Raw genomic sequence first — 72,089 nt, forward strand, 5'->3', positions numbered from 1 at the left:
ATGCTAAAGGAGAGTAGGGGCTATGTTGAATATATTTACATTAAAGTGGCTTGCAATTCCTGAAGCAAATTTAAATATGTTTCCACTGTTTATGCCTTAAGCTAGAAGAGTCTTCAAGAGTCCTTTATTTCTGTGTCTGGGTAAAAATATGATTACACAGACAAGGAATCTTTGAGTTAGAAGTGCCCTTAGATATATTTTGATCCAGCTACAGACTCAAAATACAGTGCCCAGGTCTCTATTCAATTTAATCAATTTCTGTAGAACTCCACTTGTATTAGTTGCTTGAATGAACATATTGCCAAGACCAGAAGTGGCAAATTCATAATGTCTGTGTTGAAGCTCCACTGACCATTCCCTCCCCCACTAACCAAAGGATGCAAGACCATGGCAGACATTACTAGTCAACTCCTGGCCCTCTTTCTTGCCAAGCCTAGAAGTGGCCTCAGGTTCCTTCTTCGTACAGCATTGCCAGCAGTCACTGCTAATGGACGAAGTTGCCACCTGACATAATAAGTAGTTAGCTTGTTTGACCTTACTTTTCTGATTATTTATTCCATGATATTCTTTCTGTCAATTTCTGGCTTGTAAAACCAGTTTAAAAATCAATGCAATCATAAAAGGAAAAATTGGAAAACAGATAATGATATGAGTATACATTCCATTTTTTTTTTTACACACGAGACTATCTAGAGATGGTAATATAACATGATAAACAAAGGCTCAGGGAGAATCAAAATTACTGATTAAAGCAGACCAAGAAAACTAATAGGGCACAGATCTCCTTGGTGTGTTAGAAAAATTCCCTAAGGAACAGACAGGTCCATTCACTGCAGCTTCACAGAAAGCAGTGGAAGGGCCTTAACTGTGGCAGAAACGGCTTCCCTGATTTAGTTACACACTGGGGGACTCTGGTCCAAACACAAGTGGCTGCACTTTGGGCATAAAAATAAATTTTATGTTGTGACTGTGTGAAATTACTCATAGTAGACTCTATAGTTTCAGATGAATTTGGGAAAATGTGTTAAAAAGAAAATACATATTAGCATAAATGACTCATCTCTGTTTTCAGTTGAAATACGCAAATCAGAATTCATCAGTTCAGGGCTCTCTATGCTTTCTGTCCCTTCTCCCCCCACCATCAGGCACCCCCTCCCATGTTCCCTTTTCTCCTATTCTGAATGCATCAGTGTCCTGGAAATTCTGGCAGCCCTCCTAGGCCAGCTGCTGCCTCTGACCTGGACATTCCCAGCCTTCTACAAGGTCACGGGACACGCTGTATTCTGGGATTCTTCTAATGGAGGATGGGAAGGGCTTGAAATTTCATGTCCCCACTGCCCCTGTGACCCTAAGATTCCCTGGCTGGTGGGCCCAGTTTACAAACACAGGTGCTTTGACTGCCAGTTCTGTGATAGAAGCTGTATGGATCTGAATTAATATAATCCCTAATTATAAATCAGTACTCCATTCAGCTCCTTAACCAACAAAATAGTTCATGAAATAAATGTTAACACTCCTATTTTCTAAAGGAGAAAAATGTTGACAGGAATCTTTGAGAGGAGTGCTTGAGTTTAGATATAATATATTTAAGGCATTTATTCTCATATTCCAGGAACAGAAATTGTTACCTCAAATGAAGGATGTGCGCATATGTCTCACAACTTCTTAAAGCTCCCTTTTCAGCCTTCTAATAGCCTTGACCACTTAGTTCCAAGAGTATTATTTTAGAATGTATTGGCATGCCTCTGTCAACTACATCTATTGGGCTTCTAAGGATAGAACTCATTCCTTGCCCACAAATTCACTGGGTACCCCCAGCAGTGTGGTCATGGGCACACAATGATTTTCCATTCATTCTTTTCTGGCTACACCAATAATTGGGGCCTGATTACAATTCTATTTGGTATAGGGCATTTCAACAGAGAGAGGTGGCATGTTGCAAGGTGAGAAACCAGCAGAGAACTCAGGCCCTCTGCCCTATCTCCTTCCCTTTCCTCTTTCTGTGGTGAAAAGTAGGTAAGGGTTGGAAAGCATGCTTAGGTCAATAAGAACAAATCAAGTAAAGACAAAAACAAATATACATAAATAGGGGGGAAATGGAGATGTAGAGTTGTCAGAAAGGAGGAACTCTCAACTTCTGGCATAGGTTCAAACCTGGAAACCCAGTGAGGTTTGCCCATCACTAGTGATCACATAATAATATGTTCCCAGGGGAGGGGCTGAGAGAGGCTATTAAAATACCACAGCTCTGGTGCTCTATGGAAGAGGAGCTTTCTGAAACGTGGGCCCTGTCAGGTTTCCCTTGAGAGTCAAAGGAAAAAATTACTGCAGTTTGGCTCCTGCAAGGTAAAGTGTTGGGAAAACTAGCTGGGGAAGTTTCACTCTCCAGCCCAGGGCTGGACATGCCTGCATTCTCCTTGTATATTTTAAACGTGGTGATGGGCCAGCTTGTTAAGTGTGCTGGCTGGATTGCTGGGTGACTGGCAGACAGCCCTAAGTGAGCGGAAACTAAACCATTTGTGGGGTATGAGGTGGCCAAGTAGCCAGAACCAGGCTTTTGTGATGTCTTCCATCAAAACAGTTATTTCAAAAGATGTTGGCGACTCTACATTTCCTTCTAGAGAGATATGACTCTCCAGTGGAGTACATGTGGGTCTTTGGCCTTTTTGACTAATGATTGTGGCCAAAGAAAAGCCCTAATTTGACCATATCCTATGGGTTATACATGGTAGGGCTCAGTAAAAGTTTTCTTTTAAATCAATTTTATGGAAGTATAATTTAATCTATTAAATTACCTATCTTTAGTGTACAGTTCAAAGAGTCTCGATAAACGTATACATCCATGTAACCACTACTGAAATCAAGACAGGGCATTTCCATCACCCTAAAACATTCTTTCATGCCCCTTTCCAGCCAATGCTGTCTTCCAGCCCCAGGAAACCACTGATCTGTTTTCTGTCACTATAAATTAGTTTTGTCACTTCTAGAATGCCATATGAGTAGAATCATACACTATGTATTCTTTTGTATTTGACTTCTTTTGCTTTCGATAATATTTTTGAGTTTCAGTGATATTATGGGTATTAGGATACGATTTATTTTTGTTGCTAGGTAATATTTCAGTATATGAGTATGCCATGGTGTATTTACCCATTTACCTGCTGTTGGACACTTGCATTTTTTTTAATGGCAGTAAGACACAGTGAAGGAGACAGAGAAGACAGGGAAGGTAAGGTTAACCAGTTATAGAAATATGAGCAACAGACTTTAAATTGGCACTTCATAAAGAAGGATATCCAAATATCCAGCATCTGCAAATTAAAGCCAAAACGGGTTACCATCAGACCCTTGCTAGAATGGCTGAAATGAAAAATACTCATAATACCTAGTGTTGGCAAGGATGGAGAGAAAGCCAAACTCTAATGCTGTGCTTAGAGTAGTATAATTGAAACCATCATTTTTAAACTGGGAGTATGAACTGAAAGATAATACACCCAAATCTGTGACCTAGCAATTCTATTTACAGGTTTATGCACAATGGAAACATGTATGTATGCATACCAAGGGACATGTACTAAAATGTTCACAGCAGCACTATTCATTAATAACCCCAAACAGAAAATTATCTAAGTATCCATCAATAGTAGAGTGGATAAATGCAATGTGGTAAATTTACATCATAGACTACTGTACAGCAACGGGAGTGAACATTATACATATAATATGGATATTTCATAAATATATTAGGCCAAAGAATCTAGATCAAAAGAGTATATTCCATATGATCCATTTATATGTACATTTCTAAAACTCATGTATAGTGTTAGAAGTTAGGATTGCAGTTGCCCTTGGTAAGCATAGTAACAGGAAGAAAATACATAGATCAGGAGCTTTCATAAGGCTGGTAATGTTCTGTTTATTGATCTGGTTACTCAGGTGTGTTAGCTTGTAAAAACTAACCAAAATCTGCACTTAATAATTTGTGCATTTTTTCTCTATGTTATTCAATAATAAAGAGTATCAGGGATCCCTGGATGGCTCAGCGGTTAAGCATCTGCCTTTGGCCCAGGGTGTAGCCCTGGAGTCCCAGGATCAAGTCCCACATCAGGCTCCCTGCATGGAGCCTGCTTCTCTCTCTCTGCCTCTCTCTCCCACACCCCCTCTGTCTCTCATGAATAAATAAATAAAATCTTTAAAAAAAAAGAGTATCAAAAAGTAGGAAAGCTTTTATATTCTCAATCCTCCACCCTCACTTACAAACACACACACATACACACAAATATGCACACACATATCACAGGAACTGAGAAATTGTTGGCCAGGCATGCTGCCAACTGCAGTTCATAAAATGGGGTCATGGGGCAAGAACAGGTGACTAGCAGTCTAAGTCACTGTCAAGGAGGCCAAAATAATTGTGACACTAGAGTGAGGTGTGCTAGATAAGACATCAAGACCTACTTACAAGTGAAGATACCTATGATAACTAAATAATCATGTATCATAAAACTTGGTGTGAAGCTTTGGAAATGTCCACAAAGTTTCCTTTTAGCAGCATGAAAAAGGAGACATGGCCAACTGAACCCATCAGCTCATGATCTTCATTAATCCCTCATGCCATTTGGTCTTTGGCCTTGGCTTTTCAAAAAGTTAATTAAGGGGGTTGGGGGAGGGTTCGGGAGAACTAACAAAGTTTGCAGTCATGTTTGTAAGCCAAATGGAACAATATGAAGGATGATGTAAAGTACTCATTCCTTAAAATACCTCTCCAAATATTGCCTAGAATAGCATTATTGTCAATTAATTCATTTTGGTTAAGACTTTTCATCTATAAAAAGATGGTTCACTTTTGAAAATAATCACTAGGCAAAACTTGCCCACAATCTCCTTCCTTATTCTAAAGGCACCCCATTTCACCTGGTCTCCAGGCCAGATGGCAGTTGTTACCACAACCATGTTTCTAGATGCATTCAACTCTCATACCTCTGCTGGCCTAGGTGCACATAAAACAGACACATGACTTTTTCCTGTATTTTTCCCCTCAATATATGCAAGACATATCAACATATTTCATAAGGAGCTATAAAATTAAAGAAATTACAAAAATATTTAACAATGAGTATAAAAAATATTAGTCTCCAATTCTTAAACACCTGTAGGACTTCTTGATTTCTCTCTTTGTTTTGCTTCTACTCCTGTAAACAGCTATAGATCAGTGAAAAGATTCCTTGAGTTAGCATCAAAAGACTTGGATTTGAAAGCTTGGTCTTAAGTTAGGGTGGTATAAGCTTTGAGAAGATCCTTAGTCCCTGCCAGCCTTAGTGCCCTCATGTGTCACTGATGAATGATGGAAATGAGATTAGCTGTGTGCAGTTGTTTTCTGAGCTAAAAAATGTACTGCATCAGGGCTCATGAAATGTGGCCTCTGGACCAGCAATATCACCATTACCTGCCATTTGTTAGAAATACAATTTCTCGGCCTCATCCCAGACCTACTGAATTGGAAACTCAGGTGGTAGGGCCCAAGAATCTGTTTTAACAAGTCCTCCAGGTGATTCTGATATTCTATCAAATTTTAGAGCCACTATATTTGTCAGACACAGGCCTGCTTTTCTTTAAAGAAAAAAAAAGTTTTATTTATTTATTTGAGAGAGAAAGCAAGCACAGGAGCAGGGAGAGGGGCAGTAGAAGAGGGAGAAGCAGACGCTCCTGCTCAGTGGGGAGCCCAATGCAGGACTTGATCCCAGAACTCTGGGATCATGACCTCAGGTGAAGGCAGACACTTAACTGCCTGAGCCACCCAGGTGCCCTGCATGCCTGCTTTTAATTAGAAAATTACTCTCCTCTCTCAAGGTCTTGTCTCAGACCCTAACTAGACTACTTTGCCTTTTGAGAAAGCTTGGAAAGAAAGCTTCTTTCTCTCCTGGATCCTCCCCAATTCCTCTGTTGGGGGTTGGGAACAACTTAGCTGATGGCGAGACAGGGCAATCAGTATTCCATGTGGACTGGGCTCTTGGCTCTGTTTCTTTGAGTTCCCTACTCACAGCTACCCACTGAATTTGTTTTGCTTCTTTATAGCAAGCACAGCTGGTGCAGGTCAGGTGAGGATGGCCCTTTAGAGACAGGTCTAAAAATTTGGGGGTTCCTCCCTGGGATATGAGCCAGACAGGCAGCAACCACCATGCATCAGCCCAGATGGTATGTGCTCCATGAACCCAGGCCTTCCTGTAGGAAAGTTCTAGATGAGGAGGTGTGATAGTGACTGGACAGCTCCTCTCTGATGTTAGGCCCAAGACATGTCTTTCTCAGACTCAAAATACCAGAAATCCTCTATTTGGAGGTCAAAACTTCTGAAAATGGATTGAATTCTCATCAATGGACTCTGTTCTCAGTTGATTTGAGGCAAGAGAAAAAGAGAGGTATGACTAATTGGCTCCCTACACCTCAAACTTCATCTACTACAGCAGACCAGCTCTAGGGACTGACTTGGATATTCACTCTGATGGTGGGCACCATCTTTCTGAGAACCTATGCAAGGCTCTGCTCCACATTTGAGGTCCAGTCTTCAATTTTCTCTTTGTTCCATTTTCTAGTCTATTGAACAAATAGTACTTTTTTTGGTTTCTTCACATTGTGGAAAGATGAACACATAACAAGTTCACTGAATGTTCCTTATGTCTCTACAAGCTCTCTCCCAGCCGCAGTTCTCAACTATGCTCACATTTTTGAGTCTTGTTTCTGTTCCTGTCCCTACTCTAGCAGAAGTTTTCTGCCATCAAAATACAGTATCTATGGCTATATAATAAATAACCCCAAAGCTTAATGGCTTAAAACAACAGTAATGTTTTGTTTTGTTTTGTTGTTTTGTTTTGTTTTGTTTTGCTTACATATTTGTAATTAGATAAGGCTTGATGGGGTCAGGCCATCTCTTCTCCATGTGGTTTCATCTGAGTGGCTTGACTAAGGCTGGAAGATGTACTTTCAAGATGATACACTCATATAGTTAGCATGTTGGCACTGGCTGTCAACAGGGAGATCAGCTGGAGATATGGGCCATGGACCTTTGTTCCTTTCTGCATGAACCTTTCCATGAGCTACTTGGATTTCAACACAGCATGTAACCTAGGTTCTGAGAGTGAGCATCCTAAGAGAACTGGCATTTTTCAGTGCACAGCATTTTTCAGACCTGTTTGGAGATCATATAGCATCATTTCCACCATACTCTATGGGTCATGGCACTCACAAAAGCTGCCCAGATACAAGGGTACATAGACTCTACCTCTTGATGGAGGGTGGCATGGTTCTAGAAATGCTTTTGGGATGAGAGACATTGTTGGTGTCAGCTTTAGAGAATACAATTTGCCACTGAATTCTCTCAACACATCTTTAATATAATTTCATTAAAATGCAAATATTTGTGGAAAGGTAATATGATAAATTACTATTAGTCATTAATGTCCTATTGAAGATGTGGTTATTAGGAACTTAGCTAAGAGAAAAAAAAGATCTATACTTATTAGAAGATAATGACAAGAGCTTCCAGTTGTATTTACTGTATGTCAAGCACTGTGCTATGCAATTTAAATGTATTATCTATACCATGCTTATAACAAAGCTTTGAGGTAGTTATCAGAATCCCAAGCTCAGAGAAGGTTGGAGAACTTGTCTGAAGCCACACAGTTTGGAAGTGGTAGAGCTGGGATTCTAGATCAAACAGCCTGGTCTCAACTCCTCAGTCTGATTTTGAGCCCTCCTTACTTAACAAATAGAATGTTAAAAAAAATCTTTCATTTTGACATAAGTTTACAGAAAAGCTTCAAAAATAGTACAAAAGTTCCTGTATATCCTTCACCCACCTACCCCTGATGTCAACTCCTTATGACATTGGTACAATGTCATAAAAACAATGATCAAAACAGGGGAATGTATATTGGTACAATATTAATTACAGATATTTTAAAACTTCACTCATTTCCCCAGTAAGGTCCCCTTTATGTTCCAGGATCTTATCTAGGATCCTATGTAGCTATATAGCTATTGTCTCCTTATTCTTCCCCAATCTATGACAGTTCTTTGGTTTCCCTTGTCTTTCATGATATTTTCACTTTTGAAGAGTTATTTTATAGAGTGTCTTTCCATTTGAGTTTTTCTGGTTTTCTTTTCTCATGATTAGATAGAAGTTAAGAATTTTTGTCAAAAATATCCCCAAAATAATGTTGGGTCCTCCTCACTGCATCCAATGAGAGGTACATTATAATGATACCTTTTTACTAGTGTTAACTTTGAACACTTTCAGCATTTTGAAAGAAAAAGGTTGGGGAAAAAACATGTGGATTTGACATGGCAGTAGGCAATTCAGTGCAGAAATGCTTTTATGAATAGAATTACTGAATAATTATAATGAGCTTTCAAGTGCCAAGCATGAAATTCATCACTTTATTAAAACTTACTAATTGGATATTCAGATGAATAGTCTGGGATGTGGATGACTTCACAGGGCACTGGTCTCCATGGCCTTGTAGGGAATCTGGTGACAGTGCCAATTTGTGGGTATCAACACCCTTTCTTTTGGGGCTCAGGGAAATCAGAGTGGAAAGAGGGTACATCTAAAAGGAATGTTGATCTTATAAGAGCAGATCATTGTTTCAGGCCACTAGTTGAACGCTAGCTATTGAAATTTCAGTCATTAGTGTGTGGAGCTTCCCTTCCATCGTTTCACTGAGAGAGACCAGGAGGCTAGGATTTGTGGCTTGGAGACTTGGCTTTGCATGCTAGCCTCCTCACTTACTACTATGAAAGGGATCTCTCCAACTTCATCTCCATTTGCAAAATGGTGATGCGTGCCTGTGAGTAGGAGGTTATGATCACAGTGCTGCAAAGACAGTATTGAATTTCTCTATTCTGCTAATACTCGATACATGGAAGCTGGTTTTTACAGAGCAGTAACATGGTATTTAAAAAAAAAACAGAATTTTATAGATGGACACTCTTATCTTTCAGTTTCAGCTATGCAAATTTCTAGCTGGGTGACTCTGAGTAAGTTATAAAACTCACATCAATTTCTGAAAAAAGTTGAGAAGCAACTCTAGTTTGTAGGGTATGGTAATAATAATAATACATAGAATATTCCTGGCATATAATTGATGTCCAAACCCAGTAACCTTTATTTTTATTATTGTTGATGACATCTATAGCTAGTTAGTTTTAATCTTGGCTTTTTTTCTAGGCAAAATCCTTCCTTTAGGGTGCCCTTGTGACCATGAATCTAACTATGTGGGTTCTTGGCTCTTGAACTGGGTTTCTGGGTAAAACCGAAAAATCCAAGGGAAATCCTTGGATCTCCACGGTATCAGTATATAGAGACAATGTAATTTCCTTTTAAATGGCAGAACCCTTGGCAACAGGGCAAGGAAGGGAACTTTCTTATGACTCAGCTGTGATTTGCCTCCAAACTCTTAAAATGTTTGCAAACTTCTGTATTCTCTATGGATACACAGGTCTTGGTATGTTTCTAAAGGAAGTATCAATGCAGAATGTAGGCTGTTTGAAAATGGCTACTTGCCGAAATGATTAAGGTTTTATGACAACAGTTGAACTGGAATGGATTTTCCTTCTAGTCATATAATTGTTGGTGGCATTTCAAAGTGGAAGGAAAGTCTTGGCTTAAAATAAAACAAAGCTGCTGATGAGAACATCTTTAGCAGACTGAAGTCTGGGTTGAGGATTATTTCATGAGAGTGAAAGGATACAAGCTGTACACACTGATGTGTCTTTACACAAATGTATATGAAAATGAACATGATGTTCATAATTTTTTAAGTGTAGTGTAAGTATAAATCACTAGGAAAGAGGAGACTTGCATCCCAGACCCCTGTTTGCCGTTTACTTGTTATATGATTCTAGAAAGGTAACAGTAACTGTCATGGAGTTGCTTGTCTTGCCTAGAAATCTGTGAGAATAATATCTATGTGCTCAAATGTTATGGATATATCATGTAACCTCCAGGTAACCAGCCAACAGATGCACATAATTGGTTCTTAAAAAGTACTTGATGAGGTTAGTAGAATTCAAACTTGGTTCATGCCTAGTCTGGTTGGCCTTGGGCACATATCTGGGCCTTCCCTATGAGATAAAGGCATTGAGCATTGATGGCTACAAGGGTCACTCTGCTTCCAGACATCACAGTATCTTTATCTTTGAGTTTGTGTCCACGTATACACTTGTGTGAGCATTCCACGATAGCTGCCAAGTACACGTTCTGCAGTACTAATCACCTGTCCCAAAGACATAACTGTCAGTTAGATTAAAATCCTAATGTCCTTCACTTTGTAACTTCCAAAAGCCTAGCAATTCCCAGGAAAATGCAGATAATGGAATATAAAGTTTCTACTGCTGCTGCATTTAACACAACAGGCACACATATTTTATTTAATCAAATAAGAACCGGTATTGCCCCCCCCCCCCCCTTAAGCAGTTACAACTACTAAATATCTTAAGGGAATCTCCTTAGAACTTCAGGAAGTATTTATCCTCAAACTGGAGCTCAGATCTTTAAAACAAATCAGCTTTGTAGTGTAAACAAGACAAGCAAGGACGATTACTGAAAGTAAGTTTCACAAAGATAAATGTTCTTTCATTCATGACAAGTTACAAGAAGGAAGATATTATTTTACCAAATAACACATTTTTCTTGCATCTTCATAGGTGGTGGAATTCTATCGGTCTCTCAAACTGATGAAGATTTGCAGCTTCAGGAAAAAAAGAATCCTACTCTAATTAAAATTACAACAGGGTTATCAGAAGATATTTCAAAAGCTACTTTGCTGCCTTTCAACGGGTATTTCAGTACATCAGTTTCCTTGTACTGTTCTAACAAGATACCACAAACTGGGTGACTTAAAACAACATAAATTTATTCTCTCATGGTTCCGGAGCTAGAAGTCTGAAATCAAGATGTTGGCAGGAACATGCTACCTCTGAAACCCATAGGGAGGAATCCTTCCTTTCTCTCCAGCTTCTGGTAGCTGCCAATAATCCTTGGCATTCTGCGGCTTGTGGCTACAGCACTCTAATCTCTACCTCTGTCATCACATGGCTTTCTCTTGGTATCTTCTCCCTTCTTTTAAGGATGTAAGTCACGTTGGATTAAGGGCCAATGTCACTCCAGTATGACCTCATCTGAACTACGTCTGCAAAGACCCTTTTGCCAAATAAGATCACATTCTAAGATATTGGGGATTAGGATTTCAATATAATATTCTAGAGCACTCAGTTCAAACCACAGCATTCAGATACCTGAAAACACCTATTCAATAGGGAATATAAAGCTGAGCACATTGGCAAGGAGTTGGAGAAGCAAAAAAGAATGAATAATAGATATATGCTAGACAACATATTTCATGTGATGATTATAAAACAATATAGTCTATTCTTTTAAAGGACAGTGAGGCCTATTGGCCTAACTTTTTATCCAATTTATGCACTTTTCCATAGCATATTTGCTTTGTAGACATCTGAATTCTGCTTGAAAACTCCTGTGGTATTGAGAGTTGTTTGTTTCATGGAGGCTACCACTCCACTGTTGGACTTCTAGGTTATAGAAGTCTCTCTTTTTAACTGAGAAAAATTCTGCCTCCTATGATCATCCAGCTACTTGTCAGGAATCTTGCTCTCTAGACTAGCTCAAGGACTGGAGGTGCCCCTACTCCCCCTACCCATGACAATCTCTCTAATATTTGATGAGAGTAGGAGTGCTATGTTATGTGCTCTTAGTTTCGTATCTTCTGGTCCACACAAGTCAGCTGCTGTGGGACTTAGCATCTAAAACCATTCTAGGTAAGCTCCTATGAGTGCCACTTGAAACCTAGATTAGCCAAGTACAACCTGACAGAAATCTGTACAGAAATGGGCTGTGCATTCGTAGTGAATCCCTTCTTTCAAGCCTCCTCACATTCACATGTTCTTATTTATGTTATACTGGACAAAATGTCGGCCTCCTCTGACTGTCTTCTCCTTTGACTTGCGCTATAATCAATTATTCTGGTTCTCCTCTTTCTGTCTAACTGCCTTTAAGCTACTTCTTTTCTTCCTTCTTTGGCTTCTCTTTCTCCTTTAATTAGAAATTGAGTGCATGATCTTATCTATATACATAATCCCAACTATCCCCACTGTGCTAGAATGCATAATTTGTTTATAATATTCTCTCCCATGCCCTTGCCATGCTTCCTCACACTGTTGACTTTAGGCTTGGCCATAACTTGCTTTGGCCACTGGAATGTGAGTAGATATTATATATGTCAGATCTGAGCACAGTTTTTAATCTTTAAATGTGTTTGTGCAGTTGGCTCTGCGCCCACTCTTATTCTGAATTTTCATCATGAGAATGGTAGGCACCAGATCCACATGTGGCCTGGAACAGAACAGCAGTATCACAGAACTGTAGCTGACTTATAGGTGACATATTATATGAGAAATAATAGGCTTTTGTTGTTATAAACCACTGATATTTGGGGGATGTTTGTTATGCAGCATAATCTAGTGAAATATAACAAACACAGTCACTCTCAAATCCACCGTAGCTTCTTTCCAGTACCACACAGCTTATATTTCTTACTGTGTTTTGCTGGCATCTCAAACCTAGTTTGTTTAAAAATTAACTCATCAGGGTTTTGCTTTTTTTTTTTTTTTTTCTTTTCCCTCAAAGAAGTTCCTCCTTCTGACTTCCCTATTTCTATAAATATGACCTTGATCCTTGTGGCAACTTGGACTTCAAACCTTGGAATCAGCTTCCAATCTTTCGCTTTCTCAGTACTTCCACATTTAGCTAACTGCCAAGCCTGTTGAATTCTTTCCTTTATTTTAATAACTGTTTATGAAAGCCTACTATAGATCTAGCATGGTTCTTGTTTCTATGGGATTTAAAGATAATTAAGGCACAGCCCCTGCCCTCAACAAGTCTTCAGTCTGGTCTGGAAATAGAATCATAAAGATGACTTCAGCACTTTACAATTCATGCCATGATAAAATTATCTTGTAGGTGGAGAAGAGAGGCATTTAGCCCAACCTGGGCATTCACAGAAGCCTGGGGGAAATGATGCCTAAGCTGGCATTTCAGGAATGAGTAAGCAGTATCAAGGAAAGGGGGATGGGCACAAGGCAAGCAGACAGACGATTCGAAGAACCAGGAAGACATGACTGAGTAGGGTGGATTGGGAGAGCTACATGTGGTTCAATATCTGGGTTTAAATTATAAGGTTAGGTGTGGTAAGAGGTGAGATGAGAGCATTAGGCAAGGTCTAGGCTATGGAAAAGTTTGTACACCATGTCACACAACCTAGAGTTGATCCTACAGAGCTTGTGTAGAGAAGCATATGGTTAGATCTTACCTCCCTAGCATAGAGGGTGGATTATTTTTTACGTCAATTAAAACAGATGACATTGTATAGAGCCTATTACATGCCAGATGCCACTCTAAGTGCTCATTTAGTTCTTCTAAGCCTTAGTAGATATGAATTACTGCTATCTACCAGTTTATATATGAAGCAAGGAAGAAATGAAGAAACTTGTTCCTGGCCATACAGCTAACAAATATGAAAGCCCAGACAATTTGGCATCAAAGTTCAAATATTGAACCCCTATATTATTTCATATGGCTGGATGTGGAGAGACCAAATTGAAGGTGACTAAAAGATGTTAGATGAGCAGGTAGGGATAATGTGGTTGTCACAAGGGTTAGATTTAGGAAATGTATATGTGTTTAGATAAGGAGGACTTAAGGTTGACTGGATGAAGGAAGACTCAGCAGAGGAAGGCTTCAGACTTAATCTGAAAGTTTCTGGTTTGGTTGGCACTGTAGGGGGTATCATAAGTGAGAGGTGAACTCTAAGGGAAGAGTATGTTTGTAAAGAAGACAATAAGCTGCATTTGGGGTATGATGAGTAGAGGAAGCCAGATGACAATAGGTTGAGAACTGACTTAGAGGCAAGGTGGAGATGGCAATCTCCCCTTATCATCATGTTACTTCAGGTACTCTTATCTTGTACCTGAAACGCATGGCAGTAGCTTAACAGACTCACCTAATCACTGCCCCTCCCTACCCCAACAAATGCTACACTCCATGTTGGAATAATGTGCATTCTGATTATATCTTTCTCGACTTCATACCTTTCCGAGGCTTTCCACTACTCACCCAATACCTTTCACCTCCACAATATGGCTTCAAAGTCCTCTCAAATGAAGCCTCTACATTTCTAGTCTTTTTTTCCCTCCACTGCTCCATGCAAGGCCCAGATTCTAATTTCACATTCCCATATGTTCCTTGTCTATGCTTTTGTGTCTTTGTACACATCATCTTCTGCTTCTGATGTCTAATTAATAATTGCCTTAAGACTCAGAAAAAAAACCACCCTTCTTCCATAAACTTTTTCTAATTACTTCAGCCAAAGTGGCCTTTCCTGTCTTTCAACCTCTATTATTGTATAAAGTTGACACCTCACCTTGCACAGGTTCATGCACAATGGTTTTTTTTTACCTGAGGGATTCATTTCCTATTACAAGACTGAAACTTTGTGCCCATTTCATATTCTCTGTATATACAAATATGTACTAAATGAATACATTAATGAAGATCAAGGTAAAAAAAAATCATGTCTTTGGGTGCACTAAACTTAAAAACAGCTTCCTTTGGGATTTACAGACAGATGGCCATCTTTTCTCTATTCAATCTTATTGAAACATACATCAGTTGACCTTGCTTTATCTTTATCTCAAAATGATATAGGAGGGATGGGGAGAAGGGAATCATGTCCCTTGAGCATATTCTCCAAAAGTTCCATAAAAATTTTAAAGTATTATGTTAGAACCATGTCTGGTCAGCCTATGAAGAAAAGATGTGAGAAAAAAGCAATATTATAGCAAATGTAAGCAGATATAAGAAGGAGTAAGTGAAGAGACATTAACTTCCACCTAAGTTCTCCAGTTCAGATGCTTATAACCACATCAGCCCAAACTTCCTTCCTTTCTACAAAATCAGAGAACACATTTTAGTAGTACCAGTCACTGGAAGCCAAGCTGCACATATCTTGAAATGTTGCGTGCAGTTATTGTGCATGGTAGTTCAGTTTTCAAATGTGTATGCATAGTCTCCCAGAACTAGATCACTAGAGATTTATCTCTGGGCTGTGGGTTCCCTGTAAGATCCAGAGAAGGAAGACTTGGAGGAGGTGTTTTATGGACACATGCTCTATGAATCATATGGGATTTTAGTCATCCCTAAAATCCCAGGCATGTTTCTCAGGATGAGGATCTTCTGAGAGAAGAAAATAAAATTCCTAGAGAGATAATCACATTTAAATTATATATTTTATTTTTTCTCATTGATTGATTCATGAGAGACACAGAGAGAAAGAGAGGCAGAGACACAGACAGAGAGAGAAGCAGACTCCATGCAGGGACCCTGATGTGGGACTCGATCACAGGGCTCCAGGATCATGCCCTGGGCCGAAGGCAGGCGCTCAACCGCTGAGCCACCCAGGCATCCCTAAATTATACATTTTAAAGAAACTGTTAATCAAGGGAAGGATGAATGAAATGTGTTTTTTAAAAAGTAATGCATTATCTATTTTTATTCTGGGCTGTTCCTGGGGAAGGTGTGTATGTGTGATTCAGTTCCAGTTCTCTACATAGCCATGAATACCTTGTCTATAGCAATGGTAAAGAAATACCCTTTTCCACATCTGTATTTAAATGAGGCACTAGCTAAAATCTGATATCATTATCCTAAGCCTCAGCTCACACTTAATGAAAAAGCCAGTATGAATTATTCACTGAATGTCATACTTCAGGTTTTAAATTCAATATATTGTGATACATATGCTACATAATTTAAGAGATGGACAAATTACAATATGGCACCTGCCCATGCTTCTCCATTCGGTCATTTCTGCTGCCTGGGTTCAAGTCTCCCTCGCATCAATAATTTAGCAGAGTCCCTCCAATTCTCTTCCTAAAAACAAGCCAGTATCCAAAAACCTACAAGGGGAAGTGATCCATTTAACTTGGGACAAATCTCATATGCTGAATGATTTAACAGTCCAATTCCAAGCTTCAATAAGTCAGTGAAATGTTGTGAACAGAGGGATCAAATGTGAGAACAGTAAGTTTCCCCAACTAGCTTTACTCCTCTGTCTTCTGCTGTCTTTGGGTCACTGCTCTTGGTGTGTTAGATTTTTTTGATTGCACTTAACCCCCAGTCTGTTCCCCTTCTGTGGGCCAGAATCCATTCTTCCTGTCTTGCCTGCTACTTTGCTTTTTCTCTTTCCTCTGTTTTCTTTCCCATTAGTAATTATTTATTAGTCTCTGAGGTGCAGCCCAGGATTTTTCACGGTATTTTTCCCACTTCCTCCAGCCCATTTGGTCACTGCTGAATGTTCAGAGGGGAGAGTAGGCTTTGACATGTCCGTTATGTGGATCTGGAGCAGTACACTGGAAAAGCTATACAATTACCGGTTCCCTGGCATCGTTTCTTCTTGGCTCTTTGGCCAGGAGGGACTGACTGGCTGAGGAGGAAGTGTGGTTCGATGCTTAGCACACACAGTGGTGGAGAAGTCTGAGCCCTGGCTCTGTCTCCTGGCTCCCCCACCAATACCGGTCTAAAAGCAAAGTACCCCATAGGAAACTCTTTTTGCTGTTCTGTCTCCCTTCCTCTCTCTGAAGTCAAGGGAAGAGACCTACTGGTCACTGAGACTCTTTCGCCTCACATCAATGAATGTAAGACAGGAACTGATTCACTGAGCCTACAAGGAATTAAAACTGATATTTTAATGTGCTTCGACATTCTGAGTTGAGAGTACCATTTTATTATTCCTCGGAGAAGTTTAATTTCTCATGTGAGCAGACACAGAAAGCTAGGGTCATCAGAAACAATTTATTTTCACTCTTACCTTTCCCATCAGTAATCATCCTGCTTATGTTTAGAGGATTTTAATTGATACACAAATCACCTAGGGATCTTGTTAACATGCTGATCTTGATTCCACGGGTCTGGGCTAGAGCCTGAGATCCTGTGTTTCTAACAAGCTCCCAGGTAGTGCCAATACTGCTGGTCTTAGACCACACTTTGAGTAGCCAGGTGTTCAAAAACTCTCTAGTCCTCCAGTGCTTCCTTCCCTACCACATCTGGACTGTGTTCTCTGGCTAGTGCTTCTCTTCTCTCCATTCTCCATCAAAACTTAATGATCCTGTGTTCCATTGTCTTAGATCCCCTTTACTGTGTCAGTTGTGATGGGTAGGTAGCCTTTTCATGGTTCCAAAATTTCTTTTTTGCCCTTGCATCACAAAGCTCACCCCTCTTTGAAGTTCAAGCCCCATGCTTGTATCACTTCCTCCCTGCCTTTGTCATTGTCATCTGTGATCTGATTTATCCCATCTTTTGGTGGCTGGCCCTTGAAGAACCATAACCATCATCTCCAGTCTACCTCTTATGATCAGTCTACAATATCCATATAGCTAGCCCATCCAATACTTGTACTTCCAATTTCCTTATTTATTTTTATTTTTTAAAGATTTTATTTATTTATTTATTTGAAAGACAGTGACAGAGATACCGAGAGGGACAGCACAAGCAGGGAAGAGAGGGAGAAGCAGGCTCCCGCTGAGCAGGAAACCCTACAAGGGGCTCAATCTCAGGACCCTGGGATCATGACGTAAGCCGAAGGCAGATGCTCAACTAGCTGAACCACCGGGGCACCCCTCCTTATGTATTTTTTTAAAGTTAACTTTACCTCCACTCCATTGCTGCTATCCATTCTAAAAGCCACTCTCTAGACTTGGCCACTTTCCAGAATTACTATGTATCAGAGAATTTAAACCTTGATATCCCACTCTCTGACCTCCCATCCTTCCAGGTGTCTTTTGCTCTTCCTGTAGTGACCTTGGATCTTTCAGTGCTTTCATCCTTGCTATCATGACTATTGCCTGACCTCTTGTCCTTGTCTATGTTATCTGGGTCTTCTATTTGATCATCCTCTGTATGATCATACTCTTCTAATAAGCACACTCTATTTCCTTGAGTTCTTTTATTTTTTTAAATCTTTATTTATTTTTAAAGATTTATTTATTAATGACAGAGAGAGAGAGAGAGAGGCAGAGATACAGGCAAAGGGAGAAGGAGTCTCCATGCAGGGAGCCTGGCATAGGACTCCATCCTGGGTCTCTAGGATCACACCCCGGGTCGAAGGCAGACGCCAAACCACTGAGCCACTGGGGCTGCCGAGTTCTTTTATTTTTTTTAATGCTCCATTTAGAGCAATTCCATCATTTGCTCTTATTTTTCCTAAACATGAGAAACTGACCATGACTAGAGAAAATAACCCTGTATGCCAACTGGTGCCACACAAACACATTGTCTTAGCCTCCACTGGGCCCTTGCACAACTCGATGATTCATACATTCACATTGGTTAGTTTCTTGAGCCACTCTTTCAGTCTTTCTCCCCTTCCTCAAATCTCCAATCAGCCCAAGCCCATGTTTCTAATCTCAATGAGCAGCCTTGCTTCTGTTACATTAGAGAAGCTCTTCTAGGTAAACTGCTATCTTCCACTATCTATAAACTTATCTTCACCCACACCCATCTTTACTTCCTTCTTCGTTCACATTCTCAGATGATGAGGTGTCTCTCCTTCTGCTTAGGACAGACCAGAATCACCTCTGTATTGACCACTCCTGATGTCTCATCCTATTTTTTCAGACTTGCATTGCTTATTCCCACCAGTATCTTCATCTTCAAACTCTGCCTCCATTCTGCTTCCTTTCCCATCTCTGCAACTTGTTATATGAAATTCTCTTATGTAATTCTACAGCTTCATCTCCCACAATTCCCTGCCCCACACATTCTAATGATTTCTCTCTTTGACACACTATGTTGTTTCATGCCTTGATAATTTTGCTGAAACTGTCCCATTAACTGGAATATTATTTCGCTATTTTGCAATCTAGGAAACTTCTACTCATAAGACTCAAATTGGGTACTGCCTCCAAGCAGGCTATCATGACTTTCCAATCTGAGTAGTCACCTGGTTTCCAGGTTGCCATTCATACCTTAAAGTTATCATAGCAACCTTATTTTACTTCCTATATTTTATCATAATTATTTATGCGGCTGTCACCCTTGCAGACTAGGTGATCTTGAGGGCAAGAACTCTTATTTTATTCATTTTTGTATCCTAAATGACTAAAGCAGTTCCTGGAATAATGTGGCTGATCAATATGGTTATATGAGTGATTAATGAATAGGAATTTCTCATAAAGTAAGTATATTAATTAGTATACAATGTTACCTTAGTTCTAAATGGCTTCATTTCATAGATCTTTTTTGGACATATATGCATTTTATGGCAGGAACTTTTAAAACTCACACTAAGAATAATAAAAATAATAATAAGAAGAAGACAATTTTTGACACAACACCAACTGTGTGTTTTGTTTTAGGAACTATGTTAAATGATTCATATTCATCATGTCATTAAATCCTTATGACTGCACTCTGAAGGTAGTACTATTAGCATAATTCTAGAGGTGAGGAGCAGAGAATCAGAGAGGTTAAGTAACATACCCAATGTCACATAACCAGGAGGTTGCAGAGCTAGTTTATGAAACTTGGCCGGGCTGGCACAAAGACTCATGCCCTAAACACATATTACCTCCCTTCTAGCCCCTGGCTGCCCTTTCTTTGTCCCCGGTCTCTCTTCTTCCCTTGTCGCATGCATGCATTGCTTTTCCTTGGCCTGATTTGCCTCTGCTATTTGAGCACCCTCCACCCTCCACCCAACTCCTAGCACCAAGACTGTGATATCTGGGACGTTCTGTTCTACAGCCATCCATCTGATCCACATATGTAATAATTGCTTCAAAGAAGCCCAAGGGTTGAGAAAATTCATTTCTTTTTTTTAATTTTGTTTATTTATTCATGAGAGACGCACAGAGAGAGGCAGAGAGAGAGGTAGGCTCCATGCAAGGAGCCCGATGTGGGACTCGATCCCCGGACTCCAGGATCACACCCTGGGTCAAAGGCAGGAGCTTAACTTCTAAGCCACCCAGGTATCCCCATTTCTTAATAATCATTGAGCAATAAATGCTATTTAACACTATTTACCTCAGATTATTAGGAGTGAGGCATTCTGTGCGTTGTTTTCACTATAATGCAGTTTGGGATAGTTGGAACTTTGAACTTAAACTGGTCATTGCTCTTCTTCTTTTGTCATTAGCAACATTCTAGTGCAGAATAAATTCTGCATATCCACTTTTTTAAAAAAGATTTTATTTATTTATTCATGAGAGACAGAGAGAGAGAGAGAGAGAGAGAGAGAGAGAGAGAGACGCAGAGCCAGAAGCAGGCTCCATGCAGGGAGCCTGACATGGGACTAGATTCTGGGTCTCCAGGATCACACCCCGGGCTGAAAGCAGGCACTAAACTGCTGAGCCACCCAGGCTGCCCCTGCATATCCACTTTTAACAGAGAATGAATGAAAACCCAAGGCTAGGGCTGATTAGAATCCCACGGGGTCAGAAGCCCCACATATATAACCCTGTTGGAAAGTCCTCCATGCATGTATAAGGCAAGGGGAATGAAAGTCTTCTTTACTGGTGACAAGCGGACGGCTTACTTTATCCATATATCGACAGATATTGTCTTACATATAGCCTGCCTCTAGATTCTGAAACTAGGAGGATTTAACCTCAATTGGGTTGAAAGAACTTAATCAAGGAATTACCTCATCATTCTTCTCCCTGTTAAATTGAGTGGCATTTGCTTAATGCACAGAATTACAATACAATTCTTACTAGAGTTCATATGACTTGATGCCAAATATTTAACATTTCCTTTTTTAGGACCACCACACTCTCCAAACTCTGTCCTTTCTTGGTCTGCAAAGTTGAGGCATTATTGTGCCTGTTGCAATGTTAACAACATAATGCTTCAGATGATAATACTTAAATCTGAACTTTACTTCCCACTCAACCCACATATGAAGCCCATACTCCTCATAAGTATATTATACATTAAAATTGGAAAAAAATCTGTGTACTTAATAAATAAGTAAAAGCATGCATGTCCAAATGTGATTTAATAGTGACAAAACATTAGCAGATGAAGTATAGATTATTTTGGAAATGTCTGAATATCTACTGGAGATCTAGGTTAAATTACTCTTGAATGTATCTTCTGTATGTACTATCATAAATATTTACATTTCATTATTGATAGAATTTTTTCTTCAATCTCTGAGATTGAATCATTTCATGGAATTGTATGTGAACTCTGACAGGGCTATTTTTAAAAATATTTTATGTATTTATTTGAGAAAGAGTGAGCACAAGAGAGAGCAAAGAGCACAAGTGGGGGCACAAGTGGGCAGGGAGAGGGGCAGGGGGAGAGGGTAAAGCAGACTCTCCACTGAGCAGGGAGTCTGACATCAGGGCTTGGATCCCAGGACCCCGAGATCATGACCTAAGCCAAAGGCGGGCACTTAACCGACTGAGCCACCTAGGCACCCCGCCAAAGGGCTATTTTATCATTTAGAAACATCCTCTGGTTTGTTAAATGCCAAGTACTTCTAGGATGCAGTTGAGATAATCTCAATTTATAATTCACTTTTAAACCTTTTGACTTTAACCTTCTCATTTCCTGAGATAAAGGTGTATAAAGCAACAACTCCTTTATTAGCTCATTTCAGATAGTTATCACCTGCTCAAGAATACATATAAAAATGCTCCTCAGACTATGCCAAGCAAAGAATTCATAAACTTCTGCAGGCAAAGGATAGGTCCAGCTAGCTGCTCTGGAAGTTACCTCTAGATCTGGGGCTCTAGGATTCAATGGAGGTGATGGTTGCAAGGAATGGGGACACAAGGGAAAAGCAACTGCTTAGATCACAGGATCCCTGGATGTTTGTCTCTGGGATAACACTCTGATAACACTCGATGTTTGAATTAAATCTAGAATACCTCTTTACCCCTATTGCTAAATCCTATCCTCAATGTAAACAGGGTCTATCTGCCAGTGTGCTTTTTTTATCTGAAGTAAAAATATTCCAATTGTGACGTCCCCATTGATTGTTGAGGAAAAGATTAAACATTAGTTTATCACAAATAAAGTCTTATTGCCCTGGAATGAAATGATGGAGCAAATGGAAGCATAAGGAACAAAATGCTTATTTCCTTCATAAATTCTTAGCCTTTCAGGTGAAGTGCAATAAGGATGATCAATGGAAAAGGAGGCTTCAGTTCAAGTTCTCTGGGGAGAGGTTAGAAAAGTAGCAAATTAACCTGTCTGATACCTTATCAGTCAGTTTTGAGTAATCAACTAAGTTAACATTCTTACCTTCTACAAATCATTAAATCATATACCACGGACCCGGAAATCTAGTTCCTCCAGCATAAGGTATGGCTGGAATGTGAGGAAATGTCAGATTAGGAGGATTTTTCCCAACAAAAGAGAGTTAGCGATTCCTTCAGAACTTTAACCCTTTTTAATCTAAGTAAAGTCTGTCCCAGTTAGATCAGGCAAGCAAATTGTTCTGCAGCTATGGCATTGTTTGCTGGGCTAAATTGGGACCTAACAGAATTGCACTAGGACTCTAAAGGAACAATGGTGCATGCAATTCCAACACCTTTATAACTCATGAGGACAAATACACATGACAGGACTTGAAAGTGCATTAAGCTTGAGTTTATTCTTCATGGTTTCAGGTGAAGAGCAGCAGGAGGGATTAGCTTGTAGATAATCTATTCCCCCCCACCACCCTCCTTTCTTCATCTCTCTTACAAAACTCCTGTATTTGAGGGATTGAACTGACGATACAAATTTTAACCCTTGCCTCAACTTCTCCATACTTCTGAGGAATTCAATACAAAACACAAAGATACCAAAACCTTTGAGATAATAGCACAAACACCAGCAACAGCAAATGAAGAACTACCATGCTGTGCCTAGGCAAATATGTCAAGAAGATTTCTCTATTTGGCTCAGCTTGTAGCTCATATAAAATAGACTCAAGACTCTCTTGCTGAATGTTTAATTATTTCCATATCCATTGAGTCCCTGGGAATAAATCTGCTTGTAAAAAAAAATCTATAGATATCAGAATTAAATATAAAACCATGCAGTTTTGTGCCCTCTTATGCTGAGAAGCAGAGCTGTAGAGTCTATACTCAGGCTTGGGTTCCTTCCCAGAAACCAGCAGAGATTGCTCTACTAGGAGATTTCTATCTCCCCAGCATGCTTTGACTAGGGGAGATCCGATTAAAATTAATACCAAGGGCAGATTTGAAAGAAAGACAAATAATAAAGTACAACCCAAGATGGAGATATTTTTGCAAATAGAAACTATGTTTTATTTAACTTGTCTCTTTTAAGGTGAGAACCAAATGTTGACACAAAACATCGCTTAGTGTCTGGTTGGCAGGGATGGTCTCCTCTTCTGCTTTCCACTAGGCAGTGGGCACACGAGCTGGTGGTAAGAGCAGGATCAGCTGGTTGAGGTAACCCCAGAACATACTGAGTATACAGAGCCACCCACACCAGTTCCAACCAAGACAGATAGCTTATTAGAAGTCTCAGGAGCAGCAGAGTGGAAGCGGAATGAATAAATTGGCCTCCTGGAGCACTATGCAGTCTGCATTGAGGGCTTCTGCCTTTATGCTCTTAACCTCACCACTCTTTTCCCCAGAGAGTTATGCTGTGGAAACTCTGGAGTTTCATTCTAAACTAGAAATATCACAACACTGGCAATTTTCTGCCTAAATCTCCTACTTCCAAACTTCACTTATCATATCTGTGAGGAGCCAATCTTGAATCTTGCCTGAGTTTCCCAGAACCATTTAGACACTATTGCAATTATCTATAGTTGTGTGTTACATATCACCTTGGTACATAGTGACTTAAAAGAACCATCTTTTTACTGCTCATCAGTCTTTGGGTCAGGAATTTGGGCGGGGCTGAGTGGTACCGCTTGTCTCTGTTTCACCTGGGGTTGGTGGGATTTATTCATGTGGCTTCATTCAACTGTCAGATGGTTTAGGCTGAGCTGGAGGATTCAAGGTGGCCTCTGTGCTGGCTGTCTGCTGAAACACACTGGTTCTCCTCTTCATGGCCTTTCCTCAAGAGACCACCAAATGGTCTCTCATCCTCCAGGGCCTTTCTCTCCAGCAAGATGGCCTAGGCTTGTTCATGTGGTATTGCAGAGTTATAAGGATTAAAGCAGAAGTTATAAGGTCTTGGGACGTCTGGGTGGCTCAACGGTTGAGTGTCTGCCTTCGGCTCAGGGTGTGATCCCAGAGTCCAGGGTCAAGTCCCACTCAGGCTCCCTGCAAGGAGCCTGCTTTCTCTTCTGCCTCTGTCTCTGCTTCTCTCTGTGTGTGTCTCTCATGAATAAATAAATAAAATCTTTTAAAAAAAATAGTAAGTTATAGGTCTTAAGTCCTGAGTTTGGAAATTCTAGAACATCCCCTTCCTGAATATTCAAGTGGTCAAAGCAAATGCCTAGGTCAGCCCATATTCAGGAGGTAAAGAAATAGATTCTCCCTCTTGATGAGAGGAGCAGCGTACATGTACAGACTTTGGAGGTTATGGGATGTCATCTCTGTAAGCAATCTATCATAAACCATGTGGTTTAGACTGTTGGTAGGTAACCTCTGCTCTCTGTAGCCAAGCTGATATGTCAAGTAGCTCCTAAATTCTGGACAAATTCAATTTCACTCTTCACCAGACCAGGTACCTAATATGGCCTAGCTAGCCCTGGCCCACTCAAGACAGGAGCTGGGGCATGCCCCGTGTGTATATGGCACATTTACTGTTCATGTGGTAGAAGGGGAGCTAAAAGCTTCCGCCATTCAAAGACGTTAAAAAAAAACAAAATGTGTTATAGAATGATCCTCTTTCTCTCTCCCTACCTTCCAGCCCTGATCTTCTGTCTAGGTAACCCTGTAGACATTTGAATTACATGGGCCATGGGGTATTCTCTAAGCTTCATCTTTCAATTCAGAGTTTAATATCCCTTTTTCCTCCTCTGTGCCTGTCCTGTTCCAAGATCTACAGTTAGCCCGTACCTGTCCTTTCCCTGAAGTCTGTCTCTTGGTTAAAATACCTATGTGTTGCATTGCATGGGGCAGAGAAAGGGAAATAGAAACTGATTAGAATGTATGGGTTCAGCCCCACCTTGACACTGACCCTTTGTCCCACCCCTCCCTCTTCAACCGTAGGTCAAATTCCAAGAGATGATCTTTACTCTCTATTGAGAAAGGCTGTGATTGACACACCCCTAGGATGCTTTTTTGTACATTCGAGTGGATAAAAGGTTACATACTTTGTATGCAACTTCAGACTTTGGTTGAGCAGCTATGATTGGATAAGGATTGCAAGACAATAAAAAATCAGGATGTGGCATCAATGAAAATACAATTAAATATTGTCTAAGTATAATGTGCCTAATCTGCATGCAGAGACAAATCTATCCTGCTTGTAAACTTTACCCACGTTTTTGCTCAAATACATGATTCCTCTGTACTAGTTCACATGGCATAGCAATTCCTAAGGATCACAGACCACGTTAAAAATAATATAAAATGTGGATAAATTATCCTCCTAGAAAAAAAAATGCACAAGTGGAAAATATTTGCATTTATTTCAATACATTTGCCAATCCTCTAGTTTTATTATCCATGAGATTCTGGTAAATAAAATGTAATGGGATGTGGCCTTTTGGAAAAATCTCAAGGGAAATGAATATCAACTTAGAATAATTTTATTGGGAATTATGTGTTCAGGACACAGGTATCCTCCTTCAGCATTCCATTTTAATTAATGTCTCACGTGGATCTTATTACGTAGGTGACCTCCTGCCCTTTGGTCATCTCCACCTTTCTTTCGAAAGATCTGATGGAAGTATCCTGTAATAACCATGCAAGCTTTCAGGCCAGTGCCCCTTCCTTGAGGAGAAAAAAAAAAAAGCCCTCTTAATCTGTGCCTCACATGCATCATAGTTCTGAGTTTTGTAAGAGGAGGATCCTATCCTGAAGGGTTTGGTGACTATCCAATTTTCACATGAGCATAATAAACTGAAATTACCAGTTACTATACATCCTGTCTATTGTCCAAAGAGATACACAATCTTCTAGAGGAACAGAAACAAATCTGCAAAAGGTCATGTGTGGTTTGGGCATTTCTGAAGCCAGGTACTAAGTCTGTTTTGATGAGGGTAATATGTACTGATGCTTTGCTCTTAATAATTTATCATTTCTGAGGAAGTCTAAGTAGAGTCATTAAATGTCACCTGACAGTCGAATCTGAAAGCAATTGAGATTTCCCAAGCATAGCTTAGCACCTCTTCTTATGTATATAGTTCAAGTGCAATGTCCAGTTTAATACAAATCCAGTTGTTAAGGTGGTGTTCACTCCACACATTTTACAAATTTGTCCCATTTCTAAATTGTCACTGGCTTGATCCTGTCTATAAAGAAGAATATAAAATAATGTAATGACACCCTGGGCAGGTAGAGTGTCTTTTATCAGTGATCTCAAAACACTCATAAGCATTAATTACTTCTCCAAACAGGCTGGGAGGGAGATGTGGTTATAACCATTGTGCTGATGAGGAAGCAGATGCTGGGTCAGGGATCGGTGACTTATGATAAACCACCCAATCTTGAGCAGGTCTAGATTAGGAAGATGGAAAAATGGCCAACTCTAAGATAGAGCATAAGCTATTTGCCCAACTTTGCCCATCACTTGCCAGTCAAGCCTGCCCTGGCTCCATCCCTCATCACTACTCTGTTTCTTCCTGGTCTGGTCATCTCTAGTCCTCATCACTAGGTATTATGAGCACTCCACTGCAGCAGGAATTGTCCAAGCTGAGCTATAGAAGCTGGGATGCCTGCAAACCAAATAAAAAGGAATCAAGGAGAAACTGAGTATAACCCATTTCTCAGGCCTTCCAGAGGATTCAATATAAGGACAGTCTGAACTGTAAGCACCAGATAGGAATCAAACCCATGGGATCCCTGGAAGACTCTGTTTTGAATGAGTTGTTCTTCCTGTGGGCATTAATGATAAGATGTTATCTGACTCCACGATGTTCCAATACATTGGATAAAGTGAAGCTAATTTAAGGCTTTATTGTTGCACATTCCACACCACTACTGAATAAGGCACCGCGTCAAGAAAGTAACATCCATTCAGAGATTGTGCTTCCTACACTTTGCCATTTGTTTTCTCCTTTATCCTCATTAATTCTCCAGTTCCCCAAACTTTCTCAGTAAAACGTAGTCAAGCTTCAGTCCAGAATTAACATCAGAGCCAGAACAAAGCCACGACCAATGCTCACATGGACCGTCTTACCTAGGAAAATTCCAGACACTCCCTAACCTGTCAAAGCCCCTAAGTGGACAACATCCCCATTTCTGGTATTAATATAACAAACCCCAGATGAAACAAAAAATTCATGTCATCCTGGACATTTCTATTTCCTATAGCACTTCCTTGCCTTCTCCAAAATAGGCAACAGGTAAGAGATCAGGACCTAAACAGTGATAGCCACCATGGAAAGAAGTGTGCATTACAAAATAAAATCATGATAAGTTAGTTCCATGTCACGTCACTAGAAAGCTTACACACAACTGAGAGAAAAAAAACAATCTTTTTTTTTCCATTGCCCACTCAAAACAAGCCATGACTTCATCAGGCCTGGATATCTGGTAAGTTCCACTAGAATATCATGCTCTGGAATTTAGGAATTAGAGGAAGGGGCCAGAGGAAATTTTAAAATAGCCCTAGAGGGTGGTCAGGCCTGGTTCACAGATCTACTGCACTGTGTAACCCACAGCCCTCTGGGAGCTGTAGCAGTGATGTGTTTTACTTTTCTATTTTGAGCCTGTGACTCACATTACAAATATTGACTTCTATTTCTCTATTAGCATCAGATTTTTTCTTGAATCCTCCAAATTGACTTTGACTATAACTTTGGTTAATATTAAACCTCCTGGGTCAACACATTTTTATAGCTGTGAGCTGCTCCAACCACTGGAGTGGGATTGGCATAGAAGTATTATAACCAGGAGCAAGACACAGAGAAGGCCTCCTTCCAGAACCCCCCACCCCCCATCCCCCAACTACTCCAAACACTCCTGCCAGATTTATCTTCCCAAAGCACCAGTGGAATCATGATTCCCTGGTGTAAAGGGCTTCCACAATACCCCACTGCCAAGAGAGGAAGGTTTGAATTCCATACCTGAGCACCCTGTGAAACCCCAAAGATTTTGCCAAACACATCCTACCCCACCCAAACATACGTAATCTCTTCCTTGCTTTAAACCTCTAAGCACTTTGGGTCTTTCTTATGATACATAAGTAAACTTACACATGAGCAAATTCTCACTCAGCTTCTCTTGCCTCCTTCATCATCAGGCTTGAACACACTCATCTTAGTACCCACTATACACCCAACTCCTGAGCCAGGCACATGGGAGATGATGAATAAACATTTGCTGAGCTGAACTGTATCTCAAGGTTTATCTATTTACTTTAGGCACATGATTAATCATCACATGAAGTATTTAAAATAGCCATACTGCAAGGTGGCTGGACCAAGATGTCTCAAGGAAAATGAAGTGGTTTTTGCTAAATACAAGAACATGTATCAGTATTATTCTTCATCTTATCCAGGATAGAAATTATAGCCAAAGGTGCAATAAACAAGAAAATATAGGTCAGAGAGGATAATAAAAATAGAAACTCACAGGGAACACAGCATCCTAACAGTTTCTATGATAAGGTCTTTGCACATTTCCTGGTAGATGATCATAAGGAGAAAATATTGGGGAAGCAGGAGGAAGAAGCAGAAAGTAGAAAGAACAAGAGAAAAATTAAAAAGAAGGGAAAGGAACCTAAAAACCAGGTACAAATGAAATCCCTTGACTATAGTGAATTTGACCTCTTTCCTTTATTAACCTAGAAATAACCAGATAAAGTCCAATCCCTTTGTTTGCAGAGGGGGAAATGGAGGGCCAAGGAGGCCAAATTATTTCACTTCCTTGGAATACAAGTACTTTAACTGAAAGCAGGCATCTTGGCCATGATGTTTGAACAACTTAATCAGGTTCATTAAAAAATTAATTGGGTGCCTCTGTTGCTGATGGAGTCTATCCAGCCCACAAGTGTTTACTATGTCCCTTCTTATAGGCACTGAAGATGCAGGAAGGAATATCTGGTTTTGTCAAAATATGTCCAGAGGTTTAGATATGCCCTTTCTATTTTACAAAGTTGAAGGAAAGACTGCAGGATTCCACAAATGAGTCTCTATGGAGCGTCCTCAGTAATGTTGGGCAAGCCTCCTACTTTTCCAAAGCTTTGAGAAATATCTTTAACTCATATGTTATTGCCTATGCCCCATTCCTTCATTTCCAATTTGCCCAAATGTGGCCACGGTTGAGGAAAAGGCAAGGAGGGGTTTTCAATCACTCCTTGGCAATAAGATCAAGAAGTGCGTGCAGGTGCAGGCAGGCTTCCATGCATATGGCTTCACCTCTCATCCACTCTCTGGTGTTCCCACAATAAAAATAACTGACCCCCAGGCGATCTGGGACTTCCATCAACTGCTTTTTATCAACTTAGGTTTTTTGAAACACTAATACCCATTTGGTTTTAGAAAAATAAAGGGAGCAGAAGGCTATTTGACAATCAGCCTTTCTAGAAAGTCTATGAGTGACTTGTGAGTTTTCTCATGGTTTGTAGTAATGCACAAGCAAGGGACGTATGTTTCCATTTTATCATATCCCTGTGGATGCTGAAAGTCCATATTTTCCTGTTGCTGAAACTTAATGGAAAAAAGACAAACTAAAAAAAAATCCCTCAAAAGGAAAGCACCAACACTTCTTTTATGACTCATTTTCAATGTCAATAGAAAGATTTGTTTCCTCAGAAGGTGCACTTTAAAAAAGAAAAAAACAACTGAAAATTCTAAAACAAAATTGACCCTTTAACAAGATGGACTTGAACTGAGTGGCTCCATGTATATGAGGATTATTTCCAGTAAATATAGTACAGTAGTGTAAATGTGTTTTCTTCCCCTTATGATTTTCTCAATAAGATTTTCTTTTCTCTAGTTTCCTTTATTGTAGAATATGATATATTATATACACAATATACAAAATGCATGTTATTGATGGTTTATGTCATTGGTAAGGCTTCTGGTCAATAGCAGGCTATTAGTAGGTAAGCTTCTGGGAAATTAAAAGTTATACTCGGATTATTGGCTGTGTGGGATCAGTGCCCCAACCTCTGTATAGTTCAAAGGTCAACCATAAAAACCTTGCCACGTATCGTAAGGCCAAGAGAAAATGCCACTCACCAAAGTAAATCCATTTACTTGTACATTCTTACTCTTTCCTTCCTTATCTCAAAGCAAAATCCTGTACCATCTTCACCTAATACATGCATGTATGATAGATTTATGATAAAACTGAGAACTAAATATTCGCAGAAGTGTATCACAAATCTAGTCTGAAGCATGAATAAGCCTATCTACCAGGAATAAGCAAATCTTCCCATAAAGGGTTTGCCTTTCTCCAGACTTTCAATAATATACAGATCAACTCAGTCCCCGACTATGTTAATACATAGTCCGTGGGCCAATAACCAGTATGGTTTTGGTCAATTTTAAATAATACTGACACCAATAACAACACTAAATGTCAGGCACTGTATGAGTACCTTACAGCCGTTGTTTCATGAATTCCTCACATGGTTCATGCCCAGTGTTTTCATCATTTTACAGATAATGTTTCCTGTGTGTTGATTCAAAGTGGAGTGGGTGATAGGCCAAATTTAGAAACCAAAAATAAAAGTTTGAATCCTTAGAAAGGAAACTCCTACACTCAGCACCTTGGATTTGAATTTGGATTTGAATTTACTTTGCTTCCCATAGCGCAAGCAAAAAAAAAAACAAAAACAAAAACAAAACAAAACAAAAAACAGAAGATGGGAATCCAGAGAGTTGAGATGACCAGCTCTGAAGCCTCCTAAAAATCAGGCCAAATGATAGTACAGAAAGAAGGATGAGGAATTCCTCTGGGCCTCACTCCTCACTATTACATCCCAGTGTGAGGCATATGTCTGGCATTTAGGGTGTTCATAATTTATTGACTGGATAGAGGAAAGATTGCCTCTCTTCTGCATGTTCAAGTGATTTCTGAAAGATTCAAAACCTCTGCTCTTAACGGCAGATGCCTCTCTGGACAAAAGAGAGGGTGGTGCAAGGGAGAGGGAGAAAAAGAGAGAGAAGTGTGTGTGGGGGGGGTTGCATATAGGCTAAATTAGAGCACTATTATGAATATTTTGCTTAACTTTGGAGTATTAATGATTTGGGAGCATGCTAAAGCAGAGTTGGGTAATGGATGTGCCTTCTACTGGGTTCAGGCCATCTACTAATGCCTGTGGTTTCAAGGCCATCAAAAAGCCTTGACAACTTTTCATTTACAAGCACTAAATAAGTGCCATTAGCTTATGATCTATGTAGGATTAATGCTCAGCTTCCCTTTCCTGATTTCTGTCTGCTCACGAGATCCACAGTTCAAAAATATACTCTCCCTTCTGCCAACAAGGCCATGGAGCCCCACCATGGCTACTGCCCTCTGAGTGCCCTTCCCGTTTTTGACCCTGCTTGCTATCAAAAGTTTCTTTCCTGTTGAGCCTTCTAACCCACCAGTTAGCACAAGAGAAAAGTCCAGCAAACAGCTGCGTCCCTTGTGCTTCCTGTGGGCCCCTACCCCTGACCTCAAGCTCCCATCTTGCACATTAGCCAGTCTCTCTGCCTCATTCAGCCCTCCTTGTACCCAGAACCCTATTCTCCAAGAGAAGATATACCCTTGGGCTTCCCACAGTCTTATGTAGTTGTCCATTAGACCACAATCATCCCTTAAATCAAGTCTTTTTCCACTTTTCATCACTCACACATCTCATCTAAAGAGAGTGTGACTATCCAGTGTGCAGTTTCTAGATCCTGCTTCCAGATATGGGATCCCAGATGGTAACTGATCAGATAGGAGCATATGTGCAAGGATATGATACTTGTCTTTAAGGCAACTTTAACTTCACGGAGGAGGGGAGGAAGCACTAGTTTCCAAAGGTTCTTCAAGACCTAACATAATAGTGGGAATTTGGACATAGAGAGAAGTCAAGGGCCAAAGGTCTTTTGAATGTCTCCCAATCACATCAACAGGTGAAGGGTTAGTGCTGTAAGCTCTGATTATATTTCTCACAGCCTCAGCCTTCCCTGCTGCCTCTCTGCACTTAGAAGCCTGGCCTCCCGGTGGCTCTCAGTGACGACTTGATAAACCATTGACCTCAATTATTAAGTGTGGAACAGAAACAATATTAAACCTGACTCTCCGTTCCCAGTTGAGCTATCATGTGTCTCCTAGTAACTTGGCAGGAACCTTTTTCTCACCCCATGTCCTTCCTATTACCCTGCAGTATGTCCTGAGCCTCCCAAGCAACCCCAGAAACTCAACTCCAGCTTCTCAAGGGTGAAATTGCTGGACACCTGTGCTGGTGGTTTTTGCAGGTCAGCACTTAATCATAAAGCTCCTTCCTTCCCCAGCGGTCTGATGATCACACAGGGTCAAGGGGGTTATTCCTTCTATCACTAATCACTGTTGATTCCTGAGAAGCGGAGTCATGTTCCCCTAAAAGGGAGCTGAGTCATTCTCAAGCAAGGAGTTACTTTTCTATTTTGCTTTGTATGTATGTATGTATGTATGTATGTATGTGTGTGTGTGTGTGTATGTATGTATTTTGCTTTGTTTTGGAAAACTGAGTCTTAGAGTAGTCTAGATAGGGATTTAGAAGGCACATCGACCCTTTGGCCAGCAGAGCCTGTAACTTCTAGTATATCTGGTCTTGGCATCATTAGCCAAAAGAGTCCCAAGGAGAAACTTCATTGACTATGAAAATAGTCACAATAGCAGGGCATATATATTTAGCAAGCACCACGCAGTGTGTATGTCTTCGATATCACTTAATCTTCACAGCAATCCAATGAAGTAGATACTGTTTCATTCCATTCTAAGAGACAAAGAAATATAAGGAAAGAGGCAGTGGTGTGCTGGGAAACATTAACCACTGACTCTCCAGGCAGAAAGGGCCCCAGTGTGTCACTTTCACCACTAAATGTTGGCTAAACCTGCATTATGTCACAAAAGATTTTAAACTACCAATGTGATGTCAGTGAATGCAGGGTTGGAAAGAAGTCTGCACAACTGGGTTTCTCAAGTTGGCTCCTGCACACTTCTCTAGACAGAGAAGTTAAGTTACCCCCTCAAAGTCACAGGGCAAGTACATGGTAGAGCAGAATTTGGAAGAGGGCAGACTGGCTCTCAAATCATTACCCTTAACCACCACAAAGCATAGCCAGAATCAACCAGAAGGGCCCCCTCTGATTAGCAGGTTGCTTGGAATTTTTATCTTAATTAATTAGGTAATTTCACAGATAGTCACAATGGTATTTGTTGGCAAAGATGAAATAACATGTCTTGATCATTTTTGCCTTCCCTATACCTAAGAAAGTACCTGCATGCTTTGGGTATTCCCAGCTGTTAGTGAAATTTTCCTGACTAGAATAGAAGGAACATGGGTTAATCTTCTGTGAATTCCTCAGAACTGGGAGTCAGTATCCTGGAGATGAGGTAAGTGGGAGTAGGGACCAGGGAGAGAGTGAAAATTGGCAGAGTGGGGTGAGGTCTATGGAATAGGGGTCCCTTAGGACAGACATCCCCTGTCTGTCTTCTTCCCGAGGCTGGTCCTGGATCTTGTTCTCAGAACTCTTTTTTTTTTTTTAAGATTTTATTTATTTATTCATGAGAGACCCAGGGAGAGAGGCAGAGACACAGGCATGGGAGAAGCAGGCTCCCTGCAGGGGGCCTGATGTGGGACTCGATCCTGGGACTCCAGAGTTACATCCTGGGCTGAAGGCAGGCGCTAAATTGCTGAGCCACCCGGGTGCCCCTCAGAACTCTTAAGTGGAATATTGTTGGAGACACCCCACTAACTGAAAACTTGTTTCCCTTCTTTGGTGCATCAGTGAGTCACTCTGGTTTGGCTTTCAGGTGAAAAGTGGAGGCAGGAGATGCAGGGCATCCTTTGCAGATCAGTGTGCACAGCTGTCTGGTATAACACCAAAATGCAGGATGTCTCACTGTTTTGCAACAAGATCAAGGTTTGGTGTGCAGTTTCATTGCCTTCAAAATGAAAACTGGAAGACTCTGCCATGAGACATCAATTTGAGTGACCTGAGAGATGGAGAAGGACAGTTGAGGTGCTACTGTTGTATGCTGATATGAAAACTAATTAAGGCATAAACTGGCTGGGTGAAAAATCTCTGGTTAAAACAAGCATGCATTTGGGCTATACACAGCATGCTTACATACATGACCTTATTTGACCCTCACCAAAACCTAAGTGGACAGTTTTTCTAAAATTTAGTATTGAAGTATAGTATCCATACAAAGTTATATTGATTTTAAATATACAACATAGTGATTTGACAGTCTGTATAGTACTCACTGCCCACCATGATAATTCTGTCACCATCTCTCACCATATAATATTATTGCAGCACATTGAGTATATTGCTTATGCTTTGCTTTTCACCTCCATGTTTTACTTCTAACTGGAAACTTGTACCTCTTAACCTTCTTTACCTATTTCATCCTAAGTGACAGTTTTTAATCCCCATTTGTCAAAGGAAAAACTCTTCCCTAAGTATATCCTCTGGCCAGGAAGCTCCCAGCCTGCTCGGACAGTTTTCTTATAAAGATTTTAACGAAGGGAATGCATACAGATATATAGGAAGGATGAAGGAACAGAGCTGGGTGAGCCATCCATGGGGTAACAACAGTGGGGTGCCTTTGCCACTCTCACATCTACAGCAAAATGGAGGAGGAATTATGATTGCAATCCCATAAGAACCGCAGCCTTAGAAGGAAGGCCACCTGACTGGAGTCATAGCCATTCCTGAGGAGCATAGCCACCACAAAAACCAAAGAAAGAACACAGAGACTAAATACCCCAACCTTTCTCTGGCATCAGCTGGTAGCTAGGTGGTAGAGGGGGTGGTCCAGCTTCCTGGACACAGAGCCAGGCAAGCAAGGGCAGAGGATGCATCTGAGGAGATACATAGAGAAAAACCAACACATCAAGTGGCTCCCAAGCTCACAGGTTAAATTTCTGCTGACAGGGCCTGAGAGAACCCGGGCCTCCCAGCATAGAAGAGACCCATCTCTGTGGCCTTGAATGAGCCACATCAGTTGCCTGGGCCTTGTTTTCCTCACCCTAAAATGGGACAGTTGACACAATCCTAAGACAACTGTCACTCAAATACTTAAAATTCTTAGCCTTAGTATCATAGTGTGATGCTGCTCACACTGTGCCTTGCTGCATGAAACTGGACTTGATTTCTTTCCTGTCTTCTTCTCCCTCTTTGAATATGAAATGCTTGGGGCATATTAACATGAAACAACAAAAACAGCACCACAGTGTGAAAGCTCTAAGTCACCATTCGGAACATGGAGAGTTCCTAGTTGCTCAGAGTCCCAGCAGGAGCTATTGCATGGCTGCGGATTCCACCATGGGCAGCACAGCCTTGGCCCCAGTGTTCAATGCAGAGCTTAGGGGCTTCCAAAGGGTTGACAGGGGTGACAATTCACACAGTTCTAGTGGGCAGATGGTGGAAGGATCCAAATGTATAAATACAGACATCTGTGTATACACATGCACACATACACACACACCACCACCACACACTAAATCTGCACAACATTTCTGGACACATTCCTTTAGAGTGTTCAGTGTGTGCCATGTTGTGATTCATAAATACTACACAACATACAGGGGCAGCAAGGAAGCTTTTGAGATGTGCCAGAAGCTCTTTAAGTTGTCTTCATTTACCCACTAGGCAACCTATTCCCAGTGAACAAATTCAGGGAGGTGGAAAAATGTGAGTAAAACTTTTACATGCAGGGGAAGTTCAGTCTATTTATATTCTAAAATGGTATTATTCATTATTGAGAATTCATGTAAGTGATAAAAATGATGACCCCATATCTGGAATGTGGCCAGATACCCAGCCTTCTGGCATTAATCTTTAGCCATTCAGGACAATTGATATTTTTATGATCATTTTAGTTACCCTAAGAGTAACTTAGGGTAACTAAGTTACTCTAAGTAACATTTGACAGATGTCCAATGGACCAAAACATGTCTGCATGCAGATTACCTGCTTCTCTGAGTATTCTGGCTTGTTAAGCCCAACTAGAGCCCTTTGGCCGAGCAGAGGTCACCTGCAGGCAGTTTCCAAACACACAGATGGCCTCCTGTATGTGTCTCTCCCTGAGGTTGGTCTCTGGTATCAGGATTGTGCTTGACCCATGTGCCAAGGCATTAATGCCCCAGGAGCAACCCTTACCTTAAGAGGGATGGGAGTGGAAAAAGAAGTATCCTAGGTTCTTTGCCCCCAACTAGGAAAATTCTGAGGCATGCTCCACATGGTGTCTCAGAAGGTCCAAGGTGAAATTAACCCTCAGTTGCTCATAAGGATAACCACTCATCAGCTCACCCTTTTTTGGCTTTCCTTCCCTTTCTCACCTCACTTCCCCACTGTGCTTTCAGGAATTACTTCCCAATTAACTGCCGGCATCTAAATCCCTGCTCGAGGCCTGCTTTTGAAGAAGCCAAACTAATATCATGCCTTTGTACAAATTAGAAAAAGATATACCATTCTCCAGGCTGATCCACAGCATGTTGGGCAGAGCGTAGGCTAGGTTCCAAGGCCCCATACCCTTCCTGGTACCTGTTGTGCAGTGAACAACAACCACTGCATGCAAGTGCTCTGGTCCCACAGATCTCACGGGGTTACTGTAAGAATTCAATAAGATAATGCATGTGAACATGTTTGACACATAGTAGGTGTGTTACATGGAGTAGTTTCCTTCCTCTACTTTTGAAATTTTCATACTGGTTTTCTCAATATTCCTTTATTACTTTTTAGCTTTCTCTTCATCCCTGCCATTTATTTTATTTATTTATTTATTTATTTATTTATTTATTTATTTATTTATTCATTCATTCATTCACTCACTCATTCATTTATTTTTTCTCATCCCTGCCATTTAGATACCACAGCAAATGTCTCCCTACTTTTTGGGTGAGTTTGTTTTAAAAGATTACATGATTCAAATCAGGAAAGAAACAAGAGAGTCTTCAGGGCTTAGCTTTCTCTTTCGACATTCAAGCACTGTAGGGTGAGAAGTTCTAGCAGCTGGGTTGAAGGTGGTGTGGGAAGGGAGTTCAAACGTCTGCTAGAAATGGTGAAGAACAAGCTGCTGAGAGAGAATGTTGCCCTGAGCCCAAAGCAGTTCCTTCAAGTTTGCCCCAAGAGCCCAGCCTTCCCTGTAATGCAGGCAGGAGAGATCATCCTGGGACACGCAGCTTTGCCTACTCTGGGCTACAAGCTCGCCTACTTTACCTGAACTGATTCATTAATTCAGTGAAACAAATGGTTTGACTAATATTTTTTTTCCCTGAATCAACCACTTATTTGGGCATCTCACAAACACAGGCTTTCTGTGCAATAGGATCAGGTAATGTCAGCTCGGCCCTGACAGACACACACAGACTGGGCAAAAGCATGTTTGGGGAGTAATGAGAAGAAAGTAATTTAAAGTTTATTACAAAAAAAAAATAATAAAGTTTATTACTGTTTTTTTTTTGGGGGGGGGGCAATTAAGCACTTATTATTTGAGCTTTGGAAGGGAATTCTTTACTTGCCCCAGAAGTAGACATCATCATCCTGAAATGTATGGCAATTTGCATTATTTGTTTAAAACTTGGAAAGACCTGAATGCCTAGTAATAGGATGACGAAGCCAAGGTTCACTGTTTATCTAATTGTTTCAAAAGTGTGTGGTCAAAAGGCATATCTGCTTGGGCTCTGTCTCCACCAGGATGGCCTACCATGGATTCTAAAATGCAAAAGGGCAGTTGCTGGCTAGGATTATCAGCTGGGTACCACCATCTGTGCAGAAGAGAAGCTGAAAGTGTCCTCCCCTGTGGTGCAGCAGAGCCCCAAGGGCAGCATTGCTGAGCTCCAGCAGAGCTGGAGCTTGTGAGACTGACCAGCGCTCTTCTGAGGATGGATGATTGATGTGCTGGAGCTCAGAGGTCCAGGAGTGAATGAGTCAGCAGCGGGGAGCAGGAGCAAATGAAACAGGGGTTTTCTCTTGAATTCTTGCTTATTTTGGGACAGTATGATGCTCTTCTCAGAGGGAGCAAATAAAGTGTTAGTGGTGGGAGTTGGGCTTATGTAACTCATTTCTAAAACAAGTGGGCGACGTCACTGAAGGAATCAACACCTTCATTAAAGATGTTAAACAGAATTGATGTAAACACATCTGGCCTTCTTTCAATGTAGGCTGATACTATCCTTAGTTCTACCACTAATTAGCTATGTGAATTTACCCAAGCATTCTGGGCCTCAGTTTCCTCAAATATAAAATGTTGGGATTGTCCTTGGCAATGTCCCAGGTATTTTCTAGATCTGACATCCTTTGATTCTAAATGAAAAATAATTAAAGCAATCTTAGTAATAACTGTGATGACAATTGTATATGATATTCATAAAAGGCCTTCTGTGTGTCAGGCACTGTGCTAGAGGCTTTAAAAATATTATCAAAACAGGGGATCCCTGGGTAGCTCAGTGGTTTGGCGCCTGCCTTTCGCCCAGGGTGTGATCCTGGAGACCCGGGATTGAGTCCCATGTCAGGCTCCGGCATGGAGCCTGCTTCTCCCTCTGCCTGTGTCTCTGCCTCTCTCTATATATATGTCTATGATGAATAAATAAAATCTTTACAAAAATATTATCAAAACATAGAATCTCCTCATTACCTATAAACAACTTTAGGAGGCAGAGAACGACACTATCCTGATTTTGCATTTGGGGAGTCAGCCCAAGAGTGAAAGTCCCGCACAACTAGTATACAGTTGGTTTGGTCAAGGTCTCAGTAGGAAAGAGGGGACATGTTCAAAAGAGTCACTGAGAAAAATTTAATAAAGGTGCTTTTTATGGACATGTGGGCAGAGCTAAAGGAACAGCCAGGGTATGGCCAAGCATTGGAAGTGGCAACAGTGGAGAGTTAAGGGGGCAATGGCAGAAAAGGATGTCACTGGAGCCTGGTGAGGGCAGAAGCAGACAAGAGGGGCCACCTGGCAGGAGCTCTAGCCACCAAGGAGCACAGCCACCACCAGAACTAGAGAGAAGCTTGAAAGAAGGAAGAGGAATAAATATCCCAACCTCTCTGTCTCTTCTTGCCTTCCTACTTCCTGTGAGACCCTCTGGTAGCCTGAACCTAACAAAAGCCAGAAGGTCAAGGGGACTGGCGTACAGCCCCCAGGCATCAGTCTCCTGATGCAAGAGCAGGGTAGAAAAGAAGAGAGAATGGTCCTGGGGACCAAATGGCAAGAAATCAGCAGAGCAGAGCCAGGATGATATCATAGCACTCTCTGAGTCAGAGACCTTGCACCTTCTCACTAGGTCAAGCTGGGTAATAGATGCATGAGAAGCAATATTGTATCTTCTAGACTATATTAGGGCCATTGCAGATTGCAGAGCCCTTAATTCATGTCCAATGCCCAGTGGCCCTGATTGTCAATGTTAATGGCATTACAACTCACAGTAGCCTGACTGCATTTGAGGGTCCTCCCCCTGGAGGCATATCAGTGAGTTACCAAGGTTACAGGAATGAACATATCAGGGTGAAAGGACAGTAATAAGGATAAGTCTTTTCAAAAATAATGTAATAATCTCCAACTTTGAAATCTAAGTTCCCAGAAAGAAACAGGCTCATATATCCACAAACACATGGAAATGTACCTTCTGTGGTCAGCAATGCTATCTATGGAAACTTTCATGCCCCAACACACCGCCTGGCCCACCTCTCTTTCCTTCCCTTCTACCCACCACACAGTGGAGCCTGCAAGCTCACCATCAAAAGCCCGTTTCTATGTAGTTGTCTTTTGCACTGGCTCCTCCCTCTGCCTGCATGACTTCTCTCTTCACTTGATGAAACCAGATTTCTTCTCCAGGAAATGGATCAAAGTTCAGCCCTCCTCTGTGAAGCCTTCCTCACCTCTCTGTTCACTCTCTTATCTACATTTCTTTGCATTAACTTCTACTGCAACACTTATCACTGTGTTGTAAAGATTTGTTTGCTTCTGCACTGGACTGTGAACCGGTGAGGAAGTATGTTAATTAAAAACAACAACAACAAAAAAGCTAGCATTTATTTAGATCTTACTAGACATCAGACATGTGTATGAGTTGAGTTGAGCCCCACAACAATCTTACGAGATAGATGCGATTTTTATTCCCATTTTACAGATGAAGAAACAGAGGCCTAGGAAAAGTAACTTGCCTAAAAAGTCACATAAACTTAGAGATGTTTTTCGAAGTCACGTTAAGTCTTAATTTTTCTCTCAAAAAACTGAAATTGCAACCCACCTATAAAAACAAAGGAAGTGAAAGGAATTTTAATTCTATCAGCAATGTTTGTTTATGTTGACATATACATCATTTATCTTGAGAAAATATGATAAAATGTTAACATATGTTAATTTTGCAATCTTACTCTATGAGTCTCTGTTATACTATTCTCTTGTGTTTTTCTGAGTTAAAAAGAAGCTTCCAAAGTGAGGCAAGCTATTAAAACCCCCCTAAAATTAACACAAAGCAAATGAAAGTTCAGGAAACAAAAGTTACATGAATTTCAAAGAGAGTTGTCATAGAATGTGACAGGATATCTGTATCTGAAGCAGGTCTTGGATCAAATTCTGAGGGTACCAAAAATATGCTTCTAGCTCTTGAAAAAAAAAATCACCGATTAAATCAAAATTCCATTAAAAAAAATCCAAAGTTGTGCAATTGAAAATCATTAAACATGACACAATAGTATTGCTTCACAGCATAAAGGAATAGTAACAACCATCACGCCAAATCACAGATACAGTATGTTGCTGTTAGCTTTACCTAGACCTGAAATCTCTGGGAGGCTACGCTCCTTTGAATCAGATATCACTCCTGTTTGGTAAGTATGTGTGTGTGTGTGTGTGTGTGTGTGTGTGTGTGTGTATGCACACACTCAAGAGTGGGTACATGTCTGATTTAGTAAACAAATATGAGGTGAAAACCGAAGTCGAAATTCTAGATATCGAAAATAAGCAGAGATTTGACCTCAGACTAACAGGAGATTGCAGCATTCCTACCAAGCACGTATGGGACCAGAAGGCTGGCATGAAGGCCCCACAGCACTAGATGTATGTGAAGAATGGAAAGTCTCTCCCTCACCTGGATATTCCGTCAATTGTGGACTTCACACAGAATGAAAAGCAGATTAGCTTCTGGTTTTAGATCAGAGAAGGTATGTATGAGTTGATAAGGGTAAAACAGCCATGGAGAATACTTGTACGCATTCTGAAATTCATTGTATTATATGGATTAGTGGAACAGGGTGAAATTAGACCTGCCAGAAATGTGAGTAGAGGGAAATAAGGAGGTTAACAAGGTGGAATTTTAATAGACTCCTAACAATCTCTTTCTCAGGATTCTTTTCATTCTAGCTCCTCACTGGATCTCCCAACCCACCCCCAACCCTGTCATCCTAAGAGCCAAAGGTTATTGTGTATTTGTAAAAGGCTGCTCAGGCAGTTTTGCTCTCCCACCAATACCCCATTCCCAATGGGAATTGCCACTGAAACTCCTTCCTCACAAGGCCACCAGAGTTCCCTGTACATGTCACTCAATCAACATGAAAGTTTTTGCCAAATGTTCCCTGCCCACTTCTTTCAAAGCTTCCAAAGGGCCACTCTTCACAATTTTGTGAAATTGTGAAATTTGTCTGCATTTCAATTTTCATCTTCCCAAATCCACAACCATTCCATCTATAGCTAATAATGAGGTCCCTGGATGACCCTACAGGGAGATTCAGCCCTCTCAGAAACAATAAAAGCAACTATCTTTTGAAGAAATTTGAGGTTTAACATTTCAAATAAAGCATCGAATCCAGTTGTTAAAGGTCAACCCAAAATTCGGCTCATACTTGCATTATTCCTTAACACTGACTGATACCACATTATGTCTGGGAAGGGCTACACACTGTGGCCCCACCACTCTTTACCTTCCCCCAAAGGTCTTCCTCTTAACCTGAACATCTTTGGGTTTTTCCACCTACAATCCTTTTCATATTCTTCTTCCCCTGTTTGAATCATCCTTTTAGCCCAACAAGCAGGTACTCTGTGTCTATCTGGATTGTGCCTACTTTTTCTTGAAGACTCAGCTGAAACACTCCTGCTGCTATAAAGCCTCCACCCAGCCCCATCCCTTCCTATGAAATCACTGTCATGGCTAACACTTATGACCAATTACTACGTGTTAGGCCCTGTTCAAAGTGTTTTGCATAAATTTCTCATGAAACCTCAAACACATTTTTGGGTAGTACCATTATCTCCACTTGGCAGATGAAGAATCTGAGGCCAGAGAGGTTTAGTAGCTTTCCAAAACCACACAGCCAGCAAGTAACAGAACTAAAGATAAACAGAGACACAGTCTGTCTCTGCTACAGTCAACTGTCTCGGCAGCAGCCCTTCTCACTTTGTTGTGACATTTGGTCTCCCTGTCTTTCCATCTGCCTGTCTTATCTGTCTCCCCTGGATTGTAAGCTCCTTGGGTGAATGACCCATTGATAATTCATTGTTAACACCACAGCCCAGGGATCCTGATAGGTATTTAGAGGAAAGAGGGAAAAGGAGTTCTTCCCATAACCCTGGAACCACTGTCAGACTCTGGGCTCACGTTTTCCAGGATTCTTCATATTTTCCATGGTAGCCTATAACCTAGTTTCCCACTCTTCCTCATTCGTGTTCCATTCCACTGCAAGGAAACATCCTGACCCCAAGCCTGAGAAGGCTGCGTGCGTTATGGTACATAAAAAAAGAAGCCTTACAAATAGCAAGTGTTTTGAAAACCCTTTACTATATTCCCATTTCCCCTACCTACCTCCGCCCAAAAAAAGCTGGAGTTATGAAACACATGCTAAATATTGAGCCATTAAACTTAGGAATATTGAGAGAACTGTTTTCTTAAAAGCTTATTTTTTTCAGCTCTCCTTGTTTTGCCCTGAGTGTTTTTAGCAGTTCAAACAGGTTGGGTTGCCCACAAGGAGCAGGACACAGGTTTTTTCCACTCCGTAGGTTGAGGTATTCATTCCCACTTTAAACCTCTCTAAATTTATGTGCCAGTATTTTCCAAGTAGATGTATTTGTAGGTATGTTCGGGATAGAACTGGACATTCACAGTATTGACGGAGACTGGGAGATGACAGCTGGACAAATTCGAGGTTTCGAGCTTCATCCTCAGCCTGACCTTTGGCAGCAATGGAAATGTTTGCACTTTGCAAAGCTTGTTATTCTCTGTGTGTGAGTGTGAGTGTGTGTGTGTGTGTGTGTGTGTGTGTGAAAAAGAGAGAAAGAGAAGGAGGCTTGGCTTTTGAGAAAATATAATGTTATAATAATTGCCAGAATGGGTCAAGCACAGTTTTGGCTCTGAGAGAGAGATCATGACATATTATTATATTACTTTAGATTTCTCCCTGGGTCTTGGGACACTTCCCCTCTGTTTGTAATTCCCTCCCCTATGTTACCACCACCATCATGACCTAACACGGATCTACCATTTCTTCTAATTATTTTTTTAGTGGGGACAGTGGACCAAGGAACACAGGAATAATGCATGTATGTACTACCACCATTTCCCAGGCCTTTTTGACTGGCCTTTGTCATAGAATGATGGCCTGAAAGAGTTAACTCACCTCCCCTGGATGACTCTGTCCCCAGGTTGTGAATAAGTCATTCTGGCTCATGGGAGGGCCAAGGCTATTATTAACACTCATTTCCAGGAGGAGATGGTGAGGCCTGGAGAGTTGAAGAATGCCCTAGAATATAGATCTTCTGGTGTCTAATTCCTACTGTGACAGTGACTCACTGGGTGATTCTGGTACATCATCTTGATGTTCCAGACTCAGTTTCCTAAAGTCTGAGATAGGATTGCCCTGTTGACTCAAGTCATTGCTTGGGGTAAAGGAGATTACATATAGGAAGAGCATCACAGAGGGATGTTGAAGCTACTAGTCTCATGGCATCATGGGCTTGGGCACCCTTTGTCTTCAGAATGATAAAGGCCATTGTTAGACCATTCCCTAGATGAAGACTTTCTCATAAAGAAAGGTCATGTGACTGCCCTTATGAGACACAGTGAGTCAGAGGAGTTTAAAGCATCCCCTGGACTCCTCACAATCTTTTTAAAGGTATCTACTGACTCACTGAATCCCTTCCTTCTAGAATAAGTTTACAATTTAAAAACACTGTTGAGCATATAACTTGGCCCTTCTCAAAGATGTGAATAGGTAAAGTCATCTCCCAACTGGCCATCTTACCGTTAGGTGTCCCTTTCCTCACAATCAGAATTAAGAAACTGGTCCAGGAAGACTTACATCTCTCTACACTCCCCTCATTCTTGTTCACCATTTCTGTGCAGACCAGCCTGATATCACACAGCTAACAGCTGCATCTCTGTCATAGAACCACCTTTGGGCTGTGAGAACCCCCTTTGCCCTACACACTGCCAAGAGACACACCTACGAATTCATGTCCTACCAAGGGCCACGCTAACCAAGGACTGATGAATGTTGGGCTCTTTTGGGCAGGAAAATACTAAGCTATCTGTTTTGCACCATTTTTCAGAGTTTTTTCATGGACTTAAGTTTCACTCATCTTTGTGGAAAGTACCTTAATAATAACATCCTTAAATACCTGCCTGTTCCCTTCCCCATCTCAACCCCTCCTATCACCTAAGCTCAGTTCCTTCCTTATTCTGTCAGAATAAACTACTTGCTCTCAAATCCTTCCCTTAGGTTCAGTTCTGGGGGAATCCAAACTAATACAGTTATAACACTTGCTGTTTACACACATGCATGTATTTTTTTTTCCTAAGGAATCTATCGTCTTAACTCAGATTCTACAAGGAGACTGTGACTCCTCTCCAATGATTAACAACATATTAACAGATTGTTTTACTCCTTTGAAAATCTCCTTCTCCCTTCTTCCTTGCAGTTCACTCCTCCCACAAGCCTATAGCTACACTCCCTTGCAGTTATAACCAACCTATAGAAAGGAATCTGAAATTTATGCACTTTAATATTTAACTGCTAACAACTAAAGGCAGATAATTCCTTGGCGCATTTTTGTCTTGAAGTAGTATTGAAGCACAAAACAGAAGACATAGGTCCTGTATCTAGAGGGAATCCAAATCCTTCTAAATACCTTAGAGGGGAATTTTAATCAGTCATAAGGGAAAGGCATCAGGTCAGTTGTTGAGCATTCCACTAATAAAACACTGCTGAATGTTTTCGTCTCACAGATGAGGCTCTGACAATTGAATTTATATGTGAACACATAGCCTCATATGCACACCAAAGACAATTATAAACTTTAGAAGCATATGGGACAGACACAATTGCTTTCAGCTGTCTATAAAAGTAAAGGTGTGTACCTTTCTCGAAAAGGTTAGCAGCTAGGCGATGTCATTCAAATATTTTTACTTGCTGACTTATGACCTGTGATTCTTATAGTGGTTATTTGTCCTCAAGTTATTTCTAATGTACTGACCACACACACACACATACACACACACACACGCATGCACACACACCCCCCTTTCAAATCAAATGCACAATGTTCTTTCATATCTAGTATCAACATCAAGGAATCACAACCACAACAGCTGACAGTCTGAGGCTTACTTTCTGCTTTCGAGGAGCTGCCAAAACGTACAAAATGAAACACTGATTCATAGCAGGGCTCTTTGTCAGTTTACCTGATCTGAAATTCAACACTATGGTAACTCCTAAAATTCTCACTTGCCTTAAGGAAAAGGAGGGGAAAGTCATTTTCCGCAGCAGAGGACTACCATCTGTTTGACAAAGCTCAAGTTTGATCTCCACATGTCTACCCTGGGCCAACACACACAGATCAATCCCACCTCTGTGACATGAGGAAGAAACAGAACCTTGCAACTTAGCAAAGAAAAGGTCTGAATGATGTGGCCATTGCAGGGTGAACTCTGTCAGACTGAACTACGAACTTGTGAATAAAATCCAATCACTGTAAATTAGTGGGAGCTGTGTGCATCTATCATTTCTACCACCTGCAAAGGGAAAAATGTCTATACCTAATCATACCTGCTTCCTTTAAGTACAACTGACAGTCAGGAATCCACTGACAAGCTAAGTAGAAGTATGTTGTAAGCTGAATGGGTTAGAACCGCTCATCTGCTCCCTAAGGGCTATGTGGATGGTTAAAAGGATTACATCCATTCTCAGGGGTGCCGCGCTGGGCTTTACAAACATGGGGAATTCACTTGGATATAATTTTAGATTTAAAATAAAGCTTGGTAAAATTCCCCAAGCTAACTAACTAGGATTTTATGCCAACTCAGATGCAGTTCTTACAATTCTATTGAATTAAAAGCTGAAGTAAATTGTGGGACTTGGGATTTCATAAAAATGCAGAACTTTTAAAAAAGTTCATTTCATTTGATTGACATCTTCATTTATTCATAAAATTTCCCTTCTCTCTTTCCTTCCTTCATTCCTCTCTCCTCCCTTCCTCTTCTACTATCTCTACTTTTTATTGGAGCACAAAATGGACAAAGAAAAAGTAGGACAGCTTGACTAATTTTCACACATCAAACACAATTGTAAAACCAGATCCCAGGAGAAGAACAAAAAATTACCAGCACCCCAGGGGACTCCTTGTGTCGCCTTCCAGCCACCACTACTCCTACGAATGGTAAATACTCTCTAGACTTCTAACTCCATAGATTCATTTTGCCAGTTGTTAAGCTCTATATAAATGGAGTTATGCAGATGTCTTCTTGTGTCTGGCTTCTTGTTGCTGCTCAGTGTTTGCAATACCCGTCCGTGGCACTCAGCCATGATATCCAAGTTCTGGTTCCTTTATTCTCATTGCTGAGTAGTATTCCTTTGTACACATATAGCACGATTTATGCATTCTACTTTTAATGGGTATTTGAGTGATTTCCAGTGTTTGACTATTACAAATAATGCTATTTTAAATCTTCTTGAATAAGTCCTTTGATGATCATAAACACCTATTTCTTTAGTGTATATACTCAGGAGTGGAATTGCTGAGTCACATGGGTTGTTCAGTTGAGTAAATATGGCCAGTCCTCCAAAGAGCTTGTACACTGGTGTTTTTCACCTTTACACCTTAGCTGTTCTGGCGTGTGAATACTTTTATTTTTAGTAAGTTTTTGTTTGTCTGTTTTTGAGAATATAGCATGTTCCAAAGCATGTCCTAAGCACTGGGACAGGCACAAAAGGCCAGACCTTGATCTTAGAAATTCGTCCTATAAGAGAGACAGAGAAAGAAAGCAGCATATGCAATTCACAGTGGTTAGAGATATAATAAAGGTACTATCAAACGCAGTGGACTCATCAAAGGGGGCACAACCAGGTCCTCCAAGATGCTGACAAAGGATATATGAGCTGGTGCTAGAAGGATGAGCAGAACCCAGTGGAAAAGATGAATAAACAATAAAAGAAAGAATCAAGGTGTGTTTAGTGACCAGAAGAAGGTTGTGAGAACTGCTTATATTGAGGAATGATGGGGAAAGTGTGCAGGGCAGAAGGACCTGATAGCTACAGTAGGGGGCTGAGAATAATGGTCTTCATGAATTGCAGAGTTTTTTTTTTTTTAAAGAAATAACATAATCAGATTTTTAAAATAAAATACTGGCAACTATACTGAGTCTGCAAGGGCAGAAAATGTTGCTGGTGGCATTTATATCAAACTTGCTATATGGCTAACAGTGAGGTCTCTACTATTAGTGACTGGTTGGGTTCAAATTCTGCCCCCAGCATTTACTGACTGTGATGCTGGGCAATTCACCTTTGGTTTTATCGAGTATATAGCAGTGGTTCCAGCACCTCCTACCTTCTGGAGCAGTTATAAGGGAGATTACACAGGCAAAGGCCTCAGTTGTATCCTGACTAAACATACACACTCTAAAGGTGTTAATTACTGGGTTAAACAAGGAAATAAAAAAAGAAGCAGGCTGATGACTTCTGCCTTTCCTGTGGAACATCACAGGCATTTCACACACAATGTGGAAAAGTAATAAAGTTGACATATGTCAAAACATTCTACGATTCTCATTATGCATGCACATATTCAACAAATAGGTATCATTTTATGCACAACATGGAAAGATAATAAAGTTGATATATTTGAAGACATTCTGATTACACATTTGTGTATCCAATGAACAGGTCCTGAGAAGGCAAGCCCTCCTCTGGACACCTTACACACTGAAAGAAACAGAATTGGCTCTGCCTCCAGGAGTCATGATTACCCAGTGTGACTAGTGCTCTAACCTGAAAAAGAGTGTAGGGGAAGCACTACATCCTTTCTGAATGGCCAAGAGGGATGATGATGATGATGATGATAAGCAAATGGAGTTTTGAAGGGCAAGGTGGGCAAAGTACGCATGTGTGCGGGCATAGCAGGGGGTAAGGGATAACTCCACAAGCAAAGAAAACAGAATTGTTGGAAGTAGGGATAAAAAGAAGTTATTTGAGGCCACTTGTTCTGGCTACATTGTGTGAATGATATGACAGTAATAATTCACTTGCTATTTCATTCAACAAATCTTTTTTGAGTGATGACTTTGTGCCAGGAAGTGTTTCAAGTACCAAAAGATACAGCCATTTATATCAGATATTCCTGCCATCTTGACCTTTATAGTCTTCCCATTGAGGGAGACAACAGATAAGTAAATAAATAAGAAAATGACAGTATAAACTCTGGAAAGGAAATAGAATAGGTGATGTGATCATGTGAATGGTTTAGATAGGAGGCATGGGGACAAAAATTGTCTCCAGAGATATCACCTTGGAGCCTGTGGGTTTAAAAGATCAGGGTGAAGAATACTCTCAAACAAAAGGAACTATAAGCCCACGGCCTTAAGGTGGCTATATGTGAGAGATGCAGGCATGGGCCAAATCAAATAGAATCGGGAAGGCTGGCATCAGGTGATTTTATTTCCCATCAGATGGGAAGCCATGGGATGGAAGAGACATAGGGGAGGTTAAAGCAGAAAAGTGGCAGGGCCAAAAAGCATCTCTGTATGGCAAATAAGATTGAAGCAGGGCAACAAAGGAAACAAGAAATCTGTCCACTAGCCTGAAAAGCCCTTCAACGTGACGACCATGGTCTCCATTTTACCTCAAAATCTAGACATGAGTTAAAATCTATGCAGCCTCTAATTCTCTTAGTCACAGGAGAGGGTGACCCATTTTTAACTTAAAAGATACAAGACCTTTCTGAAAACCCCCTAGGAATGTGTTAGTTTGCCAATCCCTGAACAAAGATATATCCAATCAAAAATCCCCCCTGCCACTTCCCTCTCTGCTTCTAGGGTGGGAGCTGATGGTTCTATTTTCTTTTTAAAATCAATCCAAAATAAATAAAAGAATGTAAAATGCTAATCAAAAGTAAACAAAGGGATAGAATAAAAAGAGCCAGGCACCACTACTGACTTCTATTGCCTTTGCTATTGGGTCAGCAAGGGAATTTTAGAAGAAATTCCCCCTTTAACCTCCAGGAAATGGTGACTCTTTTCAAGCAAAGCAGCCTCCCTTCCCTGTGGCTCTGGGTGGTCCACTAGGACTAGGGTGCTGGTTTGTTTTCATCCTGCTAGAATAGTGTCAGAATGTATGACTCCCTTCCTACCTCCCTGATTTCTTAGTAGTAAAGAGACATTCACATGAACTCTTCATATTTCAGGCACTAGGAAATAGGTGTAAGGGCTATGGCTTAGAAAGAACGGTTAGTTTAGAAAACAGGTATCTCATCTTGGCTGTCACTTGCATTTACCCACAGGTGGTTCAAATGATTTATTTTAGCAGAATCTCCGTCAGTCTAAAAGAGAACATTTCAGAGGGATTACTAGAAAATGGGAGTCTTAGGAAGAATGATCTTATTTCTCTGGATTTTTTTTATTATGGACTTTTGGCCACAGAGGAAGTAAATAATTCCTAATCTGAATTTCTCTTTAGATTGGTGGTATCACTGAAGATGAAATGAGGACCAACTGGAGTTCTGATCTTAAAACACATACATGTCCTCTTGCTTAGGTTGTTTCTAATACTCAGTACAGTTGAAATCTAGCATACTGAATTAGTTGTCACTTACGGATATGCTATCTAGCAATACCAGGCTGCCTGTACTTTGTCCCCCAACTTAATTCGGAAACGCATCATCCACTTGCTACTCACTGAGTCTTGCAAACAAATTTAAGTATTAGACTGAACTAAAGACAATTTTACTGGGGTGGGGGGTACAACAAATTTCAGAGCCAAAGATAACTACACTTGTCGAATACCTTCAATGCTCTTGTCCCCATTGACATGGCTTAATAATGTTTTCATTCATTCCCCAAAACCACAGCTATGGAAGCATCTATTACAGTCTCTAAACACAACTCCCTTTGAACACAAATGTTGATGCAGTTAAGGTAAGGGTTGTTCTCTGTGATGTTCCTACCTAGAAAAATGATTCTTTTTACTGATCTACCAAAACCTCAGGTCAGAGTTTCTGCCCAAAGTAATTAATAGATTCTGTTCTGTCTCAACCATTTTATTATCTTTTTGTTTCATGGAAGTGAAGCATTTGGAACATGAGACATAATAGCACCTGATAATCTTATTTGCGGTGATTAAATTAGTTAATTCCTAGAGGAATAAATTCCATACTCATTGCTCAGAAGCAATCTTCCTTTGTTGATTTGAAATTTCAGTTGTGATTATACTACAATGTGAATTTAATTTTGTGCTAAGAACACGATTATCCAAATCATTCATAAAGTAATATCAAGCTGGAGTTAGATATTAGAGTAAAGCCTCTTTTTTTTCCCTGACTTCCAATTACCTTTAATTTATGCCTATCTTTGCCTATTTTTAGCAATTCTGCATCTGGACTCCAATATTCTTTAAGATTTGTTTAGTCTTATATTTAGAGATAATAGATCATCTGGCTAAATGTAACGGAATTAAATTGATAAAAGCCCAGAAATGTACTTCATCCAGAATCTACAATAAGGCTGATATGAGTACAGCTCAGAAACTTACTAATTCTACAGTACCTAATAATTGGTTACTAATATTTATTATTATTGTTAACAACCATTAGGTAAAATCTCTTCTCCCCATACTCTTCACCTCACAATTTCCCTCCCCCCACGCCTGCCCTCCCAAAAAAACCACCCCCAGGAAAAACCAAATACTTCTCTTTGTGAATTTTTCCCTATTGGCTTTGGGTATCGAATGGTGATAGATAACGATATAAGACTGGCGCAATCCTTACGGTTTTGTTTATCTGTTTTAGGTATGGAAGAAACACACATTCTTTATTTTTTTTCCTCTAAGAACATATGTTTGATATAGTCTATAAAACCTTAAAAATTGGGATGCCTGGGTGGCTCAGTGGCATCTGCCTTTGACTCAGGTGATGATCCCAGGGTCCTGGGATTGAGTTCCACATCAGGCTCCCCAGAGGGAGCCTGCTTCTCCCTCTGCCTATGTCTCTGCCTCACTCTGTTTCTCATGAATAAATAAATAAAATCTTTAAAAAAAAAAACTTAAAAATTGCTGGGTATTTTAAAAAAGTTTCTCCAATTGAAATGATTAATTTGATGTCCCATAATAAATACTAATGATAAGTTTGATGATACTATATGTACTTTTTAAAATGTTTTTATTTATATGCATTTCTTTATGCATTTATATGCTCTAACCATCCTTAGAATTGAATAAATGTCTTATTTGGAGGATTTCTAGCATGTGGGAAGCGTTTACAATTGAGATCCTGTAATGTACTGACTTTGCTCATGGTTTTAAATCAAGTTATTTATGCTCTTACATAGGAAGTCTCCACGTCAAGTGCTTTTAAGTATTGACTCAATCAATCTATTCTTTATTCCTGGAAAGTCTTGCCTTCATTCATGTAATCGTAAGCACTAACATCAGGAAGAAATAAGCTCAGTTTAACTTAATCCAAGCCTTCCATTTTATAATTGAGAAAACTGAGAAGTGGGGAAGATAAATGACTTCCTTATAGTCCTCATTAGTTATTCAGTCTACATCTCATAAATAAGGATTTAAGGTAATTTACAGATGTAACACAAGAAAATTGAAAATAAACACAATAGATCTAAACAATGGCTGAATTTGGTCACAGTTATGGTTCTGGGTATCCAAAGTGCCAAAGCAGAATACGATGTTCACAAAATCCAAGATGCCTCTGAGCTATCATCAGATCAATTTACATAGATGAAATGCGGAGTTCTAACAGAGGGCTAAGAATAATGCTTCAGTCCATTACATTCTTACTTAGAAAGCAAGTAATCGACTCCCAAACAGGTTTCTGTCCACCACACCTCCCAAATTAAAATTTAATTGTATATGAAAAAGCATACTTAAAATGAAACACTCCTCCCATTTCTTACAATTTCTCTTTTTTTTTTTAGAAACGATTGCTCTGTTACTCGTTTGTCCTTTATGACATTCTTGCCTGTCTGGTTAGCATGCAGCAGAGTCTCAACCCTATGAGGGCAGGGAACAACTTTACATCTACTCATCTTCCATGGTCATGCCAGAGTTTCCCACAAAGAGCAACTATCAAAATGTTAAACATGAAGAAGAAGAAAATAGAGAATAGAAAATCTCATTGTAGGGGCACCTGGGTGGTTCAGTTGGTTGAGCATCGACTCTTGATTTCAGCTCAGGTCTGACCTACAGTCCTGGGAGGAATACAGTGTTGGGCTCCGCACTGAGCATGGAGTCCGCTTGAGAATTCTATCTCCTTCTCCCCCTGCCCCTCTCCCTGCTTTCATGCATGCTCATTCTCTTGCTGCCTCTAAAATAAGTAGTTAAAAATATCATATTTTCATCATCAGTTTGTGGACCACTTGGCTAAAAGGTAGTGGCTGTGGATTTGTGTTTAATATGTAATGTTTCGTGCTATTAAAGGCTTTCAAATGTCAAAATACAAGGGGAAAACACTTATTTTCAATGATAACTTCTAAAGGAATTAATTTTTTTTATTTCAACATTTTTTGAGCACTTACTCTATGCTAGGTACTATTCTGAGTGCTATGCATGTACAGACTTATCCAATGGCTACTTGTAAGGCATTATCCAGTGCCCCCATTTGATCTGCTGCAAAACTGCCTGGTTTAACAAAGTTCCTTCTTTACCATCTTACACCTTTTCCTCTGATGCTTCAAACTATTCTTCACATTTTTCCTTTCCTAACTACTTTCTGAACCATTTCTGACATGACACTGCCCATTTTTAAATATTGCTTTTTATTTTAATTCCAGTATAGTTAACATAAAGTGTTAAATTAGTTTCAAATGTGTGATATAGTGATTCTATACTTCTATACATTTCTCAGTGCTCATCATATGTGTACTCTTTAATCCCCATCATCTGTTTCCCCCATCCCTCCTACCACCTTCCCTGTGATAACCATCAGTTTGTTCTCTAAAGCTAAGAGTCTGTTTCTTGGTTTGTCTTTCTCTCTCTCTTTTTTCCCTTGTTCATTTGTTTTGTGTCTTAAATTTTACATGAGTGAAATTATATGGTACTTGTTTTTCTCTGACTTATTTCACTTGGCATTATACTCTCTAGTTCCACCCATGTTTTTGAAATGGCAAGACATTATTGGCCAAATAATATTCCATTGTGTGTGTATATGTGTGTGTGTGTATCTCATGTGTGGAGATATAGATAGATAGATAGATAGATAGATAGATAGATAGATAGATATCAATATATATATATATCATACCTTCTTTATCCATTCATCTATCAATGGACACTTAGGGTGCTTCCATAATTTAGTTATTGTAAATAATGCTGCAATAAATATAGGAGTCCATGTATCCCTTTGAATTAGTGTTTTTGTATATGCGATGTAAATAATAGCCAGCTTCCTAAGGCAAACAAATACCTCTTCAAAAATCATTGGGGTATAAATGTTTACTACCTACCAGGAAGGATCCCATAAACACACAGTTTACTATCTTGGGAAAATTTTTAAAAAGTTTAATGAAATACTGTAATTAAAGTAGGCTTACACATCTACATATTATATATTGTATACATACATATTTTATATTGTATCAATTATCTATTGTCACAAAAATGCTACATAACAAGTCACACTCAAACTCATTAAAACATGTCTGCAGGCTGATATACACTTCATTTGGCTGGGTAGTTCTTCTAGTCTCCACTGGCTTATGTAGTATATCTCTGCACCACATGACTCATCCTCTTCCTGGGAACTGTGGGCTGTCCTGGCATGCTCTTCCCATGAAGATGGCAGAAGAGAAAGAGTAAAAGCATTTTTCAAGACTCTACTTATGTCATAACTGCCACCAAACCAGTGACCATGGTATATCTCAAGTGTGGAGAATTATATGCATCCCACAATAGGAGGATATTGCATAAGTGGTGAAAAGCTTGGATACAGAAAGAGGTAGAGAATTGAGACTAACAATGCAATTTATGAATGTTTATGTATACAGATATCACTTCATTTCCTTCCAAAGACAATATCTATATATTGTCTAAAGATGATTTGAAAACCCATTCTTTTTTCTCTATAATAAATGTGCTAGTTTCCAGGGTGATAATAATAATAGCCACTCTGTATTAGAAGTTTACCATGTATAGACATCATGCAAATAATTTTCCATTTGTCACCTAATTTAATTTTTATGCCTTGAAAATGTTAGTTCTTATAACAGTGAAATATAGGTGAAAATTAATTGAATCTCAATTTAAAGATCAGAAGCTGAGGTTCAACCAGGTAAACTAGACAATGTGTGGTGAAGTCTAGATTCAAATTCAATTCTGTGTGATTTCAAAGCATATGCCGGTATTTTTATGTACATTACTGTTATTATACTTAAAGCCCTATGCTTGGCCCCAGCCACCTTTCCAAGACCATTCATCCTTCCAAGACTCCTTCTCTTCTGGCTCAGTAATTTCTAAACAGGTCCCATATTACATTGGATCCTTTGTCCAAAAGATACTTCAAATCTTATCTCTTTACTTCTGGTCTATCCTAGCTGTGATTTCTACCCATCCTTAAGGCATCTTATCGTATTATCATTTTATCAGCATTTGAATTTAATGAATTCTGTGAGCTTATAAGCTTATTTGAGAAAAGAAGACCAATCTTTATATTTTTTTCCAGGACTTACACTGCAATCTGTAATTTTTAAATAAACAGATTAATAGACATCAATTTCCTTCTTCAGAATCTGGGCTGAACACCAAATTCACCAAGTTCATGGAGAAGAGACATGTATTCATAAGGTAATTTCATCATTCACACAAGATCCTTTCAGAATGGGAAGACAACTGCCAGAAAATTCCTTTGAAGAAGAAGTTTCTTGCATAGAAAGGGTAGTTTATAACCAAGGAAGTGAGAAAAAGAGAAACAACTAGAAGCAAAAACAAGGGTGAATAAAAAGGAGGACAATGTCTCCAGAGGGAAAGAAAGTAAAGAAAGAAGGGGATGAAAATATAGGCAAACAAAGGAAGGGTAAGAGGAGGGGGGAAAACCCCAATCAAGTAGGGAATAGGAAAATAGATAACAGTCCCAACAATATGGGACTAGGATGTTGAAAATCAGTCATTTAGAGCTGATCCAGAGAGGGTAAAAATGAACAGACTTATTATTTCAGTGTTTGGGTAGGTTTTCTAATTAGTGCCACAAATTTTACAGGTATTATTAAAATCCTGATTGCAGTGAAGATTTGCCCAAATCTGACTTCTGGCTAAGCATAAATAGCTTTTGTTTAATATATTTCCTTCTTTAAACACGTTTTATTCTTAATCCAACTGAAAGAAGAAAGAATGCCACCTTAACAATAATCTTCCTATTAAATAACATATGGCATCTCCTCTTTTCTAGGATTCTTTGCCAGTGTCAGGAAGGATTCATGAGTTTTGAAAGATCATCAAACACTCTAGCACTAGAGCTAATCTGAAGTGTCTAAAGGTAGGATGTGTCCAAGCAGTCCATGAGAGGCCTCATGTGAAATTTAATGTATCTTGAGGATGAAGTGTCTTCTCTGGTCCCTGGTTGGAATTCCACATTCTCCAAGAGCAATAGTCTCCTTCCTTCCTTGGCTGTATCAATCTTCATATGCTTGTGGTCAGGAACATTCCCCTTGGAATCTTCCAGGGTTTTCATAGTCTTTCTCAATGTGATCTAAGGTGATCACTGGGAGTTAAGATGCCCAGAAGGCCAAAAGGATTTGATTTATTTAATCAGTGTACCCAGGCCCAAAGGCATTCCTCTGGCTCTTGTTGAAATTTTAGCGGAGTCATCTACTTCCTTCCCTACTGTAACAAGGCGCCAATATGAAGATGGTATTCCAGGTGAGGCCTCACTAGGATCTCAAAAAGTGAAAATGTTCCTTTTGTAGTGTGTGAAATGGAGACTTTCCTCCTCCTGCTGAAAGCAAACCAAACTCCTTTCCACTCAAATATCATGTTCCAAATTCCTATGAAATTTGCCTTCTGTCATGTCCCTCTAGATCTTTTCTTGGACTCGTTAATTTCCAGGTTCTGAACTCCCATGGAATATCTGTGTTTCTCATTAATTTTCACAGATGTATTTCCCTTTTCTCTAAGTGGAATCTTGGCATTCTGAGGTCGGTCTAGATTTCTAACCTACAGTACTTATATACGTTTCTGTGGTCTTGGAGGACATTCTCCTTTGCCTCATTTCATCACTCTCAGGTAATGAACTTGGTCAAATGAGGCAGAGTGAAGTTGAGCTCAGTCAGCAGCATATGTAGGTTCCTTACTCACTGGCTTGGCTTCCTACCATTGATCACATCCTGAGTCATTTGTAGATGAACCAGCCTTTCCCCTGAAAGGTTACATCAGTGGTAATCCCTTGAAACACTCATGCTAATGGGCTCTGGTTTTGAATCCTGGCATACCAGAAACAACATATTACTGAACACACTCAGCTCAGCTATTTCATTCAGGTGCCATAGGGTACAATATTCTGCCAACCAGAGTTGAAAAGCAGACATTACATTCCTTTCACAGCTTCAGCCTGGAAGAGACAAATTTTTCCATCCCTTCATAAACCCACAAAATGTCCCACTCTGTGGATCTACTATAACCTCTCTTAGGACAAATTGGCTAAATGGAATTTCTGAAATGGTTCCACAAGTTGTTTAAGGATTGCATGCAAAAAGGCTTCCATAGGCAAACAAGATGGGGAAACATTTCCTACTAGGTCTCCCTCTTGGAGAATGTACATGCACATGTTAAGGTTTCTAAGAAGATGGGAAATAGAGAAAACTGCTTTGCTTTCTTTAAGCCAAGATTTTCTAAACTTCTTTAACAATTGACTCATTTTAATTCAATACCTATCACCAAGATTACAAATAAATGAGTCTCTAGGCTTTCCTGTCTGTCTGGTCACCAGTGAGGATTTTGTATTTTCCCAAATTCTTCCATTTCTCTACTCTCTGCAGTTGCCCAATGTGCTCTTTGGGGGTTTTAAAATGTAGGAACAAGAACAAAGGTACAAGAGTAGAAGGGTAAGAAGCACAAAGGATGGAGCTTTCTAGAAGATTATAGTTTCCAAAGATGACTGCTTTAATATATTCCATCCACACTCTCCTCTTATACTGTGATTTCCAATGAGAGATGATATTTATGTTCCCTTTCTCTGAATCTGGACAGGATCTATTACTGCTATGACTGATAGATATTGCTGAAGTGATGTGATAGGTTTTGGTTTTCTGAAACCAGATTATCAAATCAATATAGCTTCACCTGGTTCGCTCTCTCAGGATGCCTCGCAGCCTCCATGTGAAAAAGTCCAGGCCACATAGAAAGGCTACCTGCAGGTTTTCTGGCCAACAGCATTAGCTAAGAGCTCAGCTAAAAGCTACTACCAACTGCCAGACATGTAACAACAGAAAAGCCTTTGGATGATTCCAGGTCCCCTTTTTTCAGCTTCCCTGGTTCACAGCAAGTGCAGCAAAGTGGAGCTCCCAGGGAACACTGCCCCAGTATTAGAATCATGAGCAAAATAAGTGTAGCATTGTTTTAAGCAACAACATTTTAGGGTAATTTGTTATGAAGCCATGGTGACTGGAACAAGCTGGGAATGCCTTGGAGTAGGGAAATGGGCCAACATGATTTAGCTTAGTTTTAGAGATGCATCATGACAGTGACAATAATCAATAACAAATGACTGCTAACAAGAGAGCAGTTTTTTTCTAGAGCTTGGGGTGCCCATACACATGACTTGCAGTGCTAAGTTCCTTTTCTATGATCAAGAAAAATTATCAAACACTTATCACATCTTGTCCTAGAATACTTTATTTAGTAGTTTCCCTAATTCTAGAGGGACCATGGGCTGAACCTCCAAGGTCTCACATGGCTGTCTCCCTGTCCTCTTCAGAATTAGATGAACTATCATCTCTTGAGAGAAGCCCTTCCTCCCTTCTACCCAAGGATTTTCTGTCTATACTTTTCATAGCATTCACCATTACATGAATTATTTCACTGATTTGATGACATATTTACTGGTTGTCTCTTACTGGAATGGAATTTTCTTTCTTGCTTTCTAGCTAAAGGAGGTATTTATTAAATGAGTGGGTAATAATCAAGGGTAATTGGAGTGCCTGCGTGGCTCAGTGATTGAGCATCTGCCTTCGAGTCAGGTCACGATCCCAGAATCCTGGGATCGAGTTCCGCATCAGGCTCCCCAAAGGAAATCTGCTTCTCTCTCTGCCTGTGTCTCTACCTCCCTCATTAATAAATAAATAAAATCTTTAAGAAATAAAAATTTAAAAATAATCAAAAGTAATTAAACATTCTCTGTGCTGGAAGCGAGAAAACTGGCTTCTGGGGCTGCCCGGTAGCTTGCTGGTATAGAACAAGGCCTCTATGCTCCATGCCTCATCCATAGGCCAGGTACTACACAGATGACCTTCAAAGCACCCCCTGCACCACTCTCATGGTTCAAGTTCTTGAAAATCTCACATGGCTTGAGGTTCAACTTTAACAAATCCTTATACTATATTAACATGGTTTTTCACCACAGAAATTGCATTCAATCATTGTAAGATCTAGGTTATAGTTTCATCTGATAACGCCATTTGTTTTTGGAACATTTAGTCTTTGCAGACACACCTTTGTTCTCAGTCTAGTCAGTCTGTTCCAGACATTGTCCAAACAGACAAACTGGGGTAAATATGACTAAACTCCATTCATGGAACTTTGTAACTCCTCTTCTCTCCCAAGAAAAGGCTTAGAAGTACAATGATAATGTAATTTATTGTCCAAACCAGGACACTTTTGAGAGTAAAATGGGATTCTGTTAATAATTACATCTAGGAAAATAGGCCCAAATCAGGATTGTCCCCAAACTGGATGTTTGTCATTCTTTATTTTCTAAAGCCCAGATATTTTTAAGGAAACAAAGAGATACATACCTATTAATTAAATTTTCAGGATTGATAAAATAAAGATCCACCAGTATTTTGGCTTCTAATATGCATTTTATGAGCAACATTTTTAGTGTCTTTGTTTTACCTGTTTTCTCTATTTTCACAATGCCTTAAAAAAAGATTTTACTTATTTATTTAAGAAAGAGAGACACAGAGTACACACACAGTTTGGGGGGGGGGCAGTTTGGACAGAGAGAGAGAGAAAAACAGATCCCTGCTCAGCAAGGAGCCTGATGTGGGGTTGGTCCCAGGATCCTAAGATCATGGCCTGAGCAGCATACAGATGCTTAATAGACTGAGTCACCCAAGTACCCCTCACAATGCCTTTTTGATGAAAGTTAAAATGGTCAGTGACTGGGTGGGAAACAGGATTTCTCTGGAAGGCACTTAACAGAAGAGAAATTAATATGGGACTATGCACAAAGATATAGGGAAAGTTTGGGCTTTTTTTTCCCCACTTTCCTATATATATATATATATATATATATATATATATATATATATACTTTCCCACTTTCCACTATACTATATATATAGTGTATATATATACACACACACACACATATACACATGCACATATGTAGATATTGCTTTGCATATATTCACTTTTTTATTATATATGTGTAGATATACTCTTTTATCCAATTAATATACTTTTAACTAATACACTTCACTTTTTAGAGCAATTTTAGATTTAGAGAAAAACTGAAGTGAAAATAATAGAGAGTTCTTATCTACCTCCTCTGCCCTACACAATTTCCCCATTAACATCTTGCATTCGTATGGTCCATTTGTTACAGCTGATGAATCAATACTGATACATCATTATTAGTTAAAATCCAAAGTTAACATTAGGGTTCACCCTTTGTGTTTTACATTCTATGGGTTTTGACAAGTACATAATGACATGTATCTACCATTGCAGTATAATAAAGAATAGTTCACTGCTTTAAATTTCACCAGTGTTCCACCTATTATCCCTTCCTCTCTCCCTCCTACCTGTAGCAACCACTGATCTTTTTCTTGTCTGTTTAGCTTTGTCTTTTCTGGAATGTCATGAAATTGGAATCACAATGTATGCAGCTGTTTTCAGATTTCCTTCTTTCATTTAGCTAATATGTATTCAAGTTCCCACATGTTTTTCTAGGACCTCATGGTTCATTTAAAAAAAAAATAACTGAATAATCTTCCATTTTTGAGAGTATCACAGTTTATCCATTCACCTATAAAGGACATCTTGAGCGCTTCCTACTTAGGACAATTATGAATAAAGCTGCTCTATGTGCAGGCTTTTGTGTGGACATGAGTTTTCAACTCATTTGAGTAAATATATAGGATCGCAATTGTTGAATCATACATCAATATTATACTTTGTAAGAAACTGCCTATCTTCTAAAATGGCTATACCATTTTTGTATCCCCACCAACAATGAATGAGGGTTCCCATTGCTCTATAATACATGGGTGGTTTTAATGGAAGTAACAAAAGGTGTTGAGGAACTCTGAGACTAGCAATAGCTGGAAGGTGTTACCACTACTAATCCTGAAAGGTAAAAGAGGGAAAGCAGAGTTGGCAGAGCCCAGGGAACTAAAACCATGAAGGAGTCATAATCACGGACTTCTGGAGCAATGGCCATGGGAGGTGATAAGGCCAGGTGGAAGCAAGGGAAGAAGTATCCTGATCTCTTTCTCCTTCTAACAGTTGTTCTCCTGCCAGAGCCTCATATCAGCTGAGCCAGGTAGGAGCTGGAGAACAAGAAGATGCCCATGAGTTGGTCAGTAAAGGTTAGCCTCCAGGGTTACAGAGCAGGGCAGACAAGGAGGGCTGATAGATCTCTAAGGGAGTGGGGTACACACAAAGATTGAGAAACTATGGTAAAGACAGTATGGTAAGCAGGGGCACCTGGGGGGCTCAGTGGTTGAGCATCTACCTTTGGCTCAGGTTATGATCCTGGGGTCCTGGGATCAAGTCCCACATTGGGCTCCCCGCAAGGAGCCTGCTTCTCCTTCTGCCTACGTGTCTGCCTCTCTCTCTGTGTCTCTCATGAATAAATAAATAAATAAAATCTTAAATTAAAAAAAAGACAGTATAGTGAGCAATAATGTTATAAGCAATGTTTTTGAGAAGTTTTTAAATGGTACATCACTATTGTTCTGTAGAGAATGTTACTGAGTCATTTCTAAAATGTTCTGAAACATTGAATCTGCAGCTGAAGTCACCAGTGGAGTGGAGAGGCAGTATATCTCTCCAGGACTTCCTGTCCTGCCTACTGACCCTGGACGACGTCCCCCTAACCATTCCAGCCAGCTGGGTCTCCACACTAGATCTTTAGGGATGAGGGACTCCTGCCCTTGTCTCTCAGTTACAGTGCCTCTCAGTTACAGTGTAGTAATACTGCCTTTGCATGATCATTTCCAGGTGAGAGTCCATTAAAATCCAATGTCTATTTTCTGAACCTAAACAACAGTGTTATAGCTAACAGTACTGTTGGCTATTTCTTGTTAGCTTCTCTTGTCTTGAAATTGCCTTTTGCTCAATAAAGAACTTTCTTATATGAATGTTGGAAAAACATCATTCTTTGTCTTTGTCTTTTAATCTTTGATATGTAGAAGTCCTCCAGGGGATAGGCATAGGGAAGGAGAGTTGAGAAGGGGGGTACTTCTCACCCTAGTTTACAGTTTACTACAACCTCAGCACTATTAACATTTTGGGCAAGATAATCCTTTGTTGCCAAGAGTTGTCCTGTGCATTGTTAAGAGATTTAACAGCATTCCTGGCCTCTACTCACTAGATATCAGCAGCATCTTCCCTAGGTATGACAATCAAAAATATCTCCAGACATTGCCAATTACCCCCCAGGGCAAAATGTCCCCTAGTTGAAAACTGCTGACCTGGTCTAAGGATGGCACTAACTTCTGCCTGCCTTGTTGCCATGGTAACTTAAGGGCAACCTCCATTACTTGACACAGACATGGTTCTGTTCATTATAGCCAAAAGGTTTAACAAATTGGATTACAAAAATGCCACCTTCTGGAAAATTCTCCTGCGGGGAAGAGATGTGTTTTCTGACCCAAGCCCTCTTCCTTACTTCACTCCCCTTTTACTCGTACTCACATAAATCCTGGTTTGATCCTAGCCCTCCTTAGCAGATCTCAGCAACCCTTGTGGCCACAACCATCAGTAATACCTAACAACTGTTCTGGAATTTCCAATGGCAGTTGGGGGCGGGGGGGACCTGGAAGTACTGATTTGTGCCTTCATCCCATCACAAGCTATCAAATACTGATCCCCTCATAATTTACCATATTTACCCAATGGTCCTTGTCTAATCAGCATTCTCATTTATATTTAAAAATAGCAGCTTTTTTTTTCTTTTCAGCCCTCATCTTCCTTCAAGTGTATGAGAGGAAAGAAATCCTCAAACTACCCAACCTCCTTTTACATTGGAGGCAGTTTTATTTATTTATTTATTTAATATTGTGCCTCATTCCAAAAAAGGTTTTGAGGGGAATGAAGACATTGAATGGTATGGGTCAGTGAGAGAGCAACTGGAAACGACATTCCCCAAATCAACACTATTTTCTGAAACAATGTCAAGCCCTTACAAGGATGGGAAAATAACGAAGTCACATACCGTGAAAGTCAAGGATTCTCTCTCAGGGAATAAGTGTCCTCGAGCTACTGTCCTCCCAGTACATTTGTGAGCTTAACAGTTAGGAATGTCAACAAGAAGGGTGATTGGGAGCAGAGGCCCGCTAGAGGCTTCATGGCTCACTCATTGATCAATGTGAGGAAAGGAGTCAAAGCTGAAAGCTGTTTGGAAAGAGTAAGCAGACTAACCACTTTGAATTAACATTCAAGGGAGATTTATCTGCCCTAGAATGGACAAATTACAACCAAGAATCCTGAGCAAGCAGGATTCTAAATACAAGACTCTACAGAAGATGAGGCTGAAAATCTGTTCACCGAATGGTAAGACCCTGCATTGTTTGTCTTTCAACATCTCTCACTAGACAACCTTCCAAACGTTCAGTTTAGCCAGGGAGATGCAACTGGTCATTTTATTTACAATAGTCTTCAAGACCAAATCTGGGCTTGAATTTTTCTAGGCTGACTCACAGCTGAAAAAAAAAAAAAAGAAAAGAAAAGAAAAGAAAAAAGAAACAGGAAGAAAGGAGTGAAGAACAGTATGTAATGGGTCCAGTTGGGGTTACTTAGCCTGTCATGTCTTTCAAAAGAGAAAGGAGAATTTTGGAAGCTAGCTTTTGGGTGAAAGTTCAATCCTCAGAGAACGTTTTGACTCATCAGACCATAGCAGACATCAGAAACCCTTGCCACAGGTTGCGCAGGATACTTTGAGTTATTAACATGCTTCAGAAAGGTCAAAAAGTGTAGACTTATAAAATCACAGGCACACACTCTTCAGTCACAGTGCAGACTCTGCAGTTACTTCAGCTGGGGCAGAGAGGCCTGTGAGCAACAGAGGTTTCAGTGACCCAAGCACCATGGCCAAAATCAGGGCTGGAAGCAGAGGCACGACCCTGACAGACAAAAGTGGTAGAGAATGAGCATATTAGTTTGGCTTGTCTAGAGCAGCACTGTGCAATAGAAGCACAAAGCAAGCCATATATGAAGTTTCAAATTTTCTAGTAACCACATTTTTAAAAAGTAAAATGAAACAGGGAAAGTGAATTTTAATATTTTACTTAACTTACTCTATTTAAAATATTATATCATTTCAACATGTAATCAAAATAGAAATACTTACTAGTTTACATTCTTTTATTCATACCTAGTCTTGGGAATAGGATGTACATATTTTATGCCCCATGCTGCTTACCACACATGTGGCTATTGGTACTGCGATCTAAAGAAACCACATATAAGTTCTAATCTCTCACTGTCCTAGGGTATCAATGTAGTAACTCCAGCAACATGACTTGGGAACAACGTACTATTGCATATAGCAATGGAAGGAGAACTGGATCCCATCTCTGTGGTCAGCTGGTTGTGTGACTTTGGATAAGTCACTGAATTCCACTTTCCTTATCTGTCAACTGAGGCAGCTATGCTAGCTGGATCTCCCAAGTACACTTAAGGTCTCAGATTTCCAAGGTCTCTGGGATTGTAAAAGATACTAGTGATGGATTTAAATATATGTTCTCTATTTTTTTTTTGTCCCCACTAGAGATAGAGCCTAATTCTCACCCCTTCAGTATGGGTTGGACTTAAGAGACATGCTTCTAGTCAACAGAATATGGCAGAAGCTATAGGATGTCACTTTCGATATTAGGTTATAAAAAGACTGATGCTTTTGTGTTGGATTCTGTCTCTCTCTCTTCTTATCACTTGCTCTGAGGCAAGAGAACTACCATGCCAGGAAGATATTCAGACAGCCTGTGGGTTGGCTCAAATTGCTAGGAACTGAGGCCTGCTAACATGCATGTGAGTGAGCTTAGAAACTGGTCATGTTCCAGCCAAGCCTTGAAGTGAGATTGTCCAATCAAAAGGACAGATTGACTATGACCTCATGACAGACCAAAAATCATAACCATGCAGTTAAGCTATTCCTAGATTTCCAACCTTACAAAAACTTAAGATAAATTGTGTGTGTGTGTGTGTGTGTGTGTGTGTGTGTGTGTGTGTGTTTTAAGCTGCTAAATTTGGGGAAGTTTGTTGCACAGTCACAGCTAGCTAACACAATACTCCTGGAATATGAAAGATAAGCCAAATGAACTAAAAAACATATTGACTGCAAGCAGGACAGCAAAAAACCATCCTTTCCAATTTGCATGGGCACTTCCAGGAAGCATCAGTGGAAAGCAGAACCACCTATTGTAATAAGTAACAATAACTGAGCACTTCTGTGTATGAGGCACCATTCCAAGCACTTTGTATGTCTTAACTCATTTAATCCTCACAGTGACTTATGAGATGAGCAGTACTAATACTTCCATTTCACAGACAAGAAACAAGCACAGAACAGTTAAGTAATTTGTCCAGGATTATCCAGGTTGTTAAAGACAAAACCAGAGTTTGAACACTGACTGTTTCTACCTCTTTGCTATCATGTCTCATACATGAAATAGGTGCATTTCTCCTCAGAGGCCTGGTTGATAGAGAGATACACAGATACACAGTGAAAAGCCCTGAAATAATGACTTCCCCTGGGAACAGTGTGTAGATCCCAGAGCATAACACTTTTAGTTTGGTTACTTATGTGTAGGGATCCTGCCACAGCCACAATTATAACTTCTAGGGCACTCGGAGATGGCAATTGGCTAAGGCATTGGCCCAAATATTCTTTAAAAAGAAGACTTTCTAGTATTAGAAATGTCAACGTAGCAATTGGTTAAGGAAGATCAATGTTATCTGAATTTGGAGGAGTTATTTGGCAGATCAGATTTTCAGGTAGCAACAACGTGGAATGAAGATCTTTAAGGGCAGTGCATGCAAAGGACAGTGAGCAGAGCTGTTCTTTTAACTGGAAATGAAAAAAGGATGTTAAACCACAGCAGATGACCCCGAAGTTCAAGGTTATTGAGGATTTCCTGTCAGAGAAGGCTGTGAAATTTGAGCCTGTGGGGTTTCCTTCCCCAGAACTTCCCCTGTAAGATTTTTAGATTATAATACTAAACGGGGGGAGGGGCAAGTTCTATCAGAGAGGTTAGAAACATGACTTTGGGGGTAGAGCTGATTTGGAGCCCTTTAACTTTATTATATGTGAGCTCATAAACTCAGATGACTGCCAGGCCTACGTTCTAAATTCCTAAAGTGCAAAATGAGGATTTATAGTAATATCTGTGTGTTATGAATGCTATTAATGATTGATACGTCAAGTTGACCTAAGTCAATTTGATCTTTCACAAATACTACTCTTCCTTTTTTGGTAATGTAGGTAGCTTAATAATTAGAGGTACGTGAGCCCATCTCCCCCTAATCACTCCACCAGGTACTATGTAACAATAAAAGCGATTTTCAGAGAGAAATTTGCCCCAAGCATAAATATTTATTTGCAAGTGGGTGCCAAGTGCTAGAAATTCTTGACTTCTTTCTTTTTATTCTGCTAAATACTTATACAGAGCCTTGCCCAGAAAATTCTCTTGAAACAGATGAAAAAAAAATATGCCAGTAGCAGAACTGAGCCCAAAGTCAGGCAAGAGATCTTTCTAGAGACTGCTTGAGTCAGAACCATTTCATATTCCTAAGCTGAAGATGCTATGCAAAAGCTTAGACTCTTGGACTCATCCACCCAGTTCATGCAAGGTGGGGAGCCCAGTATAGTATCCCCACACAAGCCACAAATGGCTGGAGCACAGTGGAACCCCAATTCTACTAATGAAAAACTACCTCTGATACCCATTACACTAATTTACCAGGCTTCTGATATTTGCAAAAAAATAAAGGGAGTTCCAGGGCTTATAGGAGTTTTTGAAGTACAGGGTATGATAGTAGACTAGATTTCAAAATGATAGTGTTTGCTGATTTTCATTGAATAAATACTGCCATCATGCTGGTTTTAAGTCATTAACATGACATCCCTGAATGCAGAGCTAGAAAGAGATGGATATAACCAGCTGTCATGAGCTGATTCAAACCAGCTCCTGGACACCAGTAAGGGTGGTCTTATAATTTGAGTTTTCCAAATGCTGACTACCCTAAGCAACACTCAACATTAACAAATAGCTCTGTGTTCATTATCTAATGTTGAATAAAGAATTACCACAAAACTTAGCCGTTGAAGACAATACACATTTATTATCTGTTTCTGTGGCTCAGGAATATTGGTATGACTTAGCTGGTATTCCTTTGCTTTGGGGTCTCTTAGAAGGCTGTGATCAATGTACTGGCCTCATTCATGGTCTCACTGGAACTGGGGAGGGATCCATTCTAAGCTTAATCTAGAAGGTGTGGGCCTCAGTTCTTGCTGGGAGTTAGCTAGAGGCTGCCCACAATTCCTTGCCATGGGGATTTCTCCTGCTCCATCATCACATCCAACATGGAAGAAAAGGCAATGAGAGCAAGAGTGAGAGTAAAGATTGAAATCATACTGTTTTGTAATCTAATATCAGAAGTAATATCCCTTCACTTTTGCCATATTCCTTTTGTGGGAAACAAGTCACTGGATTTAGCCCACATTAAAAAGTAGGGCTTTACACAAGGTGTGAATACAAGTAGGTGGGAACTGCTGAGAGCTATTTTTAAAACAACTAAGCTCCTATAGTACAGATGAAAATTATCTCTCAAGTATATGTCAAATTGTCCATTACACAAATATTTCAAATTAGATTATAAGCAATATGAACAAAGGCAATGCAAATTAATTAATAAGCTCAATAAATGTTCTCTTTTTTCCTTCTTGTCTCTATGGAATGGGTACACTGAAAAGGCACAGTTATAGATTGCAACCCATAAGAGCTCCAATTTGGCCAATAAAATGCTGAAAACATGTGAAATTCCTTAAAACACTTTCCCTCTTTTTTGCACCATAGACTCACCATTCCCTATTGCTTATATACAGCAGATTCACACTGTTACATTGCCAGTCTGGTCCCTGCCAGTTTTACTTCAGGGACCCCTTGAAACTGATGACTGTAATTGGCAGATAAATTTCATCTGAACACTACTTTTAATCTCCTCCCTTCCACTAAGCTTATTTGTCATTCAACAAATACTTCTCCAGTGTTTCTCATGTTCAAGAAATAATACTAGGCAAGCCAATAAGACACATGGCTGAATAAAATATAGCCCCCTTGGCCTGGCCAAATGAGCTATGCCTCATTTGATTTTTCATTTCAAACTCTTGTTCCAAAGATAGGCAATCTAGTGGGAGAAGTAATAGCAAAGGTCTGGGAAAATTCAGAAAACAAAGTCTCACTCATTCTGTGACAAAGGAGTCCTCCTCTGGAAGCTCTATAGAGGGACCCAGGAAGATCCTCAATGCATAGCCTGGCATCTTCAATTAGAATGGTGGTTCTCAAAGCATGGTCCCAAACCGCAAGCTTAACCATACTTGGGAAATTGTTAGAAATGTAAGTTCTTGGGATCCACCCCAGACCTTCTGAATCCATAATTCTGGGGGTGAGGCCCATAAACTTGTGTATTATCAAGCTTGAAAAGTGATTCTGATAGTTCCTCTAGTTGGGGAATCACTGCACTAGAGTATGCCAGAGCTGAAAGATATCTGCGGGATCATATGCTCAAATCCCTTGCTATAGAGATGAGGACACTGAGGTGCCAAAAAGTGACATGACTGGTTAATTTCACCTAGCTAATGAGCAGCTGCCTCCCCCAAGACAGACATTTTGAGTCCCAAGATTTCAAGTAGGCCAGGGGCTGGGCTCCCTGTCAGCCCTGGGCTCCCGCCTAAACCCATTCCTTGGCTCCGAGTGTACCAAGCACCTCTGTCCAGTCATGCACAGCACGTCCTGCCAGGTCTGCAGGTGTGGTCCATGTACTCAGAGGTGTGCCACTGGAAGAGTTAAACAATTACCAACCCATGCTGGCCTTCCTGCTCTTTAATGCCACATACCTGCCCCATTACCTGCAAAGGTGAGCTCAGACAGAGGCTGCAATCGCACACCTCCCTGGATGCCTGCCAATGCTGAGGGGTCTGGGATCGGCCTACTGGGCTGCCACTTTGTTTATATAATTAACGTTCTTACAATGAAATTGAACTTTCCCAACATGCCTAGAACACAGGGTCATGGTGAAGGGCACAGAACTCCTGGTATACTTGAGGCATAACCTCCTAAATCACCTTATGGAATGAGTAGACCTCACAAGGCACATTATGTGAGTTGGGGAACAGATTGTAAATAAGATGGCAAGAAGCAGTATTTAACAGTGCAGAAAAGTCCCTAGGAAGTGACAAGAGGGACAGATATTTTTACCTCCATCCTTCCATAAACATGGTAGCTAGGGAGAAAGAGATGGGAAGGAGGCCCCCTAGAATTTTTCCAAGGTCACTCTTTCTATGAATGGGCCTAGAGAACAATAATATAACTTTATAAAGCACATGTCCTTATCTGAGCTACTGAATACTTTTTAAGTTATTTTTTAATCCTCAAGGCAATTTCCAAACATATTTAGAAGGGACTGATTATGAAGGATAACGAGAGGTAAGTGACAGAGAGAAACAAGGAATGAGCTATTCTGGGTCTACAGCTACATGTTATTTACAAGTAAATGAAGAATTTAAGTAACGGCACATAGAAATGACCTCTGAATTCACAAGTATCAATTAGAATGTGGAAGTCTGTTTTGGACAGTGCTTCTCAACAGGGAGCAAGAGGTAGCTCATGTTTCTGAACCTCAGAAGCATTTTAAAGATGCCATGTATTCCTCCTCTGGATATAGAAGAAACCTCCTGGAGCTGGATATGGGGGGGGGGGTCCATTTTCCAGGTTATTCTCATATACGGTACCACCTAGTTTTAACATACCCCCACCGATACCCCTCCAGCTCCAACAAGGAAGGGTACATGAAGTGTGAATATATAATTCATAGAAATTATAAAAATCCACAAAACTAGGTCATGTTTTTTGAAAGAGAAGAGCCAAATCTTAATCATCTCTGAGTTCTTATACACTAGAACAGACGTCTAAAATGAGTGGCCCCCTGCTATGTCTAGCCTACAGACTTACTTTATATGATGTCACATACTCAGTGCTTATTTTTCAAATAAAGTTTTGAAAAAAAATAAAGTTTTGAGATAGCTACTGCAGCAGAGTACATTTTTTCAAAGATGATGGTAACACTATCTCTTGGCCCATATGCTCTTCTAGAATGTGACCTTGTCACTACTCCATCAGGAAGCAGAGCCTTGAATCTGGTGGGCTTATGACTACTTTGATCAAGATAGTATGGCTGAAGGATATTGCATGATTTCTAAGACTGGTCACAAAAGACCATGAAGCTTCCTTCTTGTTTGTGGGGACATTGGGACTTGAAACCCTGAGCTGCCATGAAAGAAGTCCCACTATCCTGAGGCTTTCATGATGTGGGGAAATCGGGCCACATGGGAAAGCCACATGTAGTTGCTCCAATTGGCAGTCCTAGTCATTGGGTCTTCCCAACCCAAGAACTATACATGTAAGTGATGGGCCTTTAGAAATTCCAGCCCCCAGCCTTCCAATCTTTCAGAGATAGAGGAGCCAAAATGAGACATCACCACTTTGCCTGCAAATGCTGGCCCAAAGAGTCCATGTGAATAACAAACTGGGTTTTTGTTTTGTTTTGTTTTGTTTTGTTTTGTAAGTGGATGTTTTAAGTTAATTCCTTATGCAGAAATAGTAACCAGAACAGTTTCCAACATTTATTCACAGAGCTGTCCCATACCATTTCAGGGCTTCTTGAAAAATGAAGGATATGATAGATGGACTCCCTCCACCTCCAAAGCAAGAAGCTAGGTAGCAGACCCAGTGACTAGTAGATGGAATCACAGGCAATGGGACATGTGCTCTCCAGTTTTTGCACAACTGTCCTCCCTGACACCATGAACTAAGGTTTGATAACATGAATTGTTAAACACAGTCTCTTGTTTTTCTTATGCGGCAGAACTGTATGCTTCAAAGTAGGTAAATAGAAGACAGAGGGCCTGAATCTTTTATATCAGCACCTTCTTGCCTGGTTCCTGTAGGTGCTTTGAGTGCACAACCCCTGCCCTAGAATATAATAGGCACATAATAAATATTTGCTGAATTTCAAAATCAACCCATCCTTCTTCTTGTGATTTTTATATTTATTTCTGGATTCTGCTGATAAACATTTAGCCTCCCATAGATTTCATGGCACTTAAGATACCTTTTTCTCTCCCTCCCTGTCTCCCTTCCTTCTTTTCTTCCTTTTCTCCTTCCTTTCTTCCTCCACACTTCTGCAGCTGCATCCCTGTTTGTGTATCATAGCACTGTACATTGGCTGTCCATTCATCCCCCATTCAGAATATAGAATAACAAAAATGATAGTTTTCAAAACAGAAAAGGCTTTTTCCTTAGCAAAGTACCATTTTTGTTCATGGAGCACCTGCCTCAGAAAAATTTAGAGAGTTCCTTAAAATATAGAAAATATGGTCCCAACTTGCTCTCAGCAACCAGACTGAGCCCTGGGACAGCAATCTGGACTTCAGCAAGTATTTCACATGACTTTTGTGCAGAGTGCAGCTTTAGAAATACATTCAACCATTTTCAAGAGGCTAAAGTAGAAGGTAGTTTCTGTCATTAAAGCCTGGGATCACAGAGACAGATCTGATGTGACCAGGGTGATGGATCCAGGGATACTACTTGAGAGTCAGAGAGCATG

General features: G+C 40.1%; 1 long non-coding RNA gene across 1 annotated transcript; it reads left to right on the forward strand.

Annotated features, from left to right (window-relative positions):
- Nucleotides 1-33,309: 33,309 nt before the first annotated feature.
- LOC111092142 lies at nt 33,310-46,352 on the forward strand. The gene is made up of 3 exons (XR_005377635.1): nt 33,310-33,729; nt 34,150-34,358; nt 46,072-46,352. It is a non-coding gene; the product is annotated as an uncharacterized LOC111092142 (long non-coding RNA).
- The last annotated feature ends 25,737 nt before the right edge of the window (nt 46,353-72,089 follow it).

Source organism: Canis lupus, chromosome 24, assembly GCF_011100685.1.
Source record: "Canis lupus familiaris isolate Mischka breed German Shepherd chromosome 24, alternate assembly UU_Cfam_GSD_1.0, whole genome shotgun sequence".
Classification (NCBI taxonomy): Eukaryota; Metazoa; Chordata; class Mammalia; order Carnivora; family Canidae; genus Canis; species Canis lupus.